Source organism: Triticum urartu, chromosome 6A, assembly GCF_056163025.1.
Source record: "Triticum urartu cultivar PI428250 chromosome 6A, HENAU_Tu73, whole genome shotgun sequence".
In the NCBI taxonomy this organism is placed as follows: domain Eukaryota; kingdom Viridiplantae; phylum Streptophyta; class Magnoliopsida; order Poales; family Poaceae; genus Triticum; species Triticum urartu.
The window spans coordinates 446,606,768-446,678,382 of NC_141878.1; the positions used below are offsets into that span (position 1 = coordinate 446,606,768).

At 44.8% G+C, this 71,615-nt stretch overlaps 4 protein-coding genes across 4 annotated transcripts; 1 reads left to right on the forward strand and 3 right to left on the reverse strand.

The window, feature by feature from the left end:
- Positions 1-7,544: 7,544 nt before the first annotated feature.
- LOC147965631 (uncharacterized) lies at positions 7,545-8,195 on the reverse strand. The gene has a single exon (XM_087530539.1). The coding sequence runs from the start codon at positions 8,193-8,195 to the stop codon at positions 7,545-7,547; it is 651 nt and encodes a 216-aa protein (XP_087386665.1).
- Positions 8,196-9,716: 1,521 nt separating this feature from the next.
- Positions 9,717-15,560, forward strand: LOC125512252 (uncharacterized). Its single transcript, XM_048677349.2, has 10 exons — positions 9,717-10,306; positions 10,593-10,664; positions 10,849-11,135; positions 11,218-11,320; positions 11,412-11,492; positions 11,585-11,711; positions 11,792-12,285; positions 12,441-12,550; positions 12,720-12,809; positions 12,935-15,560. Exons 2-10 carry the CDS (start codon positions 10,635-10,637, stop codon positions 13,038-13,040), a joined length of 1,428 nt encoding a protein of 475 aa, XP_048533306.2. The 5' UTR covers positions 9,717-10,306; positions 10,593-10,634; the 3' UTR covers positions 13,041-15,560.
- Positions 15,561-15,571: 11 nt separating this feature from the next.
- On the reverse strand, positions 15,572-40,984 carry TPP2 (tripeptidyl peptidase ii). Its single transcript, XM_048679212.2, has 34 exons — positions 40,313-40,984; positions 39,337-39,415; positions 39,154-39,227; positions 38,707-38,816; positions 38,535-38,615; positions 37,983-38,069; positions 37,765-37,907; positions 36,169-36,319; positions 35,969-36,091; positions 35,701-35,784; positions 35,397-35,584; positions 35,024-35,198; positions 34,571-34,692; positions 34,377-34,456; positions 33,360-33,418; positions 32,844-32,998; positions 32,216-32,394; positions 31,426-31,538; positions 31,172-31,342; positions 30,963-31,091; positions 30,790-30,890; positions 30,584-30,701; positions 29,478-29,557; positions 28,061-28,133; positions 27,368-27,453; positions 27,241-27,292; positions 27,007-27,132; positions 26,716-26,787; positions 26,278-26,370; positions 20,615-20,710; positions 19,489-19,587; positions 19,294-19,386; positions 16,702-16,851; positions 15,572-15,880 (listed from the first exon to the last, which is right to left on the reverse strand). Exons 1-34 carry the CDS (start codon positions 40,704-40,706, stop codon positions 15,722-15,724), a joined length of 4,095 nt encoding a protein of 1,364 aa, XP_048535169.2. The 5' UTR covers positions 40,707-40,984; the 3' UTR covers positions 15,572-15,721.
- A 440-nt stretch (positions 40,985-41,424) lies between these two features.
- On the reverse strand, positions 41,425-43,714 carry LOC125513975 (putative phospholipid hydroperoxide glutathione peroxidase). The gene is made up of 6 exons (XM_048679213.2): positions 43,341-43,714; positions 43,053-43,129; positions 42,451-42,512; positions 42,254-42,372; positions 41,701-41,868; positions 41,425-41,612 (listed from the first exon to the last, which is right to left on the reverse strand). Exons 1-6 carry the CDS (start codon positions 43,593-43,595, stop codon positions 41,580-41,582), a joined length of 714 nt encoding a protein of 237 aa, XP_048535170.1. The 5' UTR covers positions 43,596-43,714; the 3' UTR covers positions 41,425-41,579.
- Positions 43,715-71,615: the final 27,901 nt, after the last annotated feature.

Below are 71,615 nucleotides of genomic sequence, written 5' to 3' on the forward strand. Positions count from 1 at the left end.
AAATCTTCGGGAACGTGATTTTCTCACCGAACGTGATCCAGGAGACTTCGACCCCCCCCCTAGGGCGCGCCCCCTGCCTCATGGGCCCTCGTTGCTCCTCCGGCATACTTCTTCCTCCTATATATACACACGTACCCCCAAACGATCAGAACAGGAGCCAAAAACCTAATTCCACCGCCGCAACTTTTTGTATCCACGAGATCCCATCTTGGGGCCCGTTCCGGAGCTCCGCCGGAAGAGGGCCGTCATCACGGAGGACTTCTACATCATCCTAGCCCCTCCGATGAAGTGTGAGTAGTTTACCTCAGACCTTCGGGTCCATAGTTAGTAGCTAGATGGCTTCTTCTCTCTCTTTGAATCTCAATACAAAGTTCTTCCCCTCTCTTGTGGAGATCTATTCGATGTAATCTTCTTTTTGCAGTGTGTTTGTTGAGACCGATGAATTGTGGGTTTATGATCAAGTCTATCTATGAATAATATTTGAATCTTCTCTGAATTCTTTTATGTATGATTGGTTATCTTTGCAAGTCTCTTCGAATTATCCGTTTGGTTTGGCCAACTAGATTGGTAGTTCTTGCCATGGGAGAAGTGCTTAGCTTTGGGTTCGATCTTGCGGTGTCCTTACCCAGTGACAGAAGGGGCATCAAGGCATGTATTGTATCATTGCCATCGAGGATAACAAGATGGGGTTTATTTCATATTGCATGAATTTATCTCTCTACATCATGTCATCTTGCTTAAGGCGTTACTCTGTTTTTAACTTAATACTCTAGATGCATGCTGGATAGCGGTCGATGAGCTATATACATGATCATGCCTAGATATTCTCATAACTATGCTCAATTCTGTCAATTGCTCAACAGTAATTTGTCCACCCACCGTAGAATACTTATGCTCTTGAGAGAAGCCACTAGTGAAACCTATGGCCCCCGGGTCTATTCTCATCATATCAATCTCCATCACTTTAATCTTACTTTGCTTTTTACTTTGCTTTTACTTTTTACTTTGCATCTTTATACCAAAAATACCAAAAATATTATATCTATCAGATCTCACTCTCGTAAGTGACCGTGAAGGGATTGACAACCCCTAATCGCGTTGGTTGCGAGTACCTATCGCTTTGTGCAGGTACGAGGGACTTGAGCGTGGGCTCCTACTAGATTGATACCTTGGTTCTCAAAAACTGAGGGAAATACTTACGCTACTCTGCTGCATCATCCTTCCTCTCCGGGGAAAACCAACGCAAGCTCAAGACGTAGCAAGAAGGATTTCTGACGCCGTTGCCGAGGAGTCTACGCAAAAAGTCAACATACCAAGTACCCATCACAATCACTATCTCTTGCATTACATTATTTGCCATTTGCCTCTCATTTTCCTCTCCCCCCAATTCACCCTTGCCGTTTTATTCGCCCTCTCTCTATCCTCCCTCTTTTTTCCGCTTGCCTTTTGTTTGCTCGTATGGTTGGAATAGTCATTTATTTATTACTAAACAGAGAACCTAAGATTTATGGATCCTCATCCGCTTGATAATCTTTTTAAGAGATCCAGTTATGTTGAACCAATTGCTAGTGAGTTTTGTGCACTAGATTATCTTTATGAAGTTTTGCTTGAAATTCGTGAATCTGAAAAGTGTGATGAAGTACTTTATGAAGTGATTCATGATAGATCTTTGAACAAAAAGCATGATTGCAATGATGATAGTATAAATTCTATTAATGTAAATTGTGCTAAATAATATGCAAAACCCTAAGCTTGGGGATGCTAGTTTTGCTATGTCCTCTACTTGTTGCAATGATCATGATTGGGGTGATTCTTCTTATGATCTTGAAAATTTATTTAAGCCCCATGATGAATATGAGATTGATTATAATGTTTGCAATAATATTGAAAGTGGGTTTGGAAGAATGTCAACTTTAGATCCCACATATTTAGAGAATGTTCAATCTTATGAAGTTTTTGATAAAAGTGCGTTTGGGAAGGTCATGACTTTAGTTAATGTTAATCCCACTATTTCGGAAAAGTGCCAACTTTGCATGCATGTGGATCATGTTGAGAATATTTTATGTGGTAGCTATATTGTTGAATTTGCTTATGATCCTACATGTAACTACTATGAGAGAGGAAAATATGGTTGTAGAAATTTTCATGTTACTAAATTACCTCTCGTTATGTTGAGATTGCTATTGTTTCTTTTCTCTCCCTTGCATATGCTAGTTTTTTCTTGCCTTGATAATTTGTTTGCCTATAAGATGCCTATTCATAGGAAGTATGTTAGACTTATACGTGTTTGTCACATGCTTTATGATGCTCCTTTTGTGCTTCAATTCTTGTCTTTCATGTGAGCATCATTAAAATTATCAATGCCTAGCTATAAGGCTTTAAAGAAAAGCGCTTGTTGGCAGACAACCCAATATTTTTCCTTGCTGTTATTTAATAAATAAATTATTTAACCTCTGTTTTGGTTGTGTTTTTTGTGTTTAATTAGTGTTTGTGCCAAGTAGAATCGTTGGGAAGACTTGGGGAAAGTCTTGTTGAACTTGCTGTAAAAAACAGAAACTTTAGCGCTCACGAAAACTGCTGTCATTTTTATTTAAAGAGTGATATTTAGTTAATTCTTTTTTAAGATGATTAATATATAAATTCCTCACGTCCAGCAATTTATTTTAGAATTTTTGTGGTTCCAGATCTTGCGCTAGCTACAGATTACTACAGACTGTTCTGTTTTTGACAGATTCTGTTTTTGTGTGTTGTTTGCTTATTTTGATGAATCTATGGCTAGTAAAATAGTTTATAATCCATAGAGAAGTTGGAATACAGTAGGTTTAACACCAATATAAATAAAGAATGAGTTAATTACAGTACCTTGAAGTGGTCTTTTGTTTTCTTTCGCTAACAGAGCTCACGAGTTTTCTATTTTGAGTTTTGCGTTGTGAAGTTTTCTAGTTTTGGGTGAATTTTTTTGATGGATCATGGAACAAGGAGTGGCAAGAGCCTAAGCTTGGGGATGCCCATGGCACCCCCAAGATAATCCAAGGACACCAAAAATTCAAAGCTTGGGGATGCCCCGGAAGGCATCCCCTCTTTCGTCCACTTCCATCGGTAATTTACTTGGAGCTATATTTTTATTCACCAACATGATATGTGTTTTGCTTGGAGCGTCTTGTATTATTTGTGTCTTTGTGTCTTAGTATGCCACAATCATCCTTACTGTACACACCTTTTGAGAGAGCCATACATGAATTAAAATTTGATAGAATACTCTATGTGCTTCACTTATATCTTTTGAGCTAGATAATTTTGCTCTATGTGCTTCACTTATATCTTTTGAGCTAAGTAGTTTTGCTCTATGTGCTTCACTTATATCTTTTGAGTGTTATAATTTTGCTCTATGTGCTTCACTTAGATCTTTTAGAGCACGGTGGTGGATTTGTTTTAAAGAAACTATTGATCTCTCATGCTTCACTTAAATTATTTTGAGAGTCTCTTAATAGCATGGTAATTTGCTTAATAATAATATGCTTGGTATTCAAGATTTGTGAAACTTTCTTTTGAGTGTGTTGAATACTAAGAAAAGATTGAAGCATGATAATTGTTTTGAGATATGGAGGTGATAATATTAAAGTCATGCTAGTTGAGTAGTTGTGAATTTAAAGAATACTTGTGTTAAGGTTTGTGATTCCCGTAGCATGCACGTATAGTGAACCGTTATGTAATGAAGTCAGAGCATGATTTATTTATTGATTGTCTTCCTTATGAGTGGCAGTTGGGGACAAGCGATGGTCTTTTCCTACCAATCTATCCCCCTAGGAGCATGCGCGTAATACTTTGCTTTGATAACTTCTAGATTTTTGCAATAAGTATATGAGTTCTTTATGACTAATGTTGAGTCCATGGATTATACGCACTCTCACCCTTCCACCTTTGCTAGCCTCTCTAATACCGCCCACCTTTCGCCGGTATCATACACCTACCATATACCTTCCTCAAAACAGCTACCATACCTACCTATTATGGCATTTCCATAGCCATTCCGAGATATATTGTCATGCAACTTTCCACCATCTAGTTCATCATGACACATTCATCATTGTCATATTGCTTAGCATGATCATGTAGTTAACATAGTATTTGTGGCAAAGCCACCGTTCATAATTTCTTCATACTTGTCACTCTTGATTCATTGCATATCCCGGTACACCGCCGGAGGCATCCATATATAGTCATACTTGGTTTTAGAATCGAGTTGTAATCATTGAGTTGTAAATAAATAAAAGTGTGATGATCATCATTCAATAGAGCATTGTCCCAATAAAAAAAGAGAAAGGCCAAAGAAAAAAAAGAAGGCCCAAAAAAATATAAAAAATAAAAAGGGGCAATGCTACTATCCTTTTACCACACTTGTGCTTCAAAGTAGCACCGTGATATAGCGAGTCTCATATATTGTGCTTCAAAGTAGCACCATGTTCTTCATATAGAGAGTCTCATATGTTGTCACTTTCATATACTAGTGGGAATTTTACATTATAGAACTTGGCTTGTATATTCCAATAATGGGCTTCCTCAAATTGCCCTAGGTCTTCGTGAGCAAGCAAGTTGGATGCACACCCACTAGTTTCTTTTGTTGAGCTTTCATACATCTATAGCTCTAGTGCATCCGTTGCATGGCAATCCCTACTCACTCACATTGATATCTATTGATGGGCATCTCCATAGCCCATTGATACGCCTAGTTGATGTGAGACTATCTTCCCCTCCTTTTTTGTCTTCTCTATAATCATCATTCTATTCCACCTATAGTGCTATATCCATGGCTCATGCTCATGTATTGTGTGAAGATTGAAAAAGTTTTGAAAAAGTTAGAGTATGAAACAATTGCTTGGCTTGTCATCGGGGTTGTGCATGATTTGAATACTTTGTGTGGTGAAGATGGAGCATAGCCAGACTATATGATTTTGTAGGAACAACTTTCTTTGGCCATGTTATTTTGAGAAGACATAATTGCTTTATTAGTATGCTTGAAGTATTTTTTTGTGTCAATATAAACTTTTGTCTTGAATCTTTCTAATCTGAATATTCATACCACAATTAAGAAGATTTGCATTGAAATTATGCCAAGTAGCACTCCGCATCAAAAATTCTCTTTTTATCATTTACCTACTCGAGGACGAGCAGGAATTAAGCTTGGGGATGCCTGATACGTCTCCAACGTATCTATAATTTTTGATTGCTCCATACTATATTATCTACTGTTTTGGACTATATTGGGCTTTATTTTCCACTTTTATATTATTTTTGAGACTAACCTATTAACCGGAGGCCCAGCCCAGAATTGATGTTTTTGCCTATTTCGGTGTTTCGGATAAACGGAATATCAAACGGAGTCCAAACGGAATAAAATCTTCGGGAACATGATTTTCTCACCGAGCGTGATCCAGAAGACTTGGACCCTGCTCCAAGGAACAAAAGAGGCGGTCATGAGGGTGGGGGCGCCCCCCCCAGGGCGCGCCCCCTGCCTCGTGGGCCCCTCGTTGCTCCTCCGGCGTACTTCTTCCTCCTATATATACACACGTACCCCCAAACGATCAGAACAGGAGCAAAAAACCTAATTCCACCGCCGCAACTTTTTGTATCCACGAGATCCCATCTTGGGGCCTGTTCCGGAGCTCCGCCGGAAGAGGGCCGTCAGCACGGAGGGCTTCTACATCATCCTAGCCCCTCCGATGAAGTGTGAGTAGTTTACCTCAGACCTTCGGGTCCATACTTAGTAGCTAGATGGCTTCTTCTCTCTCTTTGAATCTCAATACAAAGTTCTCCCCCTCTCTTGTGGAGATCTATTCGATGTAATATTCCTTTTGCGGTGTGTTTGTTGAGACTGATGAATTGTGGGTTTATGAACAAGTCTATCTATGAATAATATTTGAATCTTTTCTGAGTTCTTTTATGTATGATTGGTTATCTTTGCAAGTCTTTTCGAATTATCCGTTTGGTTTGGCCAACTAGATTGGTAGTTCTTGCCATGGGAGAAGTGCTTAGCTTTGGGTTCGATCTTGCGGTGTCCTTACCCAGTGACAGAAGGGGCAGCAAGGCACGTATTGTATTGTTGCCATCGAGGATAACAAGATGGGGCTTATTTCATATTGCATGAATTTATCTCTCTACATCATGTCATCTTGATTAAGGCGTTACTCTGTTTTTAACTTAATACTCTAGATGCATGCTGGAGGGCGGTCGATGAGTGGAGTAATAGTAGTAGATGCAGAATCGTTTCGATCTACTTGTCACGGACGTGATGCCTATATACATGATCATGCCTAGATATTCTCATAACTATGCTCAATTCTGTCAATTGCTCAACAGTAATTTGTTCACCCACCGTAGAATACTTATGCTCTTGAGAGAAGCCACTAGTGAAACCTATGGCCCCCGGGTCTATCCTCATCATATCAATCTCCATCACTTTAATCTTGCTTTGCTTTTTTACTTTGCTTTTACTTTTTACTTTGCATCTTTATACCAAAAATACCAAAAATATTATATCTATCAAATCTCACTCTCGTAAGTGACCGTGAAGGGATTGACAACCCCTAATCGTGTTGATTGCGAGTAGCTATCGCTTTGTGCAGGTACGAGGGACTTGAGCGTGGGCTCCTACTGAATTGATACCTTGGTTCTCAAAAACTGAGGGAAATACTTACGCTACTCTGCTGCATCATCCCTTCCTCTTCGGGGAAAACCAACGCAAGCTCAAGACGTAGCAGCTGGCTGCCAATATTTACATTGATTTGCATTCAAACATATTGTCAAATAATATAGTTTTACCGAATAAAAATATTATAGTTTTACAAGCCGGATACAAATAAAAATGTTTCACATAGTTTTGCAAATGAATAAAAGAAGATACATCTATTGGTTGCCAACATGAGCCCACATATGCTCAACCAAATCATTCTGCAGCTGCACATGAGTTTCCCAATCACGCATGTCTTCATGAAATTGGGTGAACTATTCAAATGTTGCTGCTACTCCATGCTCAGGCACAACATTCTCACCCTGAAACTGAAACCCTTGATCGTATAGATGTTCCAGGCGCTCATCCTCTACGATCATATTGTGCATGATCACACAAGCAGTCATCACTCCCAAAGTTTCTGCGTGCTCCAGGTATTAGCAGGATACCGAACGATGCCCCATCGAGATTGTAAAACACCAAAGACACGCTCGACATCCTTCCTGACACTCTCTTGCTCCTGGGCAAATCTTTTCCTCTTCTCTCAGATAGGGTTGGGTGTTGTCTTGACAATAGTGGTCCACTGAGGATAGATACCGTCACCCAGCTAGTATCCTTTATCGTAGTTGTGTCTGTTGACAGTAAAGTTCACCGGTGGGTTGTTGCCTTCGGCAAGCCTAGCAAACACCGGCGAGCGCTGAAGCACGTTGATATCATTGTGTGATCCAGCCATGCCAAAAAAAGAGTGCCAGATCCAGAGATCTTGAGACGCCACGGCATCTAATATGATAGTGCAAGCCCTGACATGTCCCTTATACTACCCTTGCCAAGCAGAAGGATAGTTCTTCCACTCCCAGTGCATGTAGTCTATGCTGCCAAGCATCCCTGGGAAGCCCCTTCTGGCATTCATCGCCAACAAACGAGCTGTATCTTTAGCTGTCGGATCTCTCAAGTACTCAGGGCCAAACACAGCAATAACAGCCTTGCAAAACTTATACAGGGACTCTAGGCATGTAGATTCACTCATACAGACGTACTCGTCAATGAGATCATTGGACACTCCGTATGCAAGTATTCGGATGGCGGCAGTGCATTTCTGATAAGAGGAGAAACCGATCTTGCCGACGGCATCCTCTTTGCACTCGAAATAGTCATCATAGCCGACCACCCCCTCTCTAATACGGTTGAAAAGATGCCTACTCATACGGAAACAGCGGCGGAATTTTTGATGTTTGAACAACGGATTTGTTGTATCAAAGTAGTCCTTCCAAAGAAGGAAATGCCCGCTCTCTCGGTTGCGATTCAACGCCGGAAGGTGGCCCGGAATGGAGCCACGAAACAACGGCCGCTGGCTGTTGAGGTGGTGATGGACCAACACGGCAGCCAATATCTCCTCCTCCTCGTCGGACGACGACTCGTCGGAGTCGCAAAGGAAATTGTGGAAAAAGAACTCATCGGCGGAGTCCATTTCCGTACCTTGGCAAACTGTCGAACAGTTTACGAGCGTCCAAGAAGGAGACGGCCGGCGAGGGGAGTCGCAGCGCGCACGGACCAGCTAGCTTCCCTGCCGACGTCCGACAAGTGGGCCAACGTCCGACGAGCGTGCCGGTGAGGATCTGGCTGGGGTGGCGAGGCGGCCTCTTGGTTGCGGGCGGCTGTGCGGTTGGGGGGGAGGAGCGTCGGTGGGAAACAGTTTGCTCCCCGGCGGCAAGACGGCGGTGAAGGGGGCGACGGGGGGAGTGAGCGGCGTTGCTGGGCGGATGTGGAGGCGGCGGCAGCTGGTAGAGTCGCCGGCAAAAAAGGGCGATGGGGTCGGCGACAAAGGTGGCGGGCGAGGGTTGCTGTTGGCTGGGGATGGGGGGAGGCCAATGAGCCACCGACCAGCGGGCCTGGGGAGAGGAGAAGGCGAGCGTGCGCGCGTCCGTCGCGTGTCCGCGCCAACGCAAACCTGGCTCAAAAATGGGCCGGGAATGGGTCGCCCGCGAACGAAAAGCGGACGCGCGTCCGTTTGGGTCGGCGCGTTGGGCCGACTTTTCTGTCCGGGCCGACCCAAATAGACAACGCCGGACGAAATGGGTCGCCCCATTGGAGTTGCTCTGAGGCTGTTTTTTTAGAGCCAGACTGAGTGGGGAAAGGTATGCGACGCAAATACTGTATCGCACGGCAACCAAACACGCCACTAGTATTCTTCCAGACAAAAAAGGGAAATAAAGGGGCTTCCTAGTACTTCACCCGAGAAAAGTAGAGCACAATTTACGCAAACAGTTAGGATCTCACTCTGTTTTTCCATCACTTTACTTAGCGGATCTTACTTTGTTTTTCCATCACTTTACTTAGCTTCCCACGGAAAAAAGCAACGTTTGTTCTTAAAAAAAGGGAGAAAAATAAAGGAACAACCATCCTCTAATAAATGAGAAATGTAGTCTATTTGGTCCTTTTCATTCCACATATAAGCTCTGTTTCTTCCATGAAGTTTGACCAACTTTATAAAAAATACATTGACATTCACAACACGAAATCACTATTACTACATCGAATTTTAATTTTCATACTGTATAACTTTAATATTGTAGATGTTGATATTTTTGCATATAAATAGTTACTTTACAATGTTTGGCTTTTAAAAAAAATCTTATGTGCACAATATAAAAGACAGGAGGGAATAAGCAAATAAATGGATCACTAACTGACCAAAGATATGTGTTGTAAAAAAGAAACTGACCAAAAAATATACCGCACCTTTCAAAAAAAAATACGAGCGCAGCGCGCGCGAGCGGTTCAACAAAAAGTACGGATGCCGATCATGCATTAACGACCGGAAGTTCCCTATTATCGGAGATGACCCTATAATTAGGGCAGAGTTACTAAAAACAGGAGCATGTTTTATGGGGCAAAAAAGGAGTATATACGGCAAAACTCTAAAAACACCCTATTTTTGACTGAAATCGGTCACTTTACGAAACGTAACCACCGACCGCCACGATTTTTCAGCAGAAATCTCATCTTTTTTTCCCATTAATTCGGGATGAGATCCTACAATCACGCCCAGCAATGCTCAGCCCGCGATCACCACGAACGGGACTGACCTCTCCCTGGCACGTGGTGGCGTGGGCAGAGGCGCCTGCACGCGCTTATGCAGAGGAAGGGAGGGCTGGAATTGGAAGCTACAAAGACGCTCCGGTCGACCTACGTTACGGACGCGGGATATGATGGACCGGTGATGTTGCGGATTCTGCGGACGCGCGCGCGCGGTGGAAGGCCTTCCCTTCCCACCACCAACGATCTGACTGGATCGGCCGTGGCTCGCCGATCGATGGCAATCGCGATCGCGCTATATTGGCGTAGCGCGGAGGCAGCATTGGCTCCCAACCCGGCCTCGTGCGATGATAACATGGGATCGGCGAGGCGGCTGCCGCTTCTCCTCGTCCCGCATGGAGGAGGAGGAGGCGCGTCGGGAATCTCCCGCTATAAGTACCGAGGGCTCCCACCCCCGCCCACGCGCGCGCGGCTCCCTCAACCAGACCAGACGAGACGCCCCAAGACCCCCGGACGCGACGCCCCTCCTCGATCGATCGCCAGGTGAGCTCTCTCGTTCCGAGGCGGTTGCGCTGCGCGTCTAGCTAGGGTTCTTGGTTTTCCGCCGATCGAGTCGAATTTCTCGCCGGATCGATCGATCCCCGGAAAACGTCTTCTCGTTTCCTTTTAGACGGAATCTTTCCGTCGGTACAAATTCGTTTCCTTTTTTTCAGAGAATATTTGCATGCGATCTTGCTTCTTGCTGAACACGATCAAGGATTTTTTTTGATTTGTCGCACGCGTGTGATTTTATTAGGGTTATAAACACCTTATCCGATCGTTCTTGTAGGCATTACTCTGCGTTTCAGACGACAAGATCGCCGCCGCGGAGATGGCGGGCTACGACGACAATGAAACCAACGTAAGATCAATCTCTCTCTTTCTATTCGAATACATCCTTAATTTGCCTCTTCATCATTGGAGATCCTAGCACAAACACAGCCGCGACCCGCTAGCCAATGCTAAATTCTGTAATTAGCACTTTCGATAGCAGATTGCATCCTTTAATTCTAACCTGACCCATGCAAACACATATGTGTATCCAGCTAGTGGAGGACGAGTACGACGACCTTGATGATTTCATCGTCGGAAGCGACGATGAGGGCGACAATGTGGCCATGGAGGACGAGGAGGAGCTGCCGGAGGCTGAGGAGGTAGAAGTGGAAGAAGAGTATGAGGAGGAAGAGGAAGAAGAGCCGCCTGCTGGCACGCAGGAAATCCTTTCCTTCAGGGAGCAATTGAAGGCCAAATTAAGGAAACAACATCAGTCTAAAGGCGCCAACTACGGGAACCCTAGCTGCTCGTCGTCCGATCAACCGTCGGTCAGGTCCAGGTGAGTTTTCTCTTGGTCTCTTGTTTTTTATTCTAGCACCCTCTTTCAGTTGTTTAACGGCTTCAGTAATAACTTGTTGCAGATTTGGAACCTTCTTTGGGCCGTCCACGCCAGTACTTGCTCCCCGGCTTATGGAGGCGGGGTGCTCATCGATAATGCAGGAGAACCAGAACCTGCCGTCCAGAGTATGTCCTTCTAATTAAACTGTTTTGATCCTGAAGTATGTAACTCTTTGAACTGTCTGGTGACTCACCCGAACATCAAAATTGTCTGCAGAAACATGCCGCTCCGTCGTCGGCTTCGAAGACACAGCCAAATGCGAGCGCCCATGAGCAGAAACCCAAGATCGTACCTCAGGTTTGAAGGGTTTGGCTTTGACATTACCACATTAATTAACTTGTTATGCTGTTGAGATGTGAATGAGAATTTGGGTGGTTTGGCATTTGCAGGTGAAACGTAAGGTTGACACGCTTCGTGAGAACAGGGACTACTCGAACTTGTTCTCGGACGATGCCGATACACCTCCCCCAACAGAGGAACGTGCAGAAAATAAGCCTGTCATGGCCCCAAAATCTCGTGAGTATGAACTCGGTAGATCTTTCCATAGTCCTAACTTTTGTGCTTAATTATTTTGACATTATGTATATATATGGTAGACGTCGAAGCTCATCGGATGAAACCAATGCAATCTGCCGCGACAAACAAGAAGGTGCCCACAAACCATCCTGCCAGACCATCAAAAGACCATGGATCCATCCAGAGCCGCGTGCAAAACAAGGTGGTCTCTCAGGTGAAGAAGGAGCCACTGCCAAACGGGAGGAAACCGATTGCTGCTGCCAGGAACGGATCCAGACCGCCCAACGGCACCACCAAAGCTCGTCTAGAGTTGCAGCCATCCTCAAATGGCCAAAACCCGCAGCGCTCGATGCAGAGCAAGAGCCCGCAGACGTTGCCTTCTGCCCAGCGGCAGCAGCAGCGGCCACCGAAACCGCAGGGTCAGAGGCAGCAGAACTGCACCCCTCCTTCGCCGCAAGTTCGAAGGGTGAATTCTAATGTGCAGGGCCAGCAGCCTGCGCACAAGGGTTCTGCTCTGCCTCGGGACAGAACAAAATTAGGGCAGAAGCAGCTGGCTCCTTCCTCCAAACCAAAGGTGACATTTCTTGATTTGTCTCTTGTGCTTTTGCTCTCAGTGCCTTCTTTTTATTTAAAAAATCACACCAATATGATAATATTGGTATCAAGTCTACGGAAATATCACCAGCCATTCAGGAATGCGTATCTGAATCTGTTCCTGCTTGTTTGCAGCCATCTCCAATAAGTGCTGTTTACAGTGATCCTGCTAAGAAAAAGGGTGTAGTGAAGAGGAAACTCAGTGACGCTGAGAAAGTTCGTCAGATGGTCAGAGATGTGTTCAAGTATGGTTTGCTTATTATTATTAACCTAGTCTTTGATATTATTATTACCCTTATTGTTTGTTCATCGACCTCGATCCGGTCGGTGTAGTTCTAGCCCACTAGAGATGAAGCTGAGCAATTTGTGTGGTGCTTCTTCGCTGATTGCTGCTACGTTTGTGCTTATGTGCAGCTACGACCCGGGCAAGTATGGCAAGGATGTCGATGATGATAGGGACATGGAAGCAGGTTATGCCAGCATACAGATGGAGGAGAGAAGAAGGTACGTAACTTATCAAATTGCCTTCTTACCGAAAAGTACAGGCTTGCTTTCTTTTTCATTGCAAACGATGGTTTTGCCTAAACCATGCTGATTTTTCCCTTGCCTTGTTTGCTTTGGACATCCAGTGCAAAGATTGCAAGAAAAGAGGATGAAGAGGAATATCGCCGGATTCAGGAAGAAGAGCAGCGCGAGCGGGCGAAGAAGAAGAAGAAGCAACGTACAGAATCGTAGACAATTCCATGGCCAGATTGTATTACCCTAGTCATATAGTGTTCTTTTATAGCTTGTAAGTTCCAGGACATCAAGTTAAGGACCGTCATATCTCATGAGTACAAGACGAGACTACATTTTGACGGTTCATATTAGTTGCAACATGCACTAGTAGAAAAAGGGTCAAATGTGAAGCACATTAGTTTTTGAACAAACATAGATTGAATTGGAATTATTAAGAAACTACCATGTTCAATTAGAAAACTACCATGATCAGTACGGCGAAGCGGGGCTCCCCCTAAGGGTCCCGGCGTGGATGTGGGCTGCCACGGCGTGGTGGGCGCTCATGGCGGTGGTTTGGGTCGTTCAAGGCAGTGGCTGGAAATCACTGGCGTCGGCCCGTCGGTGTGCGGCTTGTGCCGACCTTCGGTCCTTCTTCTCAGTCACTCGTCTGCTACCTTCGTTGATGGTTGGCCCTCCCCTAGCTGCGGTCCATCACTCGTCTCGCACCAGGCAGCAGGCTCGTCTCATGCCTGGCAGCAGGACTGACCTTGTCTCGCGCCCGGCAGCAGGATCGAGCTCGTCTCGCGCCCGGTGCCGTAGGATGGGGCGATGGAGGCTAGTTTTGACCGGTCTATTGGGTCTCGGCACTGGTGGCAGCCTAGGGGTGCGAAAGGCGGGTCCTTTCCGCTCGTGTCGTTGGTTGGGGTAGCGGCGGATCTCAGGTGAGATGGTGTCAAGACCGGGGTGAAAATCTGCTATATCTTCGAACGAACCAGCGGCGACGAAGCTCATTCTCTTCTTGAAGGCGTCGTCGCGGCTCTCATTGCCCGTTGTGTTGCTCCAGGGGAAACTCTGATCCTCGGATCTGGCAATGGCGGCGCTCCGGTGTCGTCCCGGCGCCACCTTGAAGCCCACGGTTCGTCATATGCGGCTTCACCTCTTTGCGTAGTGCTAGGGATGGTGTTGCTGCGCTCAGCGCCTATGTATCATGCCTTGGGTGTGTATGCGTCTGTTGTGGAGGTGTGCGTTTGTACCAGGTGCTATTAATCATTGCTTTATATATAAAACGGGGCGAAAGCCTTTTCCTATAATAACCGACAAAAGGACTGCAATAAATGACCTCAACTACGTGCAACAACTAATGAAGAACAAAACGACCATACCCGCTTTCCTTTTGTATTAAATTTTTAATAGGTTAACACATAAGAGGGTGGTAGCATTACATAATTTCTCATCGTACCATGAGCATATCACCAAAAGATCATTTCTCCGCCACTTAGTCCACCAGCCACATGGAAGGCACAACAATCTAACACTATTACCCCCTCCACTGAGTCCACCGTCGACATGGAAGGCACAACAATCTAACTGTTACCTACTAATAAGGAAGGTGATAACCTTCTACAAAAGAAAAAAAACTGATATTTTGTGTAACTAACCGCCCAGGATTTAAGTACTAATCGTTTTTCCTGTCAACTACGAAGGCATATATAATGACTTCATCAATGTGCCGACTCAATCTTTTAAAGGTACTTATAAGGATAGGGTGTGTGTATGTTCTTTTATAGAGCTGAGAGGATGTGCGTTTGTATGAGGATCTGCGTCTGTCTGTACTGTGTGACGTTTTTTTCTCCCGTTGCAACATGCGAACCCTTTTGCTAGTGCAAGTTAATGACAAAAAGGTCCATCAACCTGCATATACCATGGACTTTTGATGTAGTGCATGAATATATGCAAGCATTAGGAGATTCGGGGAAAAGGAAAAGAGCAAAGTGGGTGCCCATGACAAGGAACTGCCTTGCCGGTGCACACAACCACCATCACCACAAAAACAGACAAGGACGCTAATGGAGTGTGCCGTGGGAGGATATCACAACATCGAGACCTTGCAAGTTGGCACAGCACCACCCGCATACATGCAACTATCCCCATAACACAATACTGGGGTAAAGTCAATCAACAAGTGTCCGCGGCATTGACCCACAAGGTGCAAGCAATACAAATCGTGAGACCACCGATGAACATTAAGGAGCCTTTTGCAAGATGGGGTGGGCTTCACCAACAAAGAGCAAAGATCAACTGAGAGCGCAAGGGACACAAATCTCACCTCAACAAATTGAACACCATGGGAAGGAGTTGAGCATGCACAGCAACAAAAAGTCAACGTCAGGAGCAACACAACGATGGACAGAGGGAGCAGATGGATGGCAGCGCATTGACACCAAAGGTGCCACCAGTAGCCGCCAATTGTCTCGCCGCAAACTTTTGTGAATCAGTTTAATACTACCTCTGTTCCAAAATTAGTGTCTCAACTTTGTACTAGCTTGTACTAAACTTAAGACACTTATTTTGGGGCGGAGGGAATAGTCTACTAGCTCATTTTTTGGGAAAATGGTTTTACTATTGCCCATACATGCACTCAAACTAAAGTTCAGGCGTATACGAGGCTATGAGCAGCTTAATCATGCGGTCACTCAAAGGAACTACAATCGATAACCTAAATCATCCCGGTGAAGAATTCGACAAGCAAGCAAAAGTGGACGAACAGATAATCCAATGTGGCCGCGCTTGCATGCCTTATTACCATTTCAAGAATGGAAATGTCAAATGGAAGATCCCTGAAATGACAAATGTTGCATCCAACAATGACACAAAGTACTGAACCTACCGATGCCAGACTAAATGGTAAGCATACCCAATTAAAAGGGAGGCAGAGATGGGGGAAAGCGGACATGCATCCACTGCTTTTCATAAGCCGATACATGTGCCCATCCTATCTCCTCAATCAGCTGGATCTTCAGATCATATAACTTCTTCTTTGGTTGCTCAGAGTCCTCTTGAATCATGTCGTTTAGAACCTAACCCACCACAAAGATAGCTAACATTAAGCATGAATTCACAAGTAAAACAGAATCAGTAGGCTCTTTAATTCTTTACGAAAAATAAGATGCAAGTAACAAATTGTGACGATCTTGTTTTGATAGAGGTCTTTCAACTATTAAATATACTATGGTTTCATCAATGTTACATCCCGAATAGACCAGGCAGTTCAAACTCCCTCCGTTCACAAATCTTATATTTGTGAAAGGAGGGAGTATAATAGTAATAATATCCATCCCATATGTGCAAAGATTTGTCTGATAATGTGGCAGTGGAAATTATGTTGGTAGTACTGACATCAGAATACAGTTGAACCATAGCATGTTAGTTACAATGGAGCTTGATAAAAAATTTACTCACTATGAATAAGCAAACTGTACAAATGTTAATTTGATTAGCATAGGTTTATCAGCGAACTGAGAGAACAAAATGGGTTGTGGGAGTGAGACTTCATTGAGTGGTAAGACGTAAGAGTAATGGCTAATATTTTGTTGTTTTCATAACAATGACAAGTTGGCCATTGAAAATAATGGACATACCACTTGCTAAGCCAAGCAAAGCTAAGCTAACAACCATAGGCAATCAAAATACATGTGCGGACTAGATCCACTAAACAAGATAGTCACCAATGCCATATGTATTTACTTAAAATCTCTTGGGCACTCAGTCATAGAACTATTTGACAAAGTCAACCGTTCCTTTTCATTAAAGTTGTCATGACTGTCCCAATAAAAGCTGGAATCGCAACTGCAAATGCTAAGAATACAGGTAAGGGAACTGGTGCTTGGTAGGGATATACCTTGAGTGCCGTGCCACATCTTCCACAGCGCCTCTCACGTAGAACGGTCAGAGTGCCGTATTTTGTAGATTTGGCATCAACCCATTTAATTAATTCTTTGTAATTCTCCTCAAAAACATCTTTAGCAGATGCCTCGGTTGACTCATCAGGCTGAAAGAAAGATATCTTCATAAGTAATACTACTTAATAATATACACACTAACACAAATACATGTTCTAGATTAGAGACTGCCAGTTGACAATGTACAAAGCTAAGACCAAGGTATGGTGCCCAAGCCAAGCCACCTACCAGACAAAGGCAAAGAGAATGAGGGGCTAAAAGGAGTAGTAGGTTGTTAGATATATGTTATACTCCCTCCATTCCCTTATACAAGGCCACTATGAAAAATACATTTTGCATCTATATAAGGCCACTAACAGTAACCGACGCAAATATTAATGATGTTTTCTCATACTACTAACTTGCTTAATACTTGCATGCATGTAGTCATAATGACACTATGCTACTTCCTTCCCATTCCTTCCTTGCATGCATGCAGGCGTATTAATGATCCCAGTTAACGAAAAGAAAAGTGGGCTTGCAAAGATGTCATTAAATTTTTCCTCTTCGAATAAACCTCGTAATCGTAAAAAAGTGGGTTTTTTAGTGCTGGGCCTAGCAAAAGAGAAATCGCCGTATACTAGGCCCTCCAACTTCTTAAGAGGTTTATCTAAAAGATTCGCGATATAACTAGGAAGACCTTTCAAATACCACACATGAGTTACGGGACATGCGAGTTTGATGTATCCCATTTGATATCTTCGTATCCGAGAATCCACAAATTCTACCCCGCATTTTTGGCAAAATCTTTCGTCTTCGTTTTCAGCTCCGCTCGCTCGAGAATCGCCACAAGCGCAAATCCCGCTTTTTATGGGTCCATTGGTATCTGTAATCTGAGTTTGTGCCTTGTATAAGGGAATGGAGGGAGTAGCTGTTTTAGGTGTCCATATACAACACCTGTATGTATTGTACTAGCAAGATGCCCGTGCATTGCAAGGAACATCAAGATGCATTTTTTTTACAAAACACCTGTTGTGATTGACCCATGCAGGAGTAATCCCATGTGTAAAAACTAATGATATCTCGAGAATTTCATCGAAAGAATGATATATCGAGAAAGATGAGAGATAAGGTGAGGAGGAGTGGGGCGCGGTGGTGATTTGTGGTCGGACTTAGCAGAGGCATGGGGATGAACGATGCCGGCAGCGGCCACCATGCCAGATTGTTCCAGAGGCTTCTTTTTTTAATTACTCAACAATGAAGTTGTGGGAGATAAGGATGAACGAGAGAGGTGCGGGTATCCTTTTGCAAAATTGCCATAGTTTGCTTTCTATCCGTCAGATATAGATCGGACGGTCTATATTGCAAGATGGCAGGCACACCATCATCACCAACTTGATTTTTTATAAGAGTAGAGATATTGTCCTAGAGACACATGGAAGCAGTAGCGCAGTGGTAGCAAGACGAGCTTGGCTTCATCGCTGCCAGTCCCTAGTTTCCACCATGCGTTATGTGCCCGCTCGTCTTGCTAACATGGTGCTACACTGCTACTGCATGCCGCTGCACTCTTTAGCCACCACCACCAGTTCCACCAGCCTGGCCCAGAGAGCAGATCCTAACCCCGTAACCCTAAACACCACACTCCGTCTCCCTCGCTGGTTTGCCCCCCCTACATCAACCTGCCTCTTCATCCCTACCTCTCCCCTTTTGCTTCCAACTGTTTCTCCATCACTTCCGCCAGAGTGCAATTGGTAAAGAGGCTGCCACCACCACCAGTTCCACCAGCCTGGCCCAGAGAGCAGATCCTAACCCCGTAACCCTAAACACCACACTCCGTCTCCCTCGCTGGTTTGCCCCCCCTACATCAACCTGCCTCTTCATCCCTACCTCTCCCCTTTTGCTTCCAACTGTTTCTCCATCACTTCCGCCAGAGTGCAATTGGTAAAGAGGCTGCCAGCAACACTGACTAGCAAAAAGGGCAGCCCGGTGCATGTAGCTCCTGCTTGCGCAGGGTCCGGGGAAGGGTCCGACCACTTTGGGTCTATTGTACGCAGCCTTTCCCTACATTTCTGCAAGAGGCTGTTTCCAGGACTTGAACCCGTGACCTCCTGGTCACAAGGCAACAGCTTTACCGCTGCGCCAAGGCTCCCCTTCCAACACTGACTAACAGTGGAGGTAAAAAAGAAGCAACAACCGCGGAGCTTCAGCGACAATGAGCTCGCCTTTCTAATTTTCGATCTGCCTCTCAAGGCAGGGCAACCGGGCACAATGACTCTCGAATTGCATCTGCCCAAAAACCAAGGTGGCCCCTAGATACATTGGCTAAGACCAGAATATACACATTGGCTGGGCATGAAGTAGGAAGTAGGAGCATGTTCCTCATTTCAACGACCAGGTCATTTCAAATATAACAAAGGTTTCTATAGTTGATCATCAAACAGCCTGATGCAGAACCCAACTTCTAGGTTATGACAACTGATCTTATGAGTATATAATATAAAGAACTTGACATTCAAGGTAAAGGAAAATATGCTAAAAGAAAGATGATGTACCTTTAACGACTCAATCTCTGCCAGTGCAAGACCTTTTTGGTATAGTGCATCTGCTAGCTGGTCTCGTGTTTCTTCCATTTTTTTCTTAGTTTTCTATTTGCCAGTAAATGTTCGAGGAAAACAACATTCAATAGGAGCTGGTACATTTGATTAATTAAGGAGCAATGATAGTAAATAATTATTAATGATATATACCTGTGATTCTTCATCCTCAGGATCGGGTTTTAAAGACAAAAGTTTTGCTAGTTGCTCTTTGTCAATACTGTCCACGACCTCATCAGCTGCAACAATAACCTGAATACCAAGAATACCATAGACAAAGTCAGAAACAAATCTCTTACTGGAAAATTAAATTTTGATAGTCAGATAAATGTGAAGATAGCTGATTGGAGCATGAATACTGACACAGAACTACAGCGGCAATATATATACATTTTGACAGCAAAGAAATAATCTCGCACCAAAACGGCAGTGCCATCTGAAGTGAGACTGAAGTGCACTGTATATAATACTGTATTTAGTTAACTAAACAAATTAACCTGTGGAATTCTATCAGGCAGTTATACAGTTATAGATCATGTGAAAGATGCAAGACTGTAGACCATGTGATTGTCTGATTGTTGGATAGACTCAATATAGGCATCTGATTAGAAACAAAATCAGCTCAGGTTTTCTACTCATGTAAGACCTGAATTCAGTTTTGCCAGCATATTTGACGTCAGGATATATTAATGAACTGCATGCCAGTTTCGCATGTTCAAACTTGGTTTTGCACCAACCCGTGAAACCATCTTGTACAAAAAAAGATAACCAGCGCTGCTGCTGACATCACATTTAACGAAGGAAGTTGAACTACCGTCGCATAGCCGGTTTTGTCCGGTTTAATCCCAACCCATACTTGAGCACTCTTAATGCCAGCATTGTCATCAGCAAAAGTTGCACTATTTGAAGGAGTTAGACCCATGATAACATTCGGTTGCATGAAGTCATCGACTACAGTATCAGATCCTTTTGTAAAAGAAGAGTAAAATGTACTCCCTCCGTCCCACAATATAAGATATTTAAAACGTCTTATATTATGGGACAGAGGGAGTACATCAGATTGCCCCTAGTGATTTCTTCTACCTCGGTCATATATTTATTTAGAGGGCATTAACATGAACTGTTCCATGTATCCAATCATAGAGATCGTAAAAAAAGTGATGAAAGTCTGAACAAGCAGCATGCTTCGTATAAAGATAGCACCTTTGCTCATAGTTGTTCAGTCCAACAATTCAAGATGCATGCAGTACAACATAAACGAAGAATCAATATCAGTTACCTCTTTGTGATGGCTAATTTTATCATCAGAGGTTGATTCCTGAAGTACACATTCCAAAATTTTGGCAAGCAAAGGTGTATATTTTGGATACTCAGACTGCAGTATGCCAGGAAATATTATGGTAAGTAAATTGACATCAAAGAAAACAATATTGTAACCCAATATAGCTCACAGTTTCAATGGCAGAGTAGCATAAAACATGTTTATCAAGAAAAAACTCATACTCCCTCCGTCCCAAAATAAGTGTCTCAACTTTGTACTAGCTGTAGTACAAAGTTGTACTAGAGTTGAGACACTTATTTTGGGACGGAGGGAGTAAGATATAGCATCTTATTGCATGCATTAACTGTATGTGTTAGTATGTATTCCCTCCATTCCAAAATAAGTGTCGTGGCACGACACTTATTTTGGAATAGAGGGAATAGAACTTAGATTTGGCAGAGGGACCAGTCAACAACATATTCTCAAAAAGAAATTGAAAAGGAAAACGCAGGCATGAAAGGAGTTAAAAATTCAGATTGACAAGATCAGTGGAAGGTGTGAACGATACAATAAACACCTTCAGAGGGTTGAGTCATATTAGTCTGTAACCACATAAAGGACGGTAAAAAGTGTTAAGTATATATGGTGTGTTTGTGGCCCAGGCCCATAGTCTAGAGTGTGGCCCAGGCCCATGTAACCTTGTATAGTCTAGAGTGTGGCCCAGGCCCATGTAACCTTGTATATATCTCTCTCCTCCTCAATACAGAAAACTGTTCGGTCATTCTCTCTTCCTCACGTTTCCTAACATGGTATCAGACCAGGACCAAACCCTAGTCCCTCTTCCAGCCGCCACCCATGAAATCGCCACTGGTGAGGTGATTCAGGCGGATCTGTCTGGTGAGGAGACATCCACATCGCTGCCCCATCCCATCTTCGTCATCAACCTGTAGGAGTTGCTCTCCAGCAACTCCTCTGTGTGTTGTGTGTCCTCACAGCTACTTTGTGAGAATACTTCCCTTGCTCTCCAGCAGCCATCTCCAGCAAGCTCTTGGTGCCTTCCCTGCTCTACAGCAAGCTCCAGGCGTTCCCCCTTCTATCCAGCAAGATCCAGCAAGCTCCTCCTTCTATCCAGTGAGATCCAGCTCCTGTTTGTGGCTGTCTGCTGCTCTTCTCTTGTTGCTGCCTGCAGCTGCTATCAGATTGGGTGTTTCCAGCTGCTGGCCGCTCACCACTATGGCAAGAAATGATTTCGGATTTGGTTCTTTGATCATAGATATCAAGCTTGATGGTTCAAACTACAGGGAATGGGCATTTTCTGCCCGGACTGTCTTGAGGACAGCTGGTTTTGTTTCTCATCTGACAGATGATCCACCTAGTCCAAATGATGATGCAGCAAGGAAGTCTTGGCAAAAGATCGATGATCATGTGATGGGAGTTTTAATTCTGGGTGTTGAACCCTCACTCCGAATGAGTCTTGAGCATCACACTTCAGCTAAAAAGATATGGAAGTACTTTGAGCAGCGCTACCTTCAGCCCAGCAGTGCACTTCATTTCTCCTTGTTGCAGAATTTACACAACACTCGGCAGCCAGAAGACATGTCCATAGAAGAGTACTATGGAGCTTTCACTCGCATCACTGGGCAGCTAGGTTCCATGGTTCCAAAGGGTAATTCTGGTTGTGAGTCATGTGCAGCGAAGGAAAAGTATGACCATCAGACTCTCATGTTTCAGTTTGTGATGGGTCTCAAGCCAGACTTTGAGAACATTCGCACTCAATTGCTTGGTCGTACGACTCCTCCCACCTTGACAGAGGCACTTGCTAGCTTGATCGCTGAGGAGACTCGTCTCCGTTCTCTTGGGGCTACTTCTGCGCAGACTCTACACGCTAGTGTTCTGGCTTTTCCTCAGCGGCCAGGTGCCTCCAAGGCCACACCTTCAGCTGTCGTCTGCTCGTTCTGCAAGAAGGCAGGACACCACAGAGATGGTTGTTTCAAGCTTCATCCAGAGCTGTTAGCTGAGTTTCAGGCTAGACGGGCCCTCAATCAGCAGCGTCGTGCACCCCAGGCTCCTTATCAGCAGCAAGCAAGGGGTGCTTCTGCATCTGTTCTCTCTCAGCCCGCTGTTGCTGCAACCCAGCCTTGGGTTCTGGACTCTGGAGCTTCTTTCCATGTGACCTCTGATCGCTCTCAGCTTGTGTCTTGCCAGCCAGTGCAGGATGGTGCCTCTGTTCAGACTGCTGATGCTACACCTTGTTCTATTACTCATCAGGGTTTTCTTTGCACATCCAAGTTTTCTGTTTCTGCCATCTCCTTTGCTCCAGAGCTGTCCATGAATCTTATGTCTGTTGGCCAGCTTGCTGATATGAACTACTTTGTTGGTTTTGATGACTCATTTTGTTATGTGCAGGACCGTCAGAGCAAGAGGGCCATTGGAACTGGCCATCGCCGTAGAGGATCCACATCCTTGACACCTTACATCTTCCTTCAGCTTCCACCACATCCGCGTTCCGGATGGCTGCATCAACATCAAGATCCACTTCGTCATTTTCTTTTGCCCAGTGGCACCATCGCTTAGGTCACTTGTTTTGGGTCATGTTTCCATAGATGTTGGTTTTCACTGTAAGGGTTGTAAGCTAGGGAAACAAATACAACTACCATACTCTTCCAGCACTACTCATTCCAGTCATCCTTTTGATTTAGTGCACTCTGATGTATGGGGTCCTTCCCCCTTTGTTTCGAAAGGTGGCCACAAACATTATGTCATATTTGTTGATGATCACTCTCGACATACTTGGGTCTATTTTATGAAGCATCGTTCTGAGTTGTTCTCTATATATAAGGCTTTTGTACATATGGTCCATACTCAGTTTTCTAGTGTTGTTCGTGTTTTTCGTTCTGACTCCGGAGGGGAGTATCTATCTACTGCTTTTCGCGGGTTTCTCTCATCTGAGGGTACTCTCCCTCAGCTTTCGTGCCCTGGTGCCCATGCTCAGAATGGTGTTGCTGAGCGTAAGCATCGCCATATTGTTGAGACAGCTCGTACCCTTTTGATTTCTTCCTTTGTCCCCACTCATTTTTGGGGTGAGGCTATCTCAACTGCTGTTTATCTTATCAATCTCCAACCTTCTACTCGCCTTGAGGGCAAGTGTCCTGGTGAGGTTTTGTTTGGTTCTCCTCCCACGTATGACCACCTCCGTGTCTTTGGTTGTACTTATTATGTTCTTTTAGCACCTCGTGAACGTACCAAGTTGACTGCTTAGTCTGCTCAGTGTGTCTTCCTTGGATATAGTCTTGAACATAAGGGCTACCGTTGCTATGATTCTTCTGCTCGCCGCATTTGCTTTTCTCGCGATGTCACTTTTGTTGAGGATCAACCCTTCTTCTATTCCCCTTCCACTAAACCATCATCCTCAACTTCTTTAGAGTCTACCTCGTTTCTTTCACTTCCACCTATCTTTTTAGATGAGTCCATAGCTGAACAACCTTCCTCTGTCCTAACATCAGAACCATCTCCACCACATGTTTCATCTCCTTCCTCACCAGCTCCTTTCTCTCTTCCACTAGCTCCACCTCTAGATAGTCTTCCTTTCCATTACACTCGTCGTTATTCTACTCCTCCAGCCAGTACTTTCCATTATACTCGTCGTTCTAAAGTTCCATGTGACACGCAGTCATCTATTCCTTTGTCTTCTACTCCCCCAGCCAGTACTACTGACCCTTGCACTGACGGTTCTTCTCTAGCAACGCGATACAAAAAGGACTTATATGCAGGGGCTGTTTCTGAGCCTAGTACCTATCAGGAGGCAGTTGTGTCACCTGAGTGGCAACTGGCTATGTCTGAGGAGCTTGCAGCCTTAGAGCGTACTGGTACATGGGATTTGGTACCATTACCTCCTCGTTCAGTCCCTATCACTTGCAAATGGGTGTATAAAGTTAAAACCAAGTCAAATGGTTCTGTGGAACGCTACAAGGCTCGCCTTGTTGCAAGAGGTTTTCAGCAGTCTCATGGGAAAGATTATGGTGAGACGTTTGCTCCTGTTGCTCACATGACTTCAGTTCGAACTCTAATTGCTGTGGCTGCTACTCGGTCATGAAAAATCTCCCACATGGATGTGAAGAATGCCTTCCTTCATGGTGATTTACATGAGGAAGTTTATATGCAGCCACCTCCAGGTATCAAGGTTCCATCAGGTCATGTTTGTCGTCTTCGAAAGGCTCTTTATGGGCTTAAGCAAGCCCCTCGTGCCTGGTTTGAGCGGTTCAGTTCTGTGATTCAAGCCGCCGGTTTTTCTCCTAGTGAACATGACCCTGCACTCTTCATTCATACATCTGAGCATGGCCGTACATTGCTTCTACTTTATGTAGATGACATGCTGATTCACTGGAGATGATGTTGGGTATATTGATTTTGTTAAGAAAAAATTGAGTGAACAATTCAAGATGTCAGATTTGGGGTCTCTCAGCTATTTTCTCGGGATTGAGGTCGAGCACACCGATGATGGTTACTATATCTCCCAGCAAAAGTACACTCAGGATTTGATTCTTCGCTCAGGTCTCACTGACACGCGCATTGCTGCTACACCTATGGAGCTTCATCTGCAGTTGCGTCCTACTGATGGCACTCCTCTTGAGGATCCCTCTCGCTATCGTCACATTGTCGGCGGTCTAGTGTACCTCACAGTGACCAGACCTGACATCGCACATGCAATCCATATTCTCAGTCAATTTGTCTGTGCTCCCACCTCAGTTCATCATGGTCACCTATTCCGAGTCCTTAGGTATTTAAGGGGAACTACATCTCGCCGCTTGTTCTATGCTAATTCCAGTCAGCTCCAGCTTCATGCTTACTCTGATTCCACTTGGGCGAGTGATCCTATTGATCGTCGCTCGGTCACTGGCTATTGCATATTTCTTGGTACATCTCTCATTGCATGAAAATCAAAGAAGCAAACTGCCGTGTCTCGCTCCAGTGCCGAGGCAGAGCTTAGGGCTCTCTCTACTACTACAGCTGAGATTGTATGGCTTCGCTGGCTATTGGATGATCTTGGTGTCTTATGTCATACGCCAACACTTCTTCTTTGTGACAGCACTGCTGCTATTCAGATTGCTAATGATCCAGTCAAGCATGAGTTGACCAAACACATTGGTGTGGATGCCTTTTTCACTCGATCTCATTGTCAACAATCCACTGTCAAGCTACAATATGTCCCATCAGAGCTTCAAGTCGCAGATTTCTTCACCAAGGCACAAACTAGAGATCAGCATAGGTTTCACACTCTCAAACTTGGTGTATCAGATGCTCCTAACCCACCTTAAGTTTGAAGGGGGGGTGTTAAGTATATATGGTGTGTTTGTGGCCCAGGCCCATAGTCTAGAGTGTGGCCCAGGCCCATGTAACCTTGTATAGTCTAGAGTGTGGCCCAGGCCCATGTAACCTTGTATATATCTCTCTCCTCCTCAATACAGAAAACTGTTCGATCATTCTCTCTTCCTCACGTTTCCTAACAAAAAGGAATAAGAATGCTTCCACATAGGATTCTCTGGTGTTTTGAGTAAGAAGAATACATGTATTAACAAAGTACTGACAAATCAATATATTCGATAGCACATCTGGTGCTTTCTGATTGTATCTGAAATTATAAGATTATAAAAAGATTAATGAAGGGAAGTCATCGCTATTACCTTAAGAGAAGCGACAAGCTCAGTCCAGGCAGACTTGTTGTCCTCATTGTCTTGTTTAAGGCCCGAAAGAAACTTTATCTTGGTGTCTCGAACCTATTAATACAATTAGTTATGAAGATCATATACGCTCTTATATTTATTTATGATCTAAACGCTCTTATATTTCTTTACAGAGGGAGTATTAGCTAAAAATAGCATTGCTCATGATACTTTCCAAGTAACCAAAGTTTGCTGTAATCTATCCAGGAGCAAGATTTATCGTTGATGAAAAAGTACAAAGACATAGCATTTAGATTACCAACATATCTTCTACAGTAAAATCATGAATTGTCAAGAATTAGTCACATGAGTTATTAAACAAAAAAGTTGTGCTAGAAATGTCAACAACAATCTGAATTCAAGTAAATAGCATTTAACTAACTACTGAAGTGTGCCAACCTCATCATTTAACCTCTCAGAAATACTCTTCTCTGTTTCAACTGAAACCCCCTTTTCTTTAGTATCATCAACCTGCAATTTACATAATCATAAAAGAGTTCCCTGAATATGCGAGACAACATAGATAGAGCTGAAAACATGGGTGAAAGCTGAAAACTAATATGGCCTTATTGGGACTCTATATGATTTACATCTGAACTGGTGGTCTAGCATTATAAGGATAATAATAATAACAAAAAAAGGATAATGTTAAACTAAAAGGAGTTGGTAATTTATTCCAGTGCTACTGACCTTTGATGGTGGAATGATACACAAAATGCTATAAGATGCTGGAGCATGCTGTTCATCTTTCTTGTTGAAGGAGCTTACTATACCATAGGTTATGGAGCCAACTAAAACAGACCCAGGTGGAGCACCCTGTAAAGCAATCCAACATATAAAACCAAAACAACATTACAAAACTGCTTAAAAACTGATATGGTATTTTAGTGATATCTAACAAAATAACATCAACAGGATATGTACCTTCGGAAGTTTTTCTCTAGATGGTGGACCCACATAGAATGCTTCAGGTTCTCTATTAACAATAAACAATGGTGGTGACAACGTGTTATTTTATTAAGATGGTAGTGAACATTCAGAAGGAACATACCCGGGAACTAAAACAGAGGACTTGAAGGCGGCATTTCCAATTATAGGACCATCAGGTTCAGAGTAGAAACTTAATTGAATGCAATCCTGCAATTAAATTGAACATTTAAATCAACCCTGTATCGTTAATTGCTAGATAAATAATTTGCATGTGCAAAATTAATGATAAGCATGATTCTTCGCTTGCAACTTGCATACTAATTGGACAAACTGAGAAAAAGAGACTCATTCTCCAACTGAAATATTTAATAGTAAGAGGATAATGTTTTACCCCATGGAGCAAAAGGATACAGTTGTATCAAGCCTAGTGGAATGCATGAAAGAACACAATTTAATCATGTGGTTTATTCCATCTGTCTGTGAACAACAAACTGATAACTTGAGAAGTAGTATGAACCTCTATAGGAGTGTGATTCTATGCATGCTAAATAGTGTAAGTTGATGATACATCTTTTGTGGTGGTCCCCTATGTACAAAACTCCAATCCTTGCGCAGGATAATTCCCAAAAGGACGATTAAGCTAACATCTACAGCATTACCTATATGAGCCTAACCAATGTCCCCAAAAAGGAAAGGAAAATATAACAGCTTCCATGTCACAATATATCATGTGATGCACAGTCAACAAGAAAATCATCATCAAGCCATCAATAAAGCACGATTAGCAACATTTTTTTAGTATTAGATGCAATACCTTCTTCTCTAGTTTTCTCTCAATAAATAGAACCAATTGCTTCAGCTTCTCCAAGATTTGCACATTTTCATGCCTACAACCACCCATAAGATATATTTATGCAACAGATCATAGATGAACAGCATCTAAAATAAGATAACCACAAAAATATGTAATAGAAAAGATCCCATAAGCCAGAGGGTGCAAAAAAATGTACTCCCTCTGTCAAAATAGTGACCTAAAAAGTCTTATAGAAGTTGACAGAGGGAGTATTACTTTCCATCTCTACTTTTTCCTCAGACTGTTTAAAAATGCATAGCTATCTGAATTATTTTGAATTAAATCATAAAAGCACAACATAGTTAACAAACTAAGAAGAGCATCACATAAATGCAACCTAGAAGACACAAAGCTAATCTTGCTTTTGTCCATTTACCAATTAACAACATATTATATATCCTATTAAGATTCAGCACGGGTGCTCTAGTCATATTTATATTCATATCAACCTCTAGTATTGGGCAAGAATGGACTAAAAACAGTATATAGTCAGAAGAACACCAAAGTATTGGTGGGGCACTGTTACAAAAACCGGCCGATTAAACGCAGCTCGGAGGCAAACCGATGCGAATAGGTCCAATTCAGTGTGTTAACCGCCAGAGGCGATTATTTGGTCTGATAAGCCAATTAATCCAGTTCAGAACAAATAATCGGGGAGAGAGCGATTAAATGGACTCAGGTTTGGGCTGATAGAGCACAAAAAAATCAGCCCGTGCCCATCTCCCAGCCACCCTGCGCCTTAATAGTTTGGCAATTTGGGCGCTCCCACTCCTCTACTCTCGTCTCCCGCTCAATCCCGCCGGCCGCCGGACAGTTCCTCGATGACACACCCGGTCCCCCCAACAAGCGCAGGCACCTCCAACACCTCCTTGCCAGGCAGAGTAGATTTGGTATGTTTCGACTTACGACAAAACTAATATGCGAGGTAAAAAAAACGGAGGGAGTATGTTGCTGCTCCTCCCTCCACTGGCTGCTATGTTGCTGTCCTCCCTCCTCTGCTGCTGCTGCTGGCTTGGCCCTAGTTGACCCACAGATTAATGGTTTATCGGTTAATCCCTACTTCTCTGTTGCGTCTAGATGATTCACTGTTACTATAACTTTCCTGAACTTACGCTCAGCTTGTAGTTAATTGGAATTTACGAAGTTAGGTGAATCTTTAGTAACTATAGTAAAATATTTTATGTTATATTCCTAAAAAGAAGGTGCTTCCAACTAATTGCCATATCTGCAAGTACGAAATGCTTTTGAGAAGACAACACAATGCCCTTAACCAAGCTATAGTGGTTTATTTAGTTCTGATTCTTCAGTGCTGAAAGCGAAATCATATTAGTCATCTAACCTTATATGCAGCATTACTTAGAAGGTGGGAGAGCTGTACCTTATGTACAATTGCAGTGTGTATTCACCTTTTGGAAGTTTGACATAACTAGGATAGACATCACCAGAAGAGTAAACACACTATTTTCAAACAAAAAGGAAACGTTCCAAGTCAGTAACAGAGCAATATATATGTAGATCGAACTAGTGATGAGTCAAAGAGTAAGGATAGCCCTGAAAGGAATAAGCCACAGGAACTATGCTGAAAAATACCTAAATTGCCACCGGTATTTGGATGTTACAAAATATCACCTTATTTGGCACATAGTAAATGGCACGGTTTTCATAATGTGAAAACCGATCATATACCAAATTACATAATGCAAAGTAGGTGTCATACTTCATTACTAAATGGGCATATGCTACTTCTATCCTTAGGCCATTTAATCACCTTGGCACTTGCAAACGTAAGCCTTCCCTACAGATTACATGCCTCTAGTTGGATTTCTAAGTTCAACTTAAACATCTAGCATGTACATCTTGTTATATATAATTCATTGTTTGTTGAGAACTTTTTGTATTTTCATGAATACAAGATGTAGCACTGAACTCCAACTCTCTAATGTATCTCGAAATCTAGGCGCAAATGCATGCGCGCAAATATGGCTTCATCTATACTGCTGTCCACACATGAAAACCTTGCGAGAGGGCTGCATCATCTTTGCTTGGGCGCATGGAATTTCAAGCACATCCGAAGGTTATGGAACAATTGAAATCACAAGACCAATAAATTGGGTGTTGTAGAGCATTTCTGGTCATCTATTTTTAGTATGGCAACAAAATGATATGTTTAGGTAGAAGATGACATCAGCCATGTGCAAAGTATACTTTCATACTGGACTAGTGCAAGCAGAATAATTGAAATAAAAAAAGGTAAAAATGTTTCTGTTAAGAGTATAATTCCATACTTAGTCTAGGTTTGTGTCTCTTAAACTCAGCTAACTGCTATATGTGTCATTTGGGCCTCAATGCATCAACTAAATGTTATCCAAGTCAATTCGTAACAGTCCAGCAGGAACAACAGTTACTCGAATCACATATAAATCCTCCTGCCATTGGAGATACAGGAATTAAAGAGATAATTTTTTATAATGAAAAGAAGTGTACCTTATTTGAATCTGAAATTCTATAGAACTGAGACTCAAACTTATTATCATATATTCTGTTGTTAAGTAGGGGCAGATGGGGCTTTACTTCAGCACCGTCCTCCAGTTTGAATTTGTAACTGTAGAGGTTCATAGGGAGAAAAGATTGTGAAAACCACATCAAGGACTAACTCAAACATAGTTACCCCAGAACCAAATATAACTCACGTCAAAGTCAGTGCAATAATTTGTTTGCCAGAGGGTAATCTATCACGGCTGGTGGGAAGCGGACAAAAGTTAGAATCCACTGGTCGATAAGGTATCTTGATCTGCAAGCCACAAAAGTCAATATCTGGTCAAAAGAATAACTAGTCATAACCTTCTATTGATTCTTGACTAACCTTGTTCAGAGTGGCAACAGGAACAAGCCTTTCTGATGCTAATAATGATCTAGCAACAATACGCATAGGTGACTCACTACCATCAAGGGCAATTACTTTCTTATCAATGAAAATTCCATGAAACACAATCTGCCAAGTTGCAAATGAATATATTTAGCACGTCATTTAATATAAACCAGATGCTATGTCTTGGAAGTTGATAAAAGTACCTCGAAATCAACACAGGTAGGTTCATGGCTAGCATTTCCACTAGACCAGAACTGGGCTATAGACAATTCCAAAGTTAAGCCACCTTCAACAGGAAAACTGAAATTCTTGATAGATGGTGACGAGAAAGTGACAACAGACTCCCATTTGATAGGTCGCTTCAGTGGACACATCTGTCATATACTCCCATTTGACGTTAAAATTCACATATTTAACTCATAGGACTAAAGGTAAAATCCCAATGTAGTGTATATACCTGAACAGTATCCAAAAAGAACCTTCTAGGAGTATCAAAGGCTGATGTGCGCATGGTAACTTCCGCCCACGAGGCCCCAATTGGCACATTTATGAACCTCCTTTCGATATGACCTGCAATCAATCAGATGGGAATAAACTAACTACGCTTTATTTCATATAAAAAAGATGGAAGTAGTTAAAATATTAAATATCTGGAAGCATGTCAACAGAAATGAGAAAACAAAGCATGAGTCAGAGTTTTAAAATTTTAAACTCAATGGTATTGGTTGACAAAAAAAATTATGATCATTGTTCATCATTGGTTCCTAGGTGGTGGCATTGTACATCCATTCCCCAACCCAAGATGGCTAGGCTCACTTCTTTGGTCCAGCATTGTAGTAGTGATAGGTCAAAATAAACAAAGTATGGTGGCTGATTCATCAACAAAGATAAAATCAAGATTTGAGACAAGAGAGTTTCAGCACACTGTAAGTGAACTAAATCTGTGGAGAAAGACAGAATTCTATTGTGTTCATGGGGACAAAAGTGCAACCAGTCTTTTTTTTTTTTTTGTGTGTGTGTGGGGGGGGGGGGGGGGGCTCTTTGTGGTTAGAAACAAATGCAAAGATGATGCTAGGGGAAGTCAAATCTGCACATTGGCATCATCCACCTAGTTCCTCCAGGAGTGCACTCTCCAAATGTTGATGAATACAAGCAATGTTAGCATATGCAAAAGAATGCGGGCAACAATAATGATTTTAATTTAAGTTAAATCAGAGCTCCCAGTAAGCAAGAACAATAATTAGTACCTGACTTGAAGTACAGTTTGGAAAGTAACAATACTGGCGGCTCTCCTGATAGAGCAATAGGCTTAATTATTGTGATTGGCACTCGGAAAATGGGTCCACGCCATGGTGCTCTGCAATCCATGCCATAAACTTCATAGTAGTGAAGGCCACTACTGATATTAACAGGATTGACGACAATGCTGCAAAAAGGCAAAGCAAACCAAATGAAAGCAGGACACTTGACAAAATGAACAGGGCATGTAATTGAGCAAATTATTTACTACTGCATGTCTAACTTAAAGGCCTTTAATTTCATCTGCCATTGTGTGCTATGATACTAACCAACCTACACATTCCTTTGGTTGAAAAGCCTTTATAAGTTATAATGTGCCGCTGGTTTTTAGTGATGTTTGTATAAATATAAGAGAATATCCGGCATCAGGAATCATGTTTGTATGACACATATATGCATAAGCATTACCTATAACGAGACGAACTATAGTGCAGTTCAGTTTAACGCGCATGTCCTTATAAACCAAAGTATCAACAATTATAGGAAGAACAAGTACAAGTTGATATCAAAAATTATTGCTCTTGAGAAGGAGAATGAGGGAAATAACATCTAGTTGAACAGAAAGAAGGTACCAACTTGAAACTGCGCCCATTGTTTGTCAACAATATATACTCAGGAATATTAATAACAGAGCTATCAGTGGAATGCAGCTGCAGGCACTCCTCAAATGGAACCAATTGCTCCAAATTACTCGCATCGTCGTGAAATTTTGGGTTAAGTTGAACAGTCCACTGTAAAGCAGAGGATATAACATATAGTTAATTGTAATGTTTAAAACAAATGAAAACATCTAGTACAGATAAAAATTTCGTGCTCCACCAGACAGAAAAACGTGTAAAACATTTTTTAATCTTACTGATCATAAACAAGTCATACACGCCTACTAAGCTACTACCTCCGGCTCAAAATTTAAGACATTTTTGTAGGCTAAACTAACCTACAAAAACGTCTTATATTTTGAGACAGGTAGTACTAAATAAGTAAAAGAACCATCTTACAGTGGTCAAATACAATGCTACAAAACCAACTCTCTTTGGGGAGAGGGAAATATAAGCATGCCAGGATAACCCAAACAAGTTATCAGGAACTGACCTCACTCGTTTGTTGACATGAATTACTCCCACGTAGATATATTCCTCTTAGTTTTGGAACTGCAGATAATGCATTTGAGTTAAGTAATCAAATATAATGTATGAACTCAACATCAATTAGTGTGAATCACAGGTAGTACATCATACCCGCTCCCCAATTGTTTTGCCTGATCTACTATAAACTGCTATTCTAGAGTAGAACAGCGTCCCAAAATCAATAGAAAATACCAAATTACCAATAAAATATTGCCCAGTAGAAGTTGTAACTGTGACTAATCCCTCTGTTCACTACATTTCAAGGCCTTGGGGGTCTCAGTTTCAAATTGTTCATCCATTAAGAAAATCGAGTGTAGTAGTTGTAGTGTTTCCACTCATATATACAATATCAATAAGCACGAGACAATGAGATAATTTTGATCCAAGCCAACCAAAATCTTTAACTCCCTTTCTTAGTTATCCACCCAATCGAGTGCAGAAATGTTATACCCTCCTCTAACCACTGTTATGAGAATTGTTTTTCTTTCATCCTTACAGATTTGCTTTTGACGTGATATTTATTTCATCAAAAAGGTAGCTCATGGCTTTGCTCTCGAGATGAGAATGTTATCACTTATCAGAAATTCTCTAATACTACATTTTAGTTTTATATGACATTTTAAGGATGATGGGCGTATGCAGATTAAAAATTGTGTACGCACAGTTGCATGTTTTTAATTATAATTTTCTTCGACAGCAGAAACATTTCAAGGTAAATAAACATGTAAAAAAATGTACTTGTACATGCCAAAAAATTGATTTCTTTTTTCATGTTTCAATTATGTTAGATGAACATGACTTGTCTCTGCTTAAAATGCTTCAGAAGAACTTTTCTGAAGAAAACAGAATGAAAAAAAATGCTTCAGAAGAAGTTGAGTGGCTGTAGCGTTCAGTAGAGGTCATTCTTCATTCTTATTAATTTCTGTTGGAACTCATAAGTTTATCCAGAAGAAGATTTATCATGGGAAAATATGATACATACTTGACTTCCCTACTTGACTGATTGAGATTCTGTAAGAAACAAGTGGCAACTTCTTAGTTTGCCGCGCATATTCATAAGCCCTGAGAAAACAGCAATGGTATGCATGATGATGATTGGACTCAAAATCAATAGCATTAGATTAAGAAAAATGTATCCCTCTAGAGCATAACAGAGAGAAGAAAAATTGTGCTAACCTATCAACTTGCAAAAGCCCATGTCCTGTTGTCAGTTTCTCCTCAGGTGCATCACTTATAGATGAAGCTGTATTCTCGATTGCCTTCCTCACAGTATAAGGGCTTACTGGAATGCCTTCAGCCTAAAATATACACCTCATTAAAGTAACTGAATACATGTTTCATACTCCCTCCGTCCCAAAATAAGTGACTCCTTTGTACTAAGTTAGTACAAAGTTGAGTCACTTATTTTCAATGTTTTAAATAGCGGGCTATGGTATATAGCGGCAGCCCTTAAAAACAGCTATAGCGAGGCTATAGCGGCAAATTGTACATGAAATCAAATAGCGGCAACATGCTCAAACAGCTATAGCGCAGCTATAGCCTATAGCTGGCTATTTAAAACTATGCTTATTTTGGGACGGATGGAGTACTTCACATTGCATTAACGGAAAAGATGTTGGCCAGACAAACCTTCATGGCACTAACAAGGAGAGCAACCCCACCACAGGCAGAAGGAGATGACATGGAAGTACCATTCATGAGCATGCGAGACTGAAGGGTCCATGTTGGCACAGGGGCCACTGCTCCACCAGGTGCGCTAATGGAGACACCAAGATCCCCATCAGCTGTGGGACCTCGACTAGACCTTAAAAATCCAAAAGGTTCAATTAGCAATAAAAAAATTATTGTTTGGGAACTAGAGGACGACGAGCATTCCCGGGCTAGCGCTGTCCAGTTGTTCACCGTACGTTAGAGGACTAGACCCAAGTTGACCTCGGATGATGCCATTGTTAGAGAACTATATTGTATAACGCAATAAAAGAATTACCAACTGATCACATACCATGTGTACTCCATCCCCTCCGACGGAGGTTGTACGACACAGTGAGCTCCAGCAGCCATAGCTGGTGAGACATAGGCACCAATACCAATAATGCTTGAACTAGTCCCGCCAGGTGCACCAACAGTGTTTAAAGCCGGACCGTTGTTTCCAGCACTACTAATAAATATAATACGATGCTTGTCGACAACCTGTGAAATAACAGAGCACCAGCTAAATTGCTATAAAACATTCTAAGAAAGAAAGAAGACTAGAATGTCCAAGAATGAATATGGATAAGAAATAATAACACACAAAAGGAGTTCACCTCATTGACAATATCAATGAATCTTCCATAGTCAGGAAGAAGAGCAGGCTCACCGTAGCTCATATTAATCAGATCGCATTTGTGCTGAATATACAAGAATTCAAGGAAGCAGGTCAATAAAAAAGCTGAGACGTAAGGGAAAAAATTATTGTTATTTCGCAAACATTAAGCACTTCATCAGGAGGTGTTTAAGGAGTTGTAAATATAACAGAGGCAAATACACTGTTATTTACTCTGATAAATGATGCACCAAAGGGAGTATTATCACCTCTACTGCAGCTATCAAGGCCCTAACCAAGCCTGTCCCTGTCTCCATTGATCCTAAGCGGGTATCTCCTATTCTACAAGAAATCAATTGTGCCCCTGGTGCAACTCCATTCAGCAAAGGTTCCTGTTTAAAAACATTTCAATAAACTGGTGCTTGTATAATTGTGGTTTAAATGAAAAGCCAAAAGTTAAGGAACATACTTCAGGATGAAAAGCAGCTGCAATGCCGGCAACATGGGTAGCATGCGGAGAGCAGTCAGTTACTATGCTGACAAGGTTCCCATCATCATACACATTTGCTACAAAAGAGCAAGCATCTAATTTGCTAAAAATCCCAAACTTTCGCTCAATCCTGCAGATAATTTTGTATAGATCAGAAACACAATATATGGACGATAACCTTCTAGTTTACAATGGTAATACGGATAGATTGTACTCCCTCCGTCCCACAATGTAAGACGTTTTTGCAAGCTAAACTAGCTTGCAAAAACGTCTTACATTATGGGACGGAGGAAGTATAAGATAAGATATGGGAACAACATACTACTTCAACTACAAGTGAAAACATGTCTGGTATGTCATGTTTACAAAATTTGTAATAAAACATCCCAAATTGAATCACTGGCTTCTCGTTACTAGATTTACAAATCATATATACATTTGGAGAGAACCTAAAATGGCATAGCTTCTCCAGCCAGAAGAAGTGGTGCAGCAGTAATTGTATACAACAGTAGGTATCTACCACCATGAAGATGGTGGGCTGCAGATAGGGACTTGATGTAACAGAATCATCTACAGAAGTACTTATGATGATGATTTTGTATCACATAAATCACATATTAGTAGAGTATAAATGTTGGTGAAACGTGTCCTAATAAATACGCCTTATATTTTTGGGATGGAAGACGTATTTCACAGTTATAACAACAACAAAGCCTTTAGTCCCAAACAAGTTGGGGTAGGCTGGAGCTGAAACCCATAAGATCTCACAACCAACTCATGGTTCTGGCGCACCCCTGTCCATGGCTAGTTCTTTGGTGATATTCCAGTCCTTCAGATCTCTCTTTATGGACTCCTTCCATGTCAAGTTTGGTCTACCCCAACCTCTCTTGACGTTCTCAGCACGCTTTAGCTGTCCGCTATGCACTGGAGCTTCTGGAGGCCAGCGTTAAATATGCCCAAACCATCTCAGACGATGTTGGACACAAGCTTCTCTTCAATCGGTGCTCCCCAACTCTACCTCATCATCATTCCAAACCCAATCCTTCCTTGTTTGGCCAGTTGGCCACACATCCATCTCAACAAGCGCATCTCTGCTACACCTAACTGTTGAACATGTCGCCTTTTAGTCAGCCAACACTCAGAGCCATACAACATTGCCGGTTGAATCGCCGTCCTATAGAACCTGCCTTTTAGCTTTTGTGGCACTCTCTTGTCACAGAATGCCAGACGCTTGGCACCACTTACTTGAACAGCAAGTAATAATCAAAAAGGATAGACTCAATCTCTATCTCTTGCTTATCTAAATAATTAACCTTTCTATTCACATAATATTCCATATTCATTTGAATATTCCATAACCTTATATTTGCTCACATGATCAAAAATAAAGTGAATTCTCTGATGAAGACCTTAAATGAGCACTTTCAGCACCTGAAGTATTCATGTGGACAAAGCACATCAAACAGGACCCTAGAAAACAAAATGTCTTTCGAGGACTAGAAGGAGCAACGAACTGTGTGTGCAAGAGATTACATCGTCTACTTTACAACATCAACACCACAAGATCGACCATACCTGTAGTTTGTCAACGGAACAAAATCTGCTAGTTTTCCACTATCTTTCTTATCCTCAAGTCCCTGAGTATCAACTGCAACCCTCCACACATCACCATCATGCCATACAACAACATCAATCACAGGTCCCCTGTCATCATAACCCTGCAGAAACAGAAATAAGACATGTACATAGCTGAAATCAGCTAAAATTTCGGGGAAGTATGATCGCTTTCTTACATCTGCTTGTTTCCTCAGGCAATCAAGTCTGTTTTGCAGGTCTTCTTGAGCCTTTTTCAGTTTAGCATCATCAGGCTTACTATGCTTCTGCAATCATTTTCGGTGGAGGTGAGCCACTCATTTAAATAGATGTTTACAGAATATCATAAAAAGCAGTGTGCAAGGCCAGCAGTATCACTCTTAGCTGGAATATAGACTCAATATTAGCAGTACATATGCAAAATCACTTCATTAATGGCTTTCTGTATCTCCTAGCTGAACCACTTTATTTGACTGCCACATCACATACTCACAATGCTTGACAATAGCTATCGCGCAAAGTGTAATCTACAAGGAGTACATATACTCCCTCCGTCCGAAAATACTTGTCATCAAAATGGACAAAAAGAGATGTATCTAGAACTAAAATACATCTAGATACATCTCCTTTTATCCATTTTGATGACAAGTATTTCCGGACGGAGGGAGTAATAAAAAGAAAAACAGCACGCAAAGGAGAATCAAAATTGTAAACCAAATGAATCTATACGCAACAAAAGAAGTCACTTCAACCTTTTCAAACTCGTTCAGCTGGTTCAGAGCTCTGGATATCGCTTCTTGGTTTTCTTCATCCCATTTCTTTTTTCTTTCTTTCTGAAGTCATATTTAATAGATTTTCATTAAAATATTGATATTGAGTGTGATATAAAACCTTCAGAATGCAGGCATTAAATATTGTATTTACCTTCAATCGAGATATAAGTGTGTCCGTGAAGAGTTCATATACTAGTTTGCAGCCAACACGCCACTCTTGAGAAGGGTTCTTCCATGAGGGATTTACAGACAAACGAGCGCCTGAGTGTAAACAGGGCTTAGCATATCAGGGCATCAGGACAGAAAATTGCCTTTCAGAATATGGATATTCTTCAAGGCATGGAGCGCTACAGGTCGCAACTATTGAAAAGACAATATAATTGGTATATGGTACCTCAGATACCAATAGAATCATAATCAAGTACATGCTAAAGTTGAACAGCATTAACAAAAAAAAGTTGCAGTGACTACGACAAGGGGAAAAAACGAGTTTGGTTTTAACAAATTTTGCTAATTCACATAAATAAATGTTTAGCTTCAAATTGTATCCCATTAAATGAGTAATATAAACAAAACAAACCCTCAGGGCATGACCAACCTGAAGCACCAACTATAGCACCGTCAGCATCAGCTTTCACCACTTTGGACGTGTCAACATCACCACTACCCGTGCTACATTTAAGAGCATACTCGTTGGCAAATACATCATTCAAGAGAAATTGGCAACTGAAAATAAATAAACAAATAGTGCAGTTTCCAAATTCTGGAAGAGTCTAAGTACCAATCAATAACATCAAGGATCTTGGGCTTCCCGTCAGAAGTTTTCTGCAACCCAGCTGCAGCCGGATCAACTCCAGAATCTATCAGACATACAAGTCACATCAGCGCAAAACAAGTAGGACAATGAAATCCTATGAAATACACATAATAATTGCATGCCAGAGTTAGATCCACCACAGATCGTCCGAGACTCGAGCTATACCCATGTAACCTGCCTGAGCTCCTCCCCAAATGAAGAGACCTTCCAACCACCATGTACGCGAGTTGTTAACTTGTAATAGCCTCATACTGGTGAGCTTTAGAGCATGTTATCTCCTCCTTACATAGATGACTACTCGCAGGAGCATTTATTTTTTGTCAAAAGAGACTGGTTGTGTTTCGTTAGCAACAAGAAGTGCTATGCCATGTGCTGCAACATGACAACATCTAAGTCTATGTTAAGTTAGGATCATGCAAACCGGGTAAGTGCTGCCTGCTGCAGTAGTCAGAATCATACAACAAGCAAGTGAAGTCACACCCAATAAGCTGCAAATAGGATTACAAAAACAGCAGATCACCTCCCATATAAGTCAATTAACCATTTCATTAATCTCCCACATCCTACAGGCGTTGCATACGTGGGCCTAAACTGCAGGGACTGAGCCCCCAGTGATGAATCAGAAAATCCTCTGAACAGCTCAGTGGAGCCACCTACTTGAACACTACAAACTGGGCAGAGCGATGACCCAAAACACCTCGTGAGCTACACTCTCCAGCTGACGACACGCCATACCAGAACTCAGACGCGGTTTGACCTCTGCCGGATCAAAGTATCGACTAGGGATCCAACCGAATTGCCAATTCAGACCGCATCGGCAAAATCCATTCTCCAGCCAAAAGCTGAGGTCAACTACAGTCAACCCTCACCTCAGTGCAACGATGTGAGGTAGTATCGACTAGCCGGAGCAGGAGTTGGGGGCAACTGGAAGGCAACTCACCGAAGATGGCGATGAGCGAGCCGCGGCCGTCGTACTCGGGGTGCGCGGCGAGGAAGCGGTCAACGCCGGTCTCCTTCTTCGGCATGAGCGACTCGAGGAAGGAGGGCTCGGTGAGGCGGAACCCGCCGGCTGCGGCGGCGGCGGTCGTCTCCTCGGCGGGCGGCGGCGTCGTCGGCGCGGAGGAGGAAGACGGCATCGCGGTGGGCGCGACGCCTGCGCTGGGGCCCGGGCCCCGGGTCGGACCAGCCGCGACGGAGGGGTGGGCGTTGGCGTGGAGCGGTGCGGGGGTGGAGGAACAGGCGGAGACTCTGAGGAGGGGCCGCGGGTGGGCGACGGGTTTATGTAGCGCGGCTGCGGCTGCGGTCGCGCTGCCTGCGCAGCTCCCGAGCCACATTAAGGTGAAGGCTGGCTTCCTTTACACTTTTTCCAACTGATTTTGGAGTTTGTTTATTTTTGAGTGGATTCCGAATGTTCAGCTCGATTGCCGGATCTGCGTGGAAAGCATGGCTGATGCTGATGATGATGATGGGGAGACGCGTGAGTGGAATTGAAAATGGCGGAACTGCTGTACCAGAGCTGAGCGGCAATGGAGACTGTGCCAAGCGCCCGCCGGAAGCCGCGAGCGTGGTGGGCGTAGGCTGGCGGCCGGTGGTTGGCTAGGGGCAGTCTGGCTGGTGCTGAGTAGATAATTTGGCTGATATATGGAATATCCAAAAAGAGATGTGGGAGATATTTGTGGCCTTGGAAGGATGATTTATCTGTCAAACTGAACATTAGAGTGTTGAGAAATTGTGTCTCTTCCTCCTCCTCTTCTTCTTCCTCCTCAAATATGCCATTGCTATATGTACATAGTTTATGCGCAAAATAGACGTGTGTTTTTTCCAAGTTCACAGAGACTTCGCCTGCAGCAAAGCCGCGCGGACAAAACAAACTACAGAAAAGTTTCCCACGAACGCACCATTGGTAACACAGAGGCACGAACAACATGTACTCCCTCCGTTCCAAAATAGATGACCCAACTTCATGCTAACTTTGTACTAAAGTTAGTATAAAGTTGAGTCATCTATTTTGGAACAGAGGGAGTATGATCACAACCACAACAAAAACACATATAGAGGGGATATCTCTGCAGCAGAAGAAACACATTCCACGAAATCCATTACATGACATACACAACTACGAGATTGGACTGCACAGCCTTTATTACAACATTATACTGAAGCTTCAGGTGATGCACCAATGCATCTAGTTGACGCAGCAACAAGGCTTAAGAACTCGCGAGCAGCTTCTTGATGTCCTTCTGCAAAGATCCAAGGAGTAAGCGCCACAAGATCAGGAAAGGAAGTTTGATCATCAAATGGAGCACATATTGCACTGTCGGGACTTACCTCGATGCTGAGGGGGGAGGTGGTTGGCGCGTAGCGATCCACAACACGCCCCTCCTTGTCCACCAAGAACTTGGAGAAGTTCCACTTGATGTTGTCTCCGAAGAGACTGCCTTTGCTGGACTTCAGAAACTTGTAGACAGGTGCAACATTGTCACCATTGACATCAACCTGACAAATGGTGGAAGTTAAGTTAGTTCAACTAGCTGCTTGCCTCTCCGATAGATAACTGTAGTATGTGAAGAAAAATCAAGCGACAAAACTAGGATAGTTGCTATTTTTAGAAAGAAAGGAAAGTCAGTTGCTACAACTGAAGTCCGACTATCTGATAACCAACAGCGATTTATCTGATAACCAACAGCGATTTATATCACACAGGCCTCATACAAAATAGAGAACACATGTTGGACAGGTTTCGTCAATAAAATGATAATGACTGTTCATGGAAGCAAGTCATAGTGTACACTGTACACTGAGGCAATCGTTTCTTTCAGCTTGAAACAGAAACGCAAAAAAAAGGGAAGGAAGGAAGGAAAATATTAAGCACACATTTTACCTTGTCAAAAATTGGATACTCGGCCTTGAAGCGAGTGCAAGCAAACTGAACAATTTCCTCGTTAGTGCCAGGCTCCTGCCCACCAAACTGGTTGCATGGGAAAGCAAGGATCTCAAAACCTGCGGTCATATCAAATTGTTAGCATAATAGATCATAACTGAAAATCAAGGACTAATCCATGTGCAGATAGATCATACCCTGGTCCTTGTACTTCTCATACAACTGAGCGAGTTCCGTGTAGTTGGAATTGGTCAAGCCACTGCAGTAGTTATAGGCAACAATTATCTTTGTTAATTTAACAAAATGGTCATCCTTTCAGCACTTACATCTCTCGATACATGGCGAGTTAAATAAAACTGGAACACGAGTCAGAGTCAATGTCATAACATCGCAAATCCTGATCCTAATGAACCGCAAACTAGTGCGATGACTGGATATTTAGCAGAGCAACATTTTAAACTTTGAGTTGTATCATATACACACTATACTCAACTTTGCAGATGGCAATACAAACTTGACAGCTTAATGCATACCAATAATACATAAATTGTTTATTTTCATTCTGTAGCCTCATAATAATAAATGTAAAGTCATCTTTCATTACTACAATAAACGAGAGGGACTAGACGAGATGAGCATACCATTCACCTTAAAATCTTAAGAAGCGCTCTTGAATAGAAATACACCACAACATGAATAAGAGAATTACACGACCATTTTCTAAACAATTTCACAAGACATGGAAAATTTGAAAATAAAAGATAAAGAGCAGATGTGAAGGAGCGGTAATAGTTCATACCACTGGGATGCAACATTGACAATGAGGAGAACCTTCCCCTTGTAGGTGCTCAGGTCGACATCTTTTCCACTTGCATCCTGCAGGCACACAAAATGAAGCGTTCCTTTTAGTACTGTCAAAATTCGCGCAGAAAAACAGAGTCAACTAAACTATTGGTTAAGAACACAAGAGTGAAGTGACAGCGGGATTGCAAGCGCAATTGCAGACACGGAAAATTGGCAGGGGCTTGGGTGCAAAATTCGGATTGAGATAACGGAAAGGGCAGGGCGTGATATGAGGCAGGCAAACCTTGACGGTGAAGTCGTGGATGGAGGAGGCAGAGGAGGCGGCGGCGGCCATGCTGCTGAACAGCGAGAATCTGGCGCCGACCGGGCGGAGCAGCGGCGACGAGGCGGCGGCGAAGGCGGGGCCGCGGAGCGGCGGCTGCGCGAAGGGGATGGCGAGGCGCGGGCGGCTGCACGGCAGCAGCGCGGAGGAAGAGCAGACGACGGCGCTCCTCAGCAGGCGGAGGCGGTGGACGAGCGGGGCGGGGCGAGAAGGCATCGGGGACCGGAGACCGGGCTTTATAGCGGAAATCGAGGGTGTGTGGCCGCGTTGGGGAGAGCAGAGGATGCCTACTTCGACTTTGCGTTCCGGAGTGCCCTGTGACGGAAGTGACGTGCTCCTCGACGTTCGTCCTGGATGAGGCTCGCCTCTGGCCACGTTCGGCGTCGGGGGTCCGCCACGTCTGAAGGGGATCCGGGACCGGGCGACGCTCGGGGCGCTGCCGCCCGATCGGCATTTGACGGCTGGTGATCACGGTGCGTCTCACGGCCTCGGAACCCCAGGCCGGGACGCGTTGCTTGGCTGGCATGGCATCAGCGCTTAGCTCTGCCGGGAGATTGTTTGTCAAGAAAAAGAGAAAAACCCTGCCGGCAGATACGCGGCGGGTAGCCGCAAACCGCTCCACGCGGAACCTTCGATGCCGCCGTAGTGCGGGTCGAGAGCATGTCGCCGTCTGAGGCAAACACGGTGAACTGGAAAGAGCATAAACCCGGGCATCTTCGGCATCTTCTTGTCTAGGAGCATCCTTCATCTCTGCGCAGAATACTATGGACCGTTCCCCATTGTGTCCAGCGGAACGGTTCGGCCGGTCACATCTGACACGTCAGTTTATCTCTTTACCAACCGTCAGATCAACCTTTTTTGCATCGCTTTCTTTTGCTAAAAAAATCGCATCCAACTTTTTGCCCTGGACACCCGCCGGACACCGCCATGGACACTTTGAGGCCTGTCTTGAAGCATCACCAGCTCGTCGTCGGTCGCCGTACCGCCATGCCGTCGGCTACAGCTTTTTTCTCACACCCATTGAAGCTTTTTCACAAAACGGTTGAAGCTTTTTTTGGCGGCGGTTTCAGCTTTTGCGGTTGCGTGGTGTGGCTGGTCCTCAAAATTCATCGCCTTCGATTGAAGCTTCCTAGGATGCTGGTTGTAGAAAAAAAGATTTATGTTTGCATCTCCCTCCACGCCATTCACAGCCGCCTTTTTCTCTCTCTTTGAATGGTTCCAGCAAAAAAGATTGATCCAGCAAAAATTCAGAAAATGGGGAGTAGCAAAACACAAAAGACGGTGGTAGCAAAAATCAAACACCATTGTAGCAAAACTTGGAGTGGTTCCAGCAAAAATAAGATGGATCCAGCAAAAAAGTCAAAAACGGGTTGGTAGCAAAAACTAAGACGATTGTAGCAAAAATCAAGGACCATGGTAACAAAAAGTTTGAGTGATTCCAGCAAAAAAGATGGATCTAGTTAAGCAAAAAGAAATCAAAAGATAGACTACCAACGGTGGTAGCAAAAAACAAAACAATGGTAGCAAAATTTTGGACTGGTTGTAGCAAAAAAATCACTCAAAAAACCTGAATCATAGCAAAAATTGTGGATCCTGGTTGCAGCAAATCCAGGCGCCAGTGGTAGCTTTTTCGGTGCCGGTTGCAGCAAAATCGCATCACCGGTGGCCACCACCTCCAGCCTCACCTGTTGCAAAACGTCCAACCTCGTCGAGGGGGAGGACAAGGAGATGGACGGCCATGGCTTCCCCGTGTTACATCAGCCCCTGATTACTCCTCGCATCAGCAAAGGGTGGAGTGGACGAGCAGAGCCCCGTCTCGACTAGATCTAGATGCAAGAAAGGGAGGCGGGGAGCAGAGGTGATTTCTCATGCGATCTGATTTGAGTGCTCGTGTTGTTGGTAGGGGATGAGGAGCGGTGGCAGAGGTAGGGGATGAGATAGCAGCAGGATGAGTGGACGGGGAAAGTGATAAAAGCGTCGAGAGGGGTCGAGAGGGATGGGGAGCGGTGGTGGGCCAGGAGGCTGCGGTAGCGACGTGGCGAGTGGGCTGCAGGCGTCCTTTGATCTGGTGGAATCGTGCGACTTGCGCTGGACCGGCCGAGTGTTTGGCCGGTCTGCCGATCGTAAACATTTCCCTTGTGGGCACGGGTTCTCGATTCGGTTAGATCCCCAATCTTTGTTTTTTCATATTTTCTAGAGCAATACATGACTAGGACTTGGATCATCGAACGATTCCTCGATGAAGGCTGTCCTCACAAACAGACATATCGGGTCAAATGGCGTGTGTCCCGTTTGCCATCAAGGAGCGGAAGTTGTTAGGCGTCTCTTATACCTGTGCGTCCATGCTAATCGTCGGAGCCCTCCCCTCCACGGCTGGCGCTCCGCTCCCTCATCGTCCCCTCGGTGGTTGGGTTGGAGTTCGGCCCTCTGGTCCAGGGCCCTGATGCGCCACCGCCCAGGCAGGCCGCCCTCGCCAGTCGCGACTGGCGGACCGCGCGCAACTGCCGTTGGGACCGGCCGCTGAACCGCTCTCCTCCCCTGCCTCGACGGTCCAGGCGGCGCCAGGTCCTTCCCACCCATAGACCACCGACAGCGGCTCGCGTTCCTGTGGAGTTCATCGGCTGCTGCTACAACTGCGGGAACTAGCGTCACATCTCCGCGGACTGCGCCAACCCAACCAGATGCACGAGATGCCGCGGGGAGAACCACACCTCCCGCGGGTGCACGCGCCCCCGGAGCCCGCCGTCGCAGTCGCCGCCGTGCCGCCCTTCCCCCACACTCTGTGCAGGCCCCGTGCCGCCCCCTCCCCCTCCGGCCGCCGCCAGCGCGGGTTCGAGCAGACCGGCTACGACGCTGCCGCCACCGCCCCCACGTCCGGGGCCACAAGGCTTGGGTGTCCGTGGAATCAGGTGGCCGGGGCGTCACCAGGGGTCAGCGTTGTGGGGCTGACGTTCTTCGTGCCTTTTGAGCCGCGGTCGGTGGCTGATAGCGGCGTGGTCTCGGGCATCCAGGCGGAGGCCTGCTTCCTCGAGGCGTCGGAGGACCTCTGGTCGATGGAGGCGAAGCTCTCGCGGGCGGTGCTGGTCACGATCACTGGCACTCGCCCGCTGGTGGATCTTGCAGACGTGGCACGGGCTCTGCATGTGCCATTTGACATTAGTCCGGAGGACATGTCCATTCACACTTTCTGGCCAGAAGATTTCCTGGTTCTGTGCCGCGAGGCTTCCCTGCGGGAGCGTTTGGTCCGTGCTGGACGAGCGACCTCTCCTCGATTCGAGCTGTCCCTCAGGCCATGGCTGCACCAGGCCCAGGCAACGGTGGTTTCCCTGCCCCTCCTCATGCCCATCTCTCTCTATGGGGTGTCGGTGAACGCATGGTGTCGGAGGACGGCCAGCGTCATTCTCCGCGGAGCTGGCCTCGTCGCCGGGGTGGATGACCAGACTGCGCGTCGCCACGACATGTCGGACTTCAGAGTCTGGCTGCGCAAGGACCGGCTTGACGGCATCCCCAGCAGACGCATTCTCATCGTGGAGGATCCCAGTCGCACGCTATGGGCTGGCGCCGGGGCGCGCCGCTCGTCAGGCCGTGGAAGATCACGCACGCTAAGCTACCCAATCTCCATCACTGTGCTGGCGGACCCTATCGTGGATCAGCAAGACGCGGATGAAGACGCCTCCTCCCCTCCGCCGCCACCTCCACCGCCTGTTGGGGAACGCAGTAATTTCAAAAAAATTCCTACGCACACGCAAGCTCATGGTGATGCGTAGCAATGAGAGGGAAGAGTATCGTCCACATACCCTCGTAGATCATAAACGGAAGCGTTATGAGAACGCGGTTGATTTAGTTGAACGTCTTCACGATCCGACCGATCCAAGTACCGAACGCACGACACCTCCGAGTTCAGCACACATTCAGCTCGATGACGTCCCACGAACTCCGCTCCAGCAGAGCTTCACGGGAGAGTTTCGTCAGCATGATGGCGTGTTGACGGTGATGATGTTGCTACCGACGCAGGGCTTTGCCTAAGCACCACTACGATATAATTGAGGTGGATTATGGTGGAGGGGGGCACCGCCACTACAAAAAAATACACTTCCGTGATGATACGTGTTTGTCACAGTAGGTCCCGTTTTCTGTCATGCATGTACATCCATGACAAATTTAGGACAGAATCAAGATAGTCATACTTGTGTTGTCGTAGAAGTGTTCCATGACATTACCAAAATTATGACAATAAATCGCGCGTCACAGAAGTGCTTTCGTCAAGGGTGACCAACACGTGGCATCCACCGTAACGGAACGCCGTTAAGCTATCGAGTCCGGTTTTGGATCCGATAACCCGTTAACAGCCCCGTCCAATGGGGATTTTCCACATGTAAAATCATCATTGGCTGGAGGAAACACGTGTCGGCTCATCGCTGGGACAGATGTCATACACTCATTGGACAGAAGGCGCCTATGATACATGACACATGGCATGGCCCAACAGAGGCCCATTCCTGTGAAAAGGCCAGCCCGTTTGACTTGGTCAAAAGGTGGCGGGCCGGCCCATGGAAAGCCGGTTAACGGCCTGTTCGCATATAGCCCATTTACAGCCCGCTAACCCAAGGCCCGTTACGCCCTATTCGAATTAGGCCCAGTAGCGTCATCTGGGCCATCCAATATGATTCCAGCCCGTTTTCACTTTTGGCCCATGTATGGCCCATGACGTCCTTCGGCCCATATGAGGCCCTATGTAACTCTTGGCCTATTAACGGCCCGTGGTGAAACTGGCCCGTAATGAATAGTGTATCACTTTACACCCATTAACGGCCCATGGTGAAACTGGCCCGTAAAGAATAGTGTATCACTTTATACCCATTAACGGCCCGTTATTCCGTTGGGCCGTTTCCAGCCCATGTTATCTTTCGGCCTTCTTAGAGCCCATTTATTCTTGGGCTATTTTCCAGCATTCTTTTACTTATGGCTCGTTACTGTCATTTTCTGCTTGTGGGCCAAATTCAGCCCGTGGTTACAGTCGGCCCGTTTGTGGTCCGTTAATACGTTGGGTCGTTTTCATAGCGTCATCAAATACGGCCTATTAACGATGGCCCATTATGGTCGGCCCATGAACGGACGATTCCAGCTCTAGCTCATTTACGGCCGGAATGTGGTCTGTTTGGCCCATGTTTGGCCAATCAATCATACGGCCCGTATAAGGCCCATTGATGATACGGCCTGTAGAAGCCCCATTGTTTCTACGGCCCGTAGAAGGCCCATTGTTTCTACGGCCCGTAGAAGGCCCACTGTTTCTACGGCCGTAGAAGGCCCACTGTTTATACGGCCCGTAGAAGGCCCACTATTTCTACGGCTCGTAGGAGGCCCAGTGTCACTACAGTAAATATTAGCCCATGGTTATTATGGCCTAGTTTTAAAAAATAGGTTATTGCAGCCACTAGCAAACCGCAGAAAAAGAACTGCACTGACTACAAGCAAACAAATAAACAAGACAAAAAGGAAATAAATAAGCAAGCAACTTACACTAGGCTATCACGGCTATTACACATATTACATCCACTGGGCATCAAAGTTCGCCACCAGTGCAAATATAGGGATCACAGCAGCATATAAACGCCGCAGCAAAACAAGTCCAGAACTGAAACCACTTCAGAAGAGTTCAAGAAACAATATCCTGGGTACCCATAATGCTGGCAAGATGCTTAGCAAGCTTATTAACTTTGTTGGCGCTTAAGTCCTCCAGCGCTTGCTGTTGCACCAGAAAGTATGTATCTGAATTCTGTAGGGACTTCCTCAGTCCTTCGGCTTCCTGTTGCATAACATCTGATCGATGTCTTTCAACTTGAAGTTGAGACTCAAGAAGCCGAACTGATTCAGGCAACAAGTTCGAAGATCTGGTGCCAGCAGTGGTAGCCAGTAACTCGAAAACTACATCAAGACAGGACTTTGGGATTGTCTCAGTGTCTTCAATATAGTTTTTATCAGCTTTGTTGGAGACCAACAGGGATGTCTCACTATCTTGAACCTTATCTGCATTACTTCCTTTACCATTGCATAACAGGGTACTCTTCTCCAATATTTTATCCGCGTTCTAAAAGAGAAACAAACAAACACATCTCAGGTTTACAATGTAGTATATGAAACTCATTTTGGTAAACCAGTTCAGTAGTAAGGTGGACAGGATAACAACATGAAACAAACATATATCTATGTAGTATGGTCACTGTATGGTCTATATCATTCTAGTTTATGTTGCCAAATCAAGATAGATACAGTTCGAATCATATCTATTTAAGACAAAGCAGCATAGACAGAATATAAGTGTGGGAAACTAGACAACAATAACAACACTTGTAATATGCATGGCATGAGAACATAACTGTTTATTCAATTGAAACTGAAATCAACATAGAGCAATTTACAACAGCAAACAGCCAAACACGTTGAAGAAACATGTTTAAAACATACCTGTTGCGCCATTGGAGTTTCAATTGCATCCTTCAAATTTGAAATTAGTTGGTATCAGTAAATACAGTGATGCAAGAGAAAAGTAGTATGAACCATAGCTACGGAACCTGACCTGAGAACAATTCTTCTTCTGCTTTAAGCGTTGACTTCAGGTTCGGAATGGTGGTCCTCGTGATTTGGGCACTGCAGTTGCCTTACTAATTGCTCGTGTTTGGGTGCTCTGTGGTGGAGACGGTGATGTGTCAACGGGAACTGGGTGTCTATCTGCTGGGGTTGGGGTTAAAAGGGGTGTAGCTGGTTCTCTGTCCAACCGGGTAGGGGTACAATCTGCATGAGTGTGGGTTATGTGTGGTGGGGCTGGTTTTTGGGCAAGTACAACCGTGGTTCTATCTACATCGACAGGTAGCACGATCTTTTCTGAAGACCGTGTTTTTACTCCCACAGATACTGCCATCACTCCCTCCAATTGAAATGGCTGATAAACAAGAAAAGTAATTGAATGTACAAACATTGTAAGATAGACAGGTACAATGGATAGTAGGGAAGAAAACAGGGCATGAAATAATTCACATTTATGTTGTCTAAGCAAACAGAATAGCAGGACATAATTTCACATATATGATGGCTAATTAAACAGGATAGCATGACACAATTTCACATGTATGATGGCTACTAAACAAGATAGAATGACATACTTCAAAATATGATGACTATGTAAACAGGATGACATGATATAACTATACGATGTGTCTATTAAAGTGGTTGGCATGCCATAAATCACAAACATGCTGTCGACGGAAACATGATGGCATGATATAGTTCACGGATAGAATGACATAATTTAAAATATGATGACTATGTAAACAGGATGAGATGATATAACTATATTATGTCTTTAGAAAATGGGTTGGCATGCCATAATTCAGATACATGCTGTCTATGTAAACATCATGGCATGACATAATTCAAATATATGATTTATATACTAAGGAACTAAGCAGAGGGCAATCGCATATATGATGTGTCAACTAAGGAGATGGCATTCAATATTGTGTATATGATGTAAAAAATAAGCATTGCAATACAACATATGCATTATATGAGTAATATAACCCTTCCAAGTTTGAGCATACACCTCAGGGGGATAATAAGACTAGTCATCTGCCTCTGAATCCTCCTCCGAAGAGCTATCTGTAACCAGCAAGATATTTGCTTCAGCAGGTAGCATTGTCTGCTCTGAAGACCTTGTTTTCACTCCAGATTTCTCCATCACCAATTCAAATGGCTGATGCACAGGAAGAGCAGTTGAATATACAAACATTGTCAACAAAAGCAATGAGAAATACAAAAAAGGACGACATGATATAATTCACATATATGACGCTTGCTTAAACAGCATGGCATTGCATAATTCACATACATAGTGCCTTGCAACAAGATAACATTGCATAATTCACATATATAATGTCTTGCAACAAGATGGCATTACATAATTCACATATATGGTAATTAGACACTAAATAGGTGGCATTCACACAAAGCATGTCTAAACTAAGCAAATGACATAGCAATGCAAGATACCATACGCACGATATGAGCAACATAACCCTGCCAAGTTAGGGCATGCACCTCAGGGGGGGAATATGACTGGTCATCTGTCTCTGAATCCTCCTCTAAGGAGCTATCAGTAACCAGCAAGACATGCGCTTCGTCAGATAGCATTGTCTGCTCTGAAGACCTTGTTTCCACTCCAGATTTTTCCATGACCGTGCCGAATGGCTGATGCACAGGAAGAGTAATTGAATGTACTAAAATTGTTGACAAATTTAACACGTAATAAAAAAATGATGGCATGATATAATTCACATATAAGATGACTGGCTAACCAGGGTGGCATTGAAAAATTCACATATATGATGCCTGGCTAGACAAGATGGCATTGCATGATTCACATATATGATAAAGAAACTAAACAGATGGCATTGACACAAAGCATGTCTAAACTAAGCAGATGACATCTTTAATGTATACAGTAAGCAATGTAAGGCACCATATGCATGATATTACCAACATCAGCATGCCAAGTTAGGGCGAAGACCTCATGGGGTAAATAGGATTGGTCTTCTCCTTCTGAATCCCCCTCAGAACAATTATCTTCCTCTTGATTATGATCCGAAATGGGTGGAGGGGGCTGCCTTTGCGCCCACCATGGAACGACGTCTGCATGAAATTTTATTGCCACGCAAGGCTCGTTTCTTTTGCTCTACATGATCAGTTCCATTGTGTACAATAACTGGCATGCATAGGAATGAAACATAGTGAGATTATGTAAGGAGTACATGCACAAATCCAGAGTGATGGTAGCAAACTATGGATAGACCCAAAACCAATGATAGCAGGCAGATAATAGTTTTAGTTAAAAAATACAGATAATGGCTGCTTTAATGTTTGTTTGCACCCAACATGAAACTCATAGTAGACACCGGAGATTAACCAGATAGTAGACAGATAGTACTGATTGCAGCCCCAATAGGTACCCCACAACCATTTAAAAACTCAAGTTTCAGCATTAGTTTGGACCTGACTCGGAGTCTAATAGGTGAACACGATGATAATGTAGCATGTCATCATATTAAGCGACGCATAACGTAAGCAGACACGGAAGAGTGCGACCTCTCCTGCGGACCCGTGTAGTCTTCAAGGTCATCTGTTCAGTTGATGCTGGTATGCAGTTGTCGTGGCTGCCGGCGGCGGGGAAGAAGATCTGAGGCGGCGAAAGACAGTCTGGAGAGCGGATCCCTACTGTGGTGAACCCTTCCGTCGTTGGAGCAGCTGAGCTAGGGTGGAACACAGCGCCGCAGGAGCAGGACAAACCACACAAGGTTTTCTTTGACACATATCTGTAATAGAAGTAATTGAGTAAGGGCTTGTTTGAATTTGAGGATTCTAACAATGCAGGGATAGGAAATAGACAGGAATATGATAGGAATGCACGTGCAAAACAGAGAATTTAAAAACACGGGATTTCTGCCAATCTGGGTGTTTGATTCACAACAATTGGAAGATCACAGGATGCAAAAAAGCATGGTGAGATTAAGTCAAACCACAAGAAAATGTACGGTTATAATGCTATTATGCTACTATCTCTTAGTCTTGTGCTTGATGAATAGGAATATGAAAAGGAGGAGAAGTGGAAATTAGAATTCCTACGGTTTTTCTTTCAAGGAGACACTAAAGGAACAAATCCTACAGTTTTCCTTTGCTCCATTCCTTTGCACCAAATTCATGAAAAGTAGTACCATAGGAAACTTTCCAATTTCGATGTTTTTCATTCACTTTTCCTTTCAAGCACTGGCGATTCTAGTAGGCAGGCTTGAGCAAGGAAAATCCTACACTAAAAAAATATTTTCGTACTACTTCTATTACTTTGGACCCAGGCTACTGCCATACTAGCTCAACTCCCAGGCCCATCGACAAATGCACAGCTCAAACGCGCAGAGATGGCGTTCAAGAGAGTCCATCACGGATAGCTAAGTTGCCTGGTACCTCACTGCTTGTCATATAGTAGGATAAAATAATCGTATTTCCCATTACTACGAGTGCTCAGTGGACAATATATATAATATGTAAAGTAAAAAAGAGATGCAACAAGTGTACAACCTCTTTGGTGAAGCCATGTCGATCTCAGCGTGATTGGGTTGGCCGGTGAGGATGCTCCGGCTGACTTGGTTGTTGGAGGAGGGGAAGAAGATCTTAGGCGTCTGGAGATGGAGCCCGAGGTACTGCTCCGCTGTGATGGAGGGTTTCATCGTTGGAGCAGCTCTGGTGAGTTGTACGACGCCGAGGCCGAAGCAGGACAAGAGAGACAACGAACAACGTTAACCTGAGTGGAATTCTAATAGCATCTCCAATACATGACGTAAAATACATAACCACAAAGTGCTAGATGTAAAATACATCAGCCGCTCATCTATGAACTTAACTGTCGAAACTAAATTTAACTGTCGAAACTGAACTTAACTGTCGAAACTGAACTTAACTGTCGAAACTGAATTTTGCTGTCGAAACTGAATTTTGCTGTCGAAACTGAACGCACTAGCAAGGTGAGGCTACACGTCGGTCGACTGACTTTTTCATCTCTGGTCAGTCGATTTTGCAGCCGTTGGATACGAAATCAAGGGCCTGCGGTTCATCTTCAACCTCCACCCCCCTGAGCCGCCAGCCACCACCGGCCAAACAGCAGCCCCCCGCCGCCCGCGGCCGGCGGTGCGCCGCCCCGCCCGCCCCGAAAACACTCCCCACCGCCGGTACGCCGCCGTCCCGGCCATCCCTCTAGGCCCCCCGTGCCGAGCTTTTTCTCCGGCGATCCCCACGCCACCGCCACGGCAACGCCCCACCCCGCCACTGCCGGCGACCACCGCCCCCATCCTGAACCCTAAGATAGATAGTGGGGTACCTCTCCGGCGAGCCCCCCTCCCCGTTGCGGCTGGTTCTTCTTTCACCCCGACGAGCCCCCTACCCCCTGAAAATCGACTGACCCAAAAGTCGATTCAGTCGACTGAAGTGTAGCTAAATCGGAGCAGCATCGCAAGTAAGAGCAAGAGCGAGAGCAGCAGCGCGAGCAAGAGCAATAGCAAGAGCAGACCAGGTAGGGGACTGAGAGCAAGAGCAGAGCAGCAGCGCGAGCGAGAGCTAAAGTAGCAGCAGCTCCTACTGATGTGGACATGCCGCCGAGGGAGCGACGCCGTGGAGGAAGTGGCCGACGACACCGCCGTGGATGGAGTCGCGCCGTGTCGGCTCGGGACCGAGCGCCGGCAGCACCGTGAGATCGAATCAAGAAGAAAATGCGGTGATTAGTGTACAACCTCTTTGGTGGCGCCGATTAGGCCGCATCTTCATCCGAGGAAACGGTGATGATGATGCTCTTCCGGTGGTGCAGGTGAAGACGGCGGTGTGGGAATAGAGGTGGAGCGAAAGACGAGGGGAACGTCGGGGCAGCTCCTTGGAGGTGGAGGATGGGGTGGCTGAACCAGCGGGACGATGAGATCGATGACGGATCCTCATCCAGTACGGTGGATGAGGGACGTCGAGGTGTTGCTGTGGACGACGTTGTCGGGGAAGAGGCTCCGGCTGGGTGGCGGACGGAGCAGGGTGTGGGGTTTCGTCGCGGGTTTTTGCAGCCTCGGTGTACAAATGGGTGGGCGGATGGGATGACAGTGGGGAACCATGGCTTAGAGACGCGCTTGTCCGAAATGTGGGGTAAGTTACGAAAGTACCCCCACCGATTTGAGGCAGTTCTTTCGGTTCAGGGGTACCACGGGCATTTCGCATGTCGAGATTTCACAGGAGGTGGGAGTTTTCGCGCGCGTTGTAATTTCGGAATAGCGAGGCGCGAGTTGAGATGGAGGGAGTTGTCGGAGCACAACGAGACAAAGATATATCTTAAATATTTCGGGCTAACAAGGTGCGGGTCGAAGAGGCGGGAGTTTTGCAGCACGATAGACAGAGACGCTAGCTTGAATTTTCGGCATAACAAGGCGCGGCTTGAAATTTCGAAAGAACAAACTTAACGTGTACCCAAAAAAAGACAATTTGCACCTCAACACACACAACACACACACAAACACAATTTAGACTAGAGTAAGGTACACGTGCATTGCACGCATGAGATTTGGCAACCAAATTATGAATAAATACCACATTATAGCATGCAAGCTTTGAGTCATATATGCATGATGTAGATGTTAGTTTAATCCTTATAGTTCATTTCATTCAAAATCATCTAGTTTTTATAAGAAAGCTAATCTATTTTAAGATTCATGGAATTGTGCGTCATAAGACATAAAGTAAAAACAAATAATGGCAAATCATGTGGAAAAACATTTGGGCAATTCTGATACGGAAGATTCTAAAACAAATAAGAAGTGCTTGTGTTTTGATGTTTATGCAGTATGCTTAAGTTCAACCATGGAGTCTTCTAGATTATACATGTGGCGAAATCTGGTGGAATCTAGATGATATCCAACGGTCAGTAGTGCTCAAATTTGCCATCTTTGGACCATCGGATTCGCCTCATCCAACGATCATCTTTCAAAGTTAAAGTTACCCACACACAATATAAAAAAATATAAAAAATAATATATATATATATATAGGGCTATAGATATAGATATGTGATGCGAAAGCCGCCCATCATCTCCAATTAGAATAGTGTGTCCATGCACGGATGCGATGTGGCCAAATGATGTCTGCCATCGGTATCTCAAATTCAAATCAGTCTGACCTTGTTCAATGTGTATATATTACAACATGCTCGTTTCCAAACCACACCGCGCAGATCTCCATTATATTCATGCATGCATGGGTTTCAAACATCAGGATCTCTTATTCAAATATTTGAATTCAACTTTACATTGATTATGACCTCACCTATTCTTTTACACCCACACAGTAGTCTTCTCTTTATAATTGTACCACTAACTTTCTCTCATGCATGCATGCACACACACTACCATTCGGCATTATCCATCGCACGCATGCAATCTTTCTCTTCAGGTCGGTCTCCCATGAAGGCACACACCCGCACACATCCCCCTCTCCATCATATCGGGCATTCTTTATCTCTCACGCGTGCATGCGCAACGATCAATGTTCCTCTATGTATGTGTGTATATAGCTAGGTCTTTCATAGGTTTCCACACAAAATGATCAATCGATATATCCAGTGAGGTCTCACCCTCTTTCCCACGTCCACATCGATCAATCTATATCTCTCTATATAGGGTTAACATATATATCTAATACACCCACATTAATTATATATATCCAACGCCCCCTCTCATCATCCATGCCTTCCGCTTCATCTCTCAGACGCGTGCACAATGGCGAAGACAGGGGGCGGTAAGGGCCCTGCCCCCTCCCCCCTAACATCACCATATATCGAGGCTAATAAGAATGTGATCATTAGACAATTGCTGCTAAAAATGGTTTAAGTTCATGAATTGACCCTTCTTGTAAAGATTAGCAATGCTTGGCCCCCTAGCTCATTTATTTTTCATGGCTCCACGACTGCGCGCAACAGCGCACGTGTTCGCCCCCTCTCTCTAAATATCGATCTCGCACTTGTGCATTCCTTCATAGTCTCCCTCCACTCGGCCCCTCGCACCATCTTCTAGCCCCCCACCGGATTTTGCCACATGTACAATCTAGCAGACTCCATGGTTGAACTTAAGCATAATGCACAAACCTCAAAACAACAGTGGTTCTCTTTTGTTCTAGAATCTCCCGTATCATAACTGCCCAAACTTTTTTTCTAGTTGAATTGCCATTATTTGTTTTTACTTTATGCTTTACAACGCATAATTCCATGAATCATAAAATAGATTAAGGGCTTCTTTGATTCAAAGGATTCTCAAAGGAATTTTGGAGGATTCTAATCATTAGGAATTTTCCTATCTTGGTTGTTTGATTCGTAGGATTGTAAACCATAGGAATTTTTCCATATGATTCATTTGCACTAGATTTCATAGGAAACATCCCATCCACTCAAACCTCTTTGAAAGAATTCTGCGTTTTTTCTATGCACAATCAAACACTCGTACAATCTTGTAGGATTCAAGACGACATTCCACTATAATCCCATGTTTTTCCTATTCCCGCGTTCTTAGATTTTTTATAAAAACTAATTGATTTTGAATGAGATGAACTATAAGAATTAAACGAAGGGCTACATCAGGCATATATGACTCAGAGCCTACATGCTATAGTGTGGTATTTATTCATAATTTGGTTGCAAAATCTGATGCGTGCAATGCACGTGTACCTTACTAATACTTCGAGTATGTGCAAAACACGTAAATTAGAATACCAATGGCACGCTACACAGTGTCTCTCTTACAGTTCATGAAGCCACGTGGCACATGTGGAGGCGTTGTCGCGACCTCCTTGCGTGGATTGATCACAGTGACGTGTTGCTGGTTCCAGAAGAATGTACTCGTCCTCCCTGAGCCATACTGGCGGTACATGCACGAAGCGAAGATGTGCATGCACGCCACGCACGCACTCATTCCCTTGCACGCACACGCGGGTACACGGGCGGACGCAATTTTGTACCAAGATCCACCCCATGTGATAATTTGACGCGTGTAAAGTCATTCACTTCATTGATGGTCAATTAATACAGTGCATGCAAATTGAGTGGACGTGAGGGCGGAAGAAAGACATTATTACTCCACTGCGCGCATGCGAGTAGTTAAATCGTGGGTTGCTAGTAGTACTTCCATTGGTCTCCTTCGTATTTTGTGCCAATTTTTGACAGTAACATAATATTTACGCATTTGAGCAGTGTAGTACTTGAAATTTATGTTCCGCTAAACTCACCGGGAGCCGTTTCGGGCCTTGAAACCAAAACCATCAATTAATCTTTACCTTGTTCCCATCACATTCGAAAGCTTGCTCACACCTACTAGTACATACCAAACCTAAACGTGTTCCCACTATGCAGGTATTAGTACTAGTGCTAGTACTTAGGTTATAAAAAGGGGAACTACCTAACCGAGAATTACTCTACCTTTCCTCCTCATAAGTGCTTCTTCTTCGTTCGTCATTGCCATGGCCGGTGAGCAGAGCTCTAGGTCGAGAACTACTCTTAACAAGGGAGCAGCAACCAAGGCTGCGGAAAAAAAGAGAGGGCTCTCCGCCACGCAGAGACCTCGAAAGATCTCTCACGGGCAGGCGATGGCTCCCAGGAGCGCCCTAGCCGCGGAGGCGAAGATGCCGAGCCAGCGGAGCTGGAGTCATTATCCCTCGACGGCATGCCCGATCAGCTCAATAAGCACCTCAATAAGCAGAAGGAGTTCATCCAAGACTTGATGGAGTTGCTGAAGGAGAGTCTCGACGACATGCCCGCCGAGCTCAATCAGTAGGGGGGTTTGACCGCTGGCTTGGTGATGCTGCTGAAGAAGAGCATTGCCTTGGAGAAGAAGGCGACCGGCGAAATCCTGCGACTTCAGGAGGACAAGGCGAAGCTCTGCCATGAGATCGACCTGTTGAAGGAGAAGAACACCGTCTGGAAGAAGCTGCATGAGAATAGTAGTTCCTCGATGAAGATGTTGCAGGCCCTCGTCATGGAACAAAAGGAGGAGTTGGCGAAGCTCCGCATCGAGCACCCGGCTGCTGTCAAGGTACGTAATGCGGCCGTGGAACAGATGATGAAGGCTCGCGTCAAGAAACCCCGCGTGATGGACAAAACGAAGAAGATGGCAGAGGAGACGCGCAAGGAGATGGGGGCCGTGGAGGAGATGAAGAAGCAGTTACAACTCCGCAGCGAATTAGATCATTTGGGGTGATAATCTTCCTTCTTCTTTTGCTCCTGTGTTTCATCTTTTGCTTCGGGTGTTTCGCCGCACGTGTCACGTTCTCTGCGAGGCATGAATAGAACAATGGTTTTTTTGAGGGAATGAATAGAACAATGCTAGCAATGAGATGACTAGCAAATTAGATCATTTTTTATCGCCATATGGCACTGGGCTGCCGTGTTTCGTGCTCCTCCGTCGCAGTACTACTCCAGTGGAAAACTTGAGTATACCGCACGGTTCTTTGCTCCTCCTCGATCAGGTCGTCGGCGCATTTATACGAGAAGTCAAATCACAAGGCCCTGCCTTCCAGCAGTAATGAGCCGTCAAATCACAAAGTCCCTCGCCTCTCGTGAAACCGACCAAGCTAGACTGCCCCGCCCTCTAGCCTTTTAAAAAATGTATACTTTTGTACAGCAGTAATATCGATGGATTGCGCCATGGAGCAAAACTTGAAATTAAAAAAAGGTGGTACATATAGAGAGCGCTCGTCGCCAAATTATGCATATAGTACTATTAAAAAGGCTAGTCATAATAATGGTGTCCAGCACAACTCACCCCTCAAATAAAACTAAGAGGGTGCTTGGATACGTTTTACTCCCATGACTAAAAGTAGTGAGGCTAAAACATGCTAGCCTCACCCATGCTTGCATCCAAGTACTAAAAAGGCTAAAATCAAGTTAATGAGAATTTATTATCCTCCAAACCCTCCAATCCAGAACTCGCCTGTGTTAAAGGAGAGGAGTTAAATGAGTAGAGAGAGGACTAATCCACATTTTAGTAGGGGTACCCCTGACTAAAAAAATTTAGTCTCAAGACTAGTTTTAGCCCCTCTTTAGTCAGGGGTGCTTGGAACTTTAGCCTCTTAAAGAGACTATTTTAGTCAGACTAAAATAAGTCCCTTGGATCTAAGCACCCTCTAAGCATCCTGAAATTCTTTGACAAAACTAAGCACCCTGAAATTCTTTGACAACTAAACTGCTGGCTATATGATGTTGGCCATATATATTGTACGTATATAATGTGAAGAAACGAGTGGTAGTACTACACCAACTAAAAGATGAAATGTAAGAAATACTAGTATGTACATACTGAAGAGTTAAAGTAACGAGAAGAAACATAACATAGTTCTGCTGGGGGCTCATCACAACACACCCCTCAAATTAAATTAAGCACACCTGAAATTAAACTTTACAACTATTCGGGTAGACACTGCATTAGAACCACCATGAGCAACGACACTGCCACCTTACTCGGAGTCCTCGTCCACGTCCTCGACTTCTTCCTTGTCCCTCTTCCTCTTGGCCGATACTTCTTTGCTTAAACCGCACACTTGGCTGTTGCTCTTCATCCAACCCTTGTAGATATTGAAGCAAAGGTAGCCATCCATTGCAGCATAGTGGATGTGGTCTATATCTAGTACATTCCGCTGCCATGCATGACGATGAAACGTGTATGGAGATTTCTCCAGTTTACCGTATGAAGGATGAACCATGGCTCCTGCCAGGGTCAGCATTGAAGGCTGACGAGAGGACACCAGCCGATTCTTCTGGAGGTCGAAGGGGTTGCCTACAATGAGACCTATCCGACGCAGGACATCCATGTCGTTCTTAAAGTCTACAGTAACGAATTTCACTGTCTGTCCTTGAGGAAGTTCTTAAAATCCTGGCACTCAACGTCGGCATGGCATATGTGGTAAACCAAGCAAACGTTATGTACGCAAACCTGGATCACGGCGGGCTTCTTCCTCTCTTCGTCCTTTAGACCCTTCTCTGGTCCCAGGACTGTGGTGTACTCAACATCTAGCCCAGCAACCCACTCATCATCTGAGTTTTCGAACATGCGTCTGAAGCGAGAAAGGCATCCTTTCACCGTCGCGGAAGAACGGGTGTAGATGACGTCGAACTCATCGCCGGTGATGGTTCTAACCTTGTACTCACCGCCGATCGTGGAGATTTGGGACGCCATGGATTTGGGAGGAAGGTTTAGGATTAGTGGAACTGCCGTAATGTGAATGGACAGGACGACTAGGAGCGAACTGCCATAGTATTGAAGGATGTGCGGGGACGAGTAGGTGCGAACTGCCAGCGTGCGAACGGCAGGGTAGTGGCTTTCCATTCTCCCATGATACAGGCTTCCGAGAGCCCTTGGATCTGAGATCGAACGGTTGCATGGCGTGATTCTAGACCTATGGGTGAATATCCTATCCTGGAGGGTTATTCTGCAAATTTTCAGCAACTTAGCATGCGACCGTTGATCTCAGATCCAAGGGCTGCCAGCAGCCCGTATCATGGTCGGGCCTACCACGACCGTCGCGTCGCTCGCGCGGTCGCACCCTTGGAGATTTAACACAGTGCGTTAGGCTATCTCATGTTGGCATGTCATACATAGTCATCACTTAGTCACTCGTACTACAACAAGGTTGGCTATAAGGTTGGCTATAAGTGTATTTTTTTACTCCTCTCTATCTCTTTCTTCGTACTCCCTCCGTCCCATAATATAAGAATGTTTTTGACACTAGTGTAGTGCCAAAAACGTTCTTATATTATGGGACACAGGGAGTACTAGTATTTATTGCATTTGCCAAGGAGTGACCTCTTCCAATGAAATGGTGTTGCTAAGTTTGCTTCATTTAATTATCTATAGACTCAAAATTGTCTTTTCACCTAGGTACACGTGCTTAGCACCGTTTCTTCCTTGGGTCACCAAACTAGTCTCTCTCTTCTTGATTAACTTTCCACATCAGACTTTATGCCTATGTGGCAAGCTTAAGCACCTATAGGAGCAAGTAAAAGTAAGTATAATAGTGCGCTTTACATGGCATTTTTGCATATGTGGAGGAAAGAGAGGCAAGGAAAAAGTGGAGAAGTGGGCTCTCATGCAAGAGCCAGCCTCTACTACATGGTGGAGCATTGGGAGAGGCACCTGTATGGAGGTGGTCAGGAATCGGGAGACTCACGCCGGTCGTAGCGCCGCAGTTAAAATGATAATGGCAAGTCAAATCACGGGGCCCCACTTGTCCAGCAGTAACTCGCTGTCAAATCACACAGCCCTACGTTTGCAGCAGCCTACTCCCTCATCTTCTCTCGTCTCTGTTGAACCGAATAGGCGGAACTGCCCCGCCGCCTACCGCGCAGGAAAAGCCCCGCCCTCGACTTTTAAATAGTATACAGTATACTAATTTTGTATCCATGGATTGCGCCCGCGCCATGGAGCAAAGCTTCTAGAAAACGGAGGACAGACGGTGGTCTTGCAATAGAGAAGAGGGAGAGGCGAGACGGTGGTTTTGGAATGGAGATGATGGAGAGGAGAGGAGGTGGTTTTGCAATGAAGAAGATCAGAAGAGGGAGAGGCGAGACAGTGGTTTTGGAATGGAGATGATGGAGAGGAGAGGAGAAGGTTTTGCAATGGAGAAGAGGGAGAGGAGCATGCAGCAGCGATTTAGGATTGGACGAGAGGGACGGCGCGCTGTGACTGGATCAAAATCAAAATCAATTTACCCTTCAATTAAGAAAGCGACCCCACATTAACTAGTCTCCCTTTTATTCTGGGTCATATATGACCATGATTTTCGCACATAAAATATATGTTATACGTTGCAAAAATAATATAATTTGAAAGTACATTCAGATACGAACCAAACGATACAATTTTTGGTGACATGCATTCACATTTTGCTTGTCAAATACAGTACGTGGTCAAACTTTGACCCAAAATACGCAAAACAAAAAAATACTTCCAAGACCAACGCCGCTCTTCCGCTCTTCTCCTCTTAAACCACCGCCGCTCCTCTCCTGTTCCAATCTAAATGCAGCGTCGCTCCTCTCCTCTTCCATTTCAAAACCACCGCCCCTCCTCTCCTGTTCCAGTCCAAAACCAGCGTCGCTCCTCTCCCGTTCTAATCCAAAACCAGCGATGCTCCTCTCCTCTTCCATTCAAAAACCACCGCTGACGAGTGAAGGTGCTGTGGAGAAGTAGATCGATGGAGGAGTACAACCGATACGTGAGGATCGCAGACGGCAACCCTGTGAAGCTAGCTAGGATGGGTGAGATACAGTCTTGGTTTGACAACAAGGACCAACTAGCGGCGACGGCGACATCCATGGCCAAATATCTGCAACAGAGCGAAAAGGCGGCGATACTCCCGGAGGGAGTCGCGCCGGAGTACATAGAGCTGCTCCTCTGGGCCATGGAGCAAACAGATTCACCGAATCCGATCGTGAGGGAGCGGTGGTAGGAGTATCGATCCCAGATGGAGCATCCACCAGAGATTGAAGGATCGAGCATCTACAGGGTGCCGTTTGTGAGGGTGTCCTGCCAGAGCGAGCCGGTGGAGTCTTCGTCGACCGAACCCAACTGCAAGAGGAGAAAAGCAGTTGCCCAACGACGCTTCCTCGCCATCATCTCCCTCGCCGTTCACATCGTCTCACGGGGCGGCTGTCTGCCGCCGAGGAATAGGAGGGGGCTGCCTCCCCAGCCCAATAGTCGGGCAGGTTGTGAATTGTCAGGAGGATCTTAGGGTTGTTAGTATTTGCAGGTTGTGAATTGTGTTTCGTGTTGTGTATTTGAGAGTACTTTCAGATATGAATGTCTTTTGAATTTCAGATTTGCAGTATTGAGCATATGAAGTATTTTATGAATTCTAGATATCTATTTCTAGCACTTAAAAAATATAGTTTCATAGGAGTATAAAAGTGCAAAAAATGTGATTCTCAGAGAAGAAACTGCAAGTTTCAGTTTCAGATAAGAAACTGCAAGTTTCAGAGGCAAAGCATTTATATTAACACGGCCCTTTCAAACAGGGTTAACATCATGTTGGAAGTTTTATTCATGGTCGAAAATGGAACTACCAGCCAATTAACATCATGCTAATCAACATTCATGCATAGCACATCTTCATATGATGCACAGTCAAAATGCCCACACAATGTCGAGTGTGCGAAACACAGAGAAAACGAGGGACGAAGTTTTGGCAAGTGTTGGACGTGGTTTTGGGCTGCCCCGTCTAGGCTTTTATTTTTAACATGCGCAGCCCACGACCTCGGATGGGAGGTCCATAGGCCTGTTTGTATTTTCTTAGGGCCGTCATGTATCGACCGGCCTATGGACCTCCCATCCGAGGTTTTATTTTTGGCAGCCCAATTTATGTATTTTTTTGAAGAAAACACAGAGGTCTGTTCTATTTTTCTATATAATAATAGGAACGCCAGGTCCAACTTATGTTTCCCTTCTAACTATATTATATATATTTAAATTATTTTATATGTTGACCGTTTAGTTCACATAATTGGCAAACAGACGACCGCTCTCGCGATCCCCTTCGCCCCCCGCCACCACCTCCACCCTCGCCGCCGCCCCCGCCACTACCTCCACCCTCACCGCCGCCATAGATCTCGCCGCCACCCCTCGCCTCCTGACTTCGGGCGCGCCTGCCCCCCTCAGCAAGTCTGCTCGTGCACCCCATGGAGTCGCCGACCATATCCACGGGGGAATGGATGGAAGACAGGCAGATGTACAAGATGCATCTCCCACATGTCTACAAAGCCTTCCCGTGGATGCTCCAGCCGCTCAACTCCGTTGCGCCGCCGGTGCTGCGGGAGACTCGAGGGAGGAGATGAAGGGAGCGAGCGATGCGGATCCGCGACGACGCTCTCTCCTGGACCCAGTGCACACGCGAATGGAGGGAAGCAGAGGAGGAAGCTGCGAGGGAGGAAGCCGAGGAGGGACCGAATCCGTTCTCTCACTCGCGCAGGTATGCTCGGATGTGCAAGGATCATGTGGGTTGGGAGCTGCTAAATCTAGCCCCGCGGATCTACTTCGAAGGAGATTTCTTGGAGAAACATAGGATGCCCCACCCCAGGGAGCCGCCGATTGCGTTCGTTCGATGGGCGAAAGGAGAAGTGAATTCAGGAGATCCATGCCGTGCTGCGAGATGGGAATGCTTGAATGGACTCATGCCCACCAGCACGCCACCGGAGCCGGAGCAGGTGGATCCCCTACCTTACCTCTCCCCCAAACCTGCAGAAGATTGAAATTAGGCTTGCAATCTGCTTCAATTGAGCTGTCTGGTGGTTATTTCTGCTTCCTGAGAGACAACATCTGACTGGAGGATGAGAAGGAACCAGGAACTCCGATGAATTTCCCCTATCACAATGGGGGGGGGAGCGGCGGTTGGGCAGTGGTCCGGCCCACCTCCGCCCCAAATGGGGGCACAATCTGGGCAGGCTCCTGTAATTTCCCAAGATCAATCTGCTAGTGGTTCTGACTCTCAAATCAGTGGGAAATCTCAAGGGAAGAATCAGCAAAAGAAGAGACAGGACATCCAGAAAACTGCTCCTGCCCCTGCTTCAGGCCTTATTGCATACTCTGAGGTGATCTGCTACAACTGTGGGGAACCAGGGCATCATTTGGATAAATGTGTCAAGCCCAATAGTTGTTTTATCTGCAAAATGGTTACCCATAAAGTTGAGAATTGCCCTGTCAGAAGGAAAACCCACAGTTCTGCTAGATATGTTGGAAGTGCTGCTCCAGGATTAGGGTTCTACCACATAGATCCACCTGATGAAAATGCTCAGTATCATGGCTCCCTGAAGAATGTGGGGATTGTTCTGGTAGAAGCTGGTGAAGTGACCAAGCAGGAACTTGCCACTGAGTTTGTAGACATTTATAAAACCAACTGGACCTGGCCAATCAATGCCCTAGATGAGTGGACATTCTTTGTCAAATTCCCTCCTGAAATAGATGTAGTTCAAGTTGCTGGATACCCCTGTTTTGGTCTCAGAAAAGACAATGTTGTAGTCAATGTTGAAGTCTGGAAAGGCGGGATTGAGGCTGAAGAGGACCTCCAGGAAACTTGGATCAAGATCAGGAAATTGAACCCCCAAGTGGTGTGACTGGACTATGCTGGATCAAATCACTTCCACTCTGGGGGTCTTACTGGATGTGGATTGGCAGCATAATTTCAAGTCATTCTATGAAACTGTTAGGGTCAAAATCTTATGTAAAGATCCCTCCAAAATCCCTGCTGAAAGGCTTTTTGGAGTTGGGAACAAAATCTACATGCTACTCATTAATGTGGAGTCCTTAACCCCCACTGAAACTGGCACCTCCACCAACCTCTCTGCTGGTACATATGTCTCTCCAGCTGAAACTGGTACCAATCTTACTGAAGATGTTGAATCCAACAGGAGCTCTAGATCTGAATCAGATAAAGGGCATGCTACCAATTCTGGGGCCCCTAACATCAGAGGACAATCTTTTGGCCACAATCAGATGCTTGGAGAAACTACACCCACTTCAGTCCTCAAGACACACCTCCCTGATTCTCCATACACTCCTCAACTCAGCATCCAAGAAAAGATCTTGAATTCTGTGCTTGATGAAACTGATGGATTCAACCTCCTCAGGGAAATGGAGCTCCTGGAAGATGATGATCTGATGGAATTAGAAGGTTTTGTAGATCTACAAGAGGATCAAGAGGCACTTGTTGAAACAACTGAACTCCCAGACAATTTTGACTCAAAATACAACTCTGACTTCCCTGCCCTTCCTAAGGAGAAGCACCTTCCCAAATGGGGTCCTGTTCAAGCCACCAGAACCAGTGCCAGGGTAGCTGGTGACAAGAGAACCATTATTGAAAAGGCTCAACAGCTCAAAGAGGTTCAGAACCTGGAAGTGCAAAACCCCCAGGGTATGAAACACACTTCCTTCTCCAACTTTAATGATCCTTCCTTCAATTCCATTGCTGCTAAGATTGGTGTAGATGTTACTTCTATTAATGATGGCATTAAATGCTCTTCCTTTATTTACCCTCACCAAAATAGATCTGAAGGCTCTGTTTGTGAGAATTTTTCTCTAGATGGTAGTTCTAGTTTAGACTGCCTTCGATAAAGTTGACCTTGATTTCCTTATGAAACTTCTGGAGCTTAGAGGTTTTGGGGGTAAATGGACTAGTTGAATTTAGCAACTTACTCATGGGGGGGTCTGTTGGGGTCAAATTAAATAACTGTGAAAGTGATTTTTTCCTTGCTGGTAAAGGCCTTAGGCAAGGTGACCCCATCTCCCCGCTTTTGTTTAATTTACTAGGTATCCCTCTCCACAATGATAAACTGAGGAGAGAGGATATCCAACCCCTTCTGGATAAAATCATTAAAAGGATTGCTGGGTGGAGGGGCAAACTTCTCTCTTACAGAGGTAGATTGATCCTCATACAAGCTTGTTTGGCTAGCATTCCAGTGTATCTCCTCTCCTTCTTCAAGTTCCCTAAATGGGCAGTGAACCTCATCAATTCTCAGATGTCTCATTGCTTGTGGAATATTTTGAGGGAAATAGGAAGCTACACCTTGCTAATTCGGCCCTAGTCTCTATGAAAAAAGATTTTGTAGGCCTAGGCATACCTAACCTCCAAGAAATTAACATCTGCCTTCTAGGGTCTTGGATTAAAAGATTCTATGAGGAAGACCTGAAACCCTGGAAGCTTCTTATTGCCCATAAATACCTAGGAAATAAACCTAATATTTTTGTCCCTTCCTCCAACCCTAAGACCTCTAGATTCTGGAAAGGATTAAAATCTATTATGCATGTTGTGAAATTTGGCTACAGATGGAACATAGGGGATGGGAGGAGAACCAGGTTGTGGGAAGATACTTGGTTTGGCACATCCCCCCTAGCAGTCCAATTTTGGCCTATTTACTCTGTCTGCAATGAGCTTAACAAAAGTGTCAATGAAGTTTGGGACGGTCAATGCCTAAAACTCTCTTTTAGAAGGAACTTTAGTGATAGTCTCATGGAACAATGGTTCCAGTTGGAGGAAATTGCCAAAAGCATTACCTTTACTGCCGAGCCGGATGCCCTGATTTGGCAGCTAGATAATAAGGGGAAATATTCCTCCAGCTCCCTCTATCATGTTATCAACTTTAGAGGGGTTCAACCCGTGTTTATCCCTGCTGTCTGTAAATTGAGAGTTCCCCCTAAAATTCATGTATTTCTCTGGCTTCTCTCCAAAACAAATTGATGACTAGGGATAACCTTAGGAAGAGACACATCATCAAACCCCTTGATTGTGTTTACTGCTTGGAACAAGAGTCTTGTTCTCACCTATTTTTTGAATGTATAGTTGCTAAACATCTCTGGGCCCACATTGAGGAATATTTCTCTAGTCAGATTGGCTCATCCTTCGAATTTGTCACCAGATTCTAGATTGCTACCAAAAAGTGCTCAGTTTTAAATACTGTTAGCTCAGCTGTCCTTTGGTGCCTCTAAAAATATAGAAATGCTATGATTTTCAGTAACACCTCCTGGATTTCCATTCCGAAGGTCTTGAGGTTGATCAGGAACATGGTGAGGAACTGGGTGATTCTCTCCTCCGGATCGGACAAGGACAAGTTGATGAGCTTCGTGGAAACCCTAACAAGATCCCTCCAGAAACCGTGGGCGATCACTTGTGGCTGAACAAGGCTCGGCCTGCTCTGGGGTTGGACCCGTGGACTCGTCTCAAGATCTCTGATGAAGATGATGGGCACCTGGCGCCGAAAAATAGGGACATCCACCATGCTACGCCTTCTAGCCCGGTGTCTCCGCTTGCTTACTGGTCGCCGCAGGCTGACACGGCCCCTCGGCTGAAGACCATGAAGGCTTCGGTGGACCCTCCTTGTGTCATTTGAGTGCTCTATCTGCTCTGCCTTTGGCACCGCTCGGGTGATTTGTGTTATTCAGAGAACTTGTTCATCCACCCCCTAGTTTGTAGCTTTTCTACCTTTGCTTTCGAACTGCTCTTTGAGCTGCTGTATCAGAATATGTTGTGGTTTCGTTCTCAGCAATGGAACCGGGGAGATGCTCCCTGTTTTTCTAAAAAATATATTTTATATGTTATTATATATTATTTTTATTGTCATCATATATTTAACAGATACTTACATATGTAAGAAAACAATATCCCACATCTTATTAACTTATAAAAATAATTTCTTAACAAATATAATCCTGGATTGTTTTGGTATGAAAATCCTAGTGATTGTGTACAAAAACTTGGTAAGATTTAAGAACGAATGTAATAATATCACTTATTATTTAAATATATTTATAACAAAATGCTCAGCCCCTTTTTTATTTTTTGATAACATTGCTGGCCCAACCCAACATTATAATTAGAATCAGCCCAGCAAAATCATGTATTTCGAGAAAATGCAAATGACCTGTAATTTTTTTAGGAAATAAAATAAAATAAAAGATCAAATTGACTGTAAATTCTATCGCACAAAAAAAAGACTGTAAATTCTGAAAAAATGGGTTGAATACGTGCCACATTTTTGGAGGCTGAAATGTGGGCCAATAGGTCGAAGCCAACGCAAGTCGTTGTCAATTTAGTCAACAAATGATTCTGACATGTTAGCCGTTGGATTTACATCCAACGACCGTCATCCATCTTCAATATCTCGTCTTCTTCCTCCAGCGCCGCCGGGACCACCTCCCGCCTCCTGCTGCTAGCAGCTCTGCTTAGCACGCTTCGCTATGAAGCGCTACTCCACCGTTGGCCAGGCCACCCCTCCACCCCTCCACACCTCATGTTCTTCTCCACCAACTGCCGAACCACACCGCACTAGAACCAGTCAACCCTCGTACACCTCTCCGTCTGCGACTCTACTCCCGCGTCTTCCCATCTCCGACTCATTGCTGTCCGGGGCCTCGCCGTCGTCCACCACCTTGGATGCGCTCAGCGCGGCGTGGTCAACGTGGTCAATGGACGACACCATCGGAAGTAGACTGTGCGTGGAGAGGCTGACAGCTGGGTCCATGGCCACACACAAGGAAATGCCTCCTTATTACGCGCAAAATAATGATTCCTCCACCTGACATCTGGGACCCACCGGAAGGGCCTCTGTATTTCGCAAAAATAGCGTGCCCCCCGCTGACATGTCGGACCCACCAGCTATCTTCGCACGCAAGGAAGTGCCTCCTTATTACGCACAAAAAAATGAATATTTCCCCTGCCAGCTGGAACCCAGCATAGTGGGAGGCTAACTTGTGGGCCTACCAAGTTGACGGGGACGGAGGGCTTTGTCAACTTAGTCAATATGAACGATTCTAGCTCCTGTTACCGTACGATGTTCATCCAATGGCCGTAGTGCTTCTTCAACCTCTGGTCTTCTTGCTCCAGCCGCCCAAACCAGCGCCGGTCGTGCCGCGTGCTCCTGCCTCCCGTGGCCGGCTGTGATGCCGCGGAGGCCTCACCGCCCCCTACTACTCCCACCGCTGGCCAGGCCATCCCTCTACTCATCCACACCCCCTGTTATTCTGTGGCGACAGCAGCCTCACACCTTAGCCGAACCAGTGAACCCTCGTACTCCTCTTCGCGTGGGTATCCACTGCCACGTCTTCCCCGGCTCCGAGTCGTCCCCTTCCTAGTCCTCGCCGTTGTCCACTGCCGTGGTGCTCTCGGCGCGGCGTGGTCAACGTGGTCAAGGAACGACTTCCATCGGACGTGGACTGTACGTGGAGGGGCTGACAGCTGGGTCCACGGCCGCAGCAAGGAAGTGCCTCCTTATTACGCGCAAAATAATGATTCCTCCACCTGACAGCGGGGACCCACTGGACGGGCCACCGTATTTCGCAAAAAAGACATTTCCCCCTGACTGCTGGGACCCACCAGCTACATCTTCGCATGCAAGGAACTATGTTCGAGCAAAAAAAATGATTCGCCCCCTGACTGCTGGGACCCACTAGTTACATCTTCGCACGCAAGGAAGTGCGTTTGGGAAAAAAACGATTCGCCCCCCTGACTGTTGGGACCCACTAGCTACATCTTCACAGGCAAGGAAGTGCCTGACAGTCGGGACCCACCTGGTCGAAGCGTACGTAGCGTTGTCATTCTGGTCGCGAACGTGTACATACATATATACTGGTGGATGTAGAGGAGTGCACGTGTCGTAGTAGAGGTGCGTACGTGTCGTAGTAGAGGCGCGCACGTAGCATGTACATGTACGTAGAACGGCCAGGGTGCAAGAAAGAAAATACGGCCACGTATGTGTACATACGGGCGGGGTCTCGAATGCCTACTCGCGCATACGTACGGCCAGGGCTCGTGTACATGGCTGCGTCGGAACGGAGAAACAGTGTCGTCGTCGTGTTCATGGGGAGGCAACGGAATGCGTCGTGTTCATGGGAGACAACAGAATGCGTCGTGTTCATCGGGAGGCAATGGAACGCGTGGGAGCCAACCGACTGGGTCGGAACGGAATGCGTGGTCGTGTTCATTGGGAGGGCTTGGACGGAACAGGCAATGGAAACGAGGCCTGGCGTACCGCACAACGGAGGAAACAGACCTCCTATGTTCGGAACTGGGTCCCGTTGATCGGGAGGGGTCTGGCGTACCGCAAAACGGAGGAAACGGACCTCCTGCGGTCGAAACGGGGGTCCTGTT

Bases quoted from the DNA above. Each gene is read 5' to 3' on its own strand.
- LOC125513975 (XM_048679213.2), bottom strand. From the start codon at position 43,595: ATGCCTTCTCGCCCCGCCCCGCTCGTCCACCGCCTCCGCCTGCTGAGG. The intron at 42,513-43,052 runs GTATGAACTATT...TAACTACTGCAG, and splicing joins GTCAATGTTGCATCCCAGTG to TGGCTTGACCAATTCCAACT. The intron at 42,373-42,450 runs GTATGATCTATC...ATATGACCGCAG, and splicing joins TGAGAAGTACAAGGACCAGG to GTTTTGAGATCCTTGCTTTC.
- LOC125512252 (XM_048677349.2), top strand. From the start codon at position 10,635: ATGGCGGGCTACGACGACAATGAAACCAAC. The intron at 12,286-12,440 runs GTGACATTTCTT...GCTTGTTTGCAG, and splicing joins CTCCTTCCTCCAAACCAAAG to CCATCTCCAATAAGTGCTGT. The intron at 12,810-12,934 runs GTACGTAACTTA...TTGGACATCCAG, and splicing joins CAGATGGAGGAGAGAAGAAG to TGCAAAGATTGCAAGAAAAG.
- TPP2 (XM_048679212.2), bottom strand. From the start codon at position 40,706: ATGTGGCTCGGGAGCTGCGCAGGCAGCGCGACCGCAGCCGCAGCCGCG. The intron at 33,419-34,376 runs GTATGTATCATA...CATTATCTGCAG, and splicing joins CAGTCAAGTAGGGAAGTCAA to TTCCAAAACTAAGAGGAATA. The intron at 26,788-27,006 runs GTCAGTAGCACT...TGTAAATTGCAG, and splicing joins GTATCATTCCACCATCAAAG to GTTGATGATACTAAAGAAAA.
- LOC147965631 (XM_087530539.1), bottom strand. From the start codon at position 8,195: ATGGACTCCGCCGATGAGTTCTTTTTCCACAATTTCCTTTGCGACTCC.